The sequence below is a fragment of the Brassica napus genome, chromosome C9 (assembly GCF_020379485.1).
Source record: "Brassica napus cultivar Da-Ae chromosome C9, Da-Ae, whole genome shotgun sequence".
Lineage (NCBI taxonomy): Eukaryota > Viridiplantae > Streptophyta > Magnoliopsida > Brassicales > Brassicaceae > Brassica > Brassica napus.
The window spans coordinates 35,695,634-35,767,722 of NC_063452.1; the positions used below are offsets into that span (position 1 = coordinate 35,695,634).

At 42.3% G+C, this 72,089-nt stretch overlaps 4 protein-coding genes and 1 long non-coding RNA gene across 5 annotated transcripts in view; all 5 read left to right on the forward strand.

Moving 5' to 3' along the window:
* The window catches only part of LOC106423259 (endoglucanase 25), a 2,958-nt gene extending 1,472 nt beyond the window's left edge, over window positions 1-1,486 (forward strand). The window contains exons 4-6 of the mRNA XM_013864040.3: window positions 79-214; window positions 353-525; window positions 810-1,486. Coding sequence (XP_013719494.1) covers window positions 79-214; window positions 353-525; window positions 810-1,217 — 717 coding nt within the window. The 3' untranslated portion in view covers window positions 1,218-1,486. The remainder of the gene's footprint in view (window positions 1-78; window positions 215-352; window positions 526-809) is intronic.
* An 8,725-nt stretch (window positions 1,487-10,211) lies between these two features.
* On the forward strand, window positions 10,212-11,693 carry LOC106423221. The gene is made up of 3 exons (XM_013864009.2): window positions 10,212-10,722; window positions 10,807-10,871; window positions 10,968-11,693. The coding sequence occupies exons 1-3, from the start codon at window positions 10,212-10,214 to the stop codon at window positions 11,691-11,693; spliced, it is 1,302 nt and encodes a 433-aa protein (XP_013719463.2).
* A 3,400-nt stretch (window positions 11,694-15,093) lies between these two features.
* Window positions 15,094-16,905, forward strand: LOC125592631. The gene is made up of 2 exons (XM_048767954.1): window positions 15,094-15,353; window positions 15,606-16,905. Exons 1-2 carry the CDS (start codon window positions 15,094-15,096, stop codon window positions 16,903-16,905), a joined length of 1,560 nt encoding a protein of 519 aa, XP_048623911.1.
* Window positions 16,906-28,587: 11,682 nt separating this feature from the next.
* Window positions 28,588-32,233, forward strand: LOC106423260 (receptor protein-tyrosine kinase CEPR1-like). The gene is made up of 2 exons (XM_022712023.2): window positions 28,588-31,407; window positions 31,687-32,233. The coding sequence occupies exons 1-2, from the start codon at window positions 28,905-28,907 to the stop codon at window positions 32,082-32,084; spliced, it is 2,901 nt and encodes a 966-aa protein (XP_022567744.2). The 5' UTR covers window positions 28,588-28,904; the 3' UTR covers window positions 32,085-32,233.
* A 37,722-nt stretch (window positions 32,234-69,955) lies between these two features.
* On the forward strand, window positions 69,956-71,413 carry LOC125593203. Its single transcript, XR_007329156.1, has 2 exons — window positions 69,956-71,014; window positions 71,100-71,413. It is a non-coding gene; the product is annotated as an uncharacterized LOC125593203 (long non-coding RNA).
* The last annotated feature ends 676 nt before the right edge of the window (window positions 71,414-72,089 follow it).

The window sequence follows — 72,089 nt, forward strand, 5'->3', positions numbered from 1 at the left end:
AATCAACTTATTGTGTTTATGTTTCCGTTATGTTGTTGATCTCCTCTTTAGCGCTTGTAAACACCCTGTACTTTTCAGTTGCTGCTGAGCCGGTTAAGGTTGTTTTTGAGTCCTGGATACCCATATGAAGAAATTCTAAGAACATTCCATAATCAGACAAGCATAGTCATGTGCTCATACTTGCCGTATTTCAACAAATTTAACAGAACCAGGGGTGAGTTATATATATATATATATATATATATATATATATATGTATATGCTAGTCTTTGGCTTTAAGGCAGCTTTGAATGTTGAACCAGTTCTTGATCTGGATATTAAACAAATGTAAATTTTCTGGTTATATGTGCAGGAGGTTTGATAGAGTTGAATCATGGAGATCCACAGCCCCTCCAGTATGCTGCAAATGCAGCTTTCTTAGCTACGTTGTACAGCGATTATCTGGATGCTGCTGATACTCCTGGATGGTACTGTGGACCTAATTTCTATTCAACCAGTGTCCTACGAGATTTTTCGAGATCTCAGGTATTGCGTCTCTCTCTCTCTATACAAATGTAATTCTCTGATACACTAGTAATGGGAAATATCATGTTTATCACTTGAAAAACTATTATCAACACTGCTTTTGTCGAGTTGTTGACACATTGGTTTACATAATTACTTTCGAGTACTAAAATTTTAGATTTGATCGTAAAGGAAATCGTAGACACAGTTGATGTAGTCATTAATGCAGATCTTAGATTTGATGATTTATTTTTCGTGGTAAAAATCAGATTTGAGCTTAACTCAGCCTACCTGTGTTACTGCAGATTGATTACATACTCGGTAAAAACCCTCGCAAAATGAGCTATCTCGTGGGTTTTGGCCCAAAATACCCGAAACACGTGCATCACAGAGGAGCTTCGATTCCCAAAAACAAAGTGAAATACAACTGCAAAGGAGGATGGAAATGGAGAGACAGCAAGAAACCGAACCCAAACACGATTGAAGGAGCCATGGTTGCTGGTCCTGACAAGCGCGATGGTTTCCGCGATGTACGGACTAACTACAACTACACTGAACCGACTCTTGCAGGAAATGCTGGTCTGGTCGCAGCTCTCGTGGCATTGTCGGGTGAAGAGGAGGCATCTGGTACTATAGACAAAAACACTATATTCTCAGCGGTTCCTCCATTGTTCCCTACTCCCCCGCCTCCACCAGCACCATGGAGACCTTGAGAAACCTAAAACCTGTGTGATTATGTTACTAGACCTGAAGATTAATGTGGTGCCCGCTAAACACACAAGTCAACCATAATCAACTACTAAGGATTTCATTTGCCTTTTGCTGGATATAAAATTTCTGTGGTTAGCTTACCAAGAGTTTTTTTTTTGAGTTGTGCTTTTGTTATTGTGAGATATGACATATCTACGTTTTACTCTGTATATGTATGATACCAACTTGTATTATTTGAATAACAATCGAACGAACGTCTCAAACAGTGTTATTATTGGGAGTGTGCGTTCAGCGTTCTCCTTATAATTTTGAGGGTTGGTATGCCCTGAAGTTTGTAACGAGAAATATAGGGGATGAGAAAGGCCGAAAAAAAACGCTGCGTTGTGCTAACGGCGATTTTATTGGCGATTCTGACTGCGATTCGTGTCGAGGGTTTCTGATGATTTTGGCGTCACCGCCGGGCTCATCTGGTTCGCCAGAGAGTAGGATGAGGGATTGGGAGAAGTGAAGAGATCGAAAGAAGATCAGATATAAAGAGATTCAAAATGGGTAGAAGTGGCGCAGGATAAACGAAGCCTAAAGAAATACGCAGTTGAGGTGAAATCGATTGATGGTAAGCACAAAGTGGTGATTCCTGTTGAGATTCTCTCCGATGCTACTCCGTTGTGGGAGGATTTCATTGTAGGAAAGTTTCTGGATATTGCGCCTCATATCGCTAAGGTGCACATGGTGGTGAACAAGATCTGGAGCTATGGTGATTTGTCATCTAAAGTGGAGGTGTATGATGTCAATGCTACGACGATGAGGTTTAAGATAAAAAATCAGAAAGCTCGGGAGAAGGTTATTAAAAGAGGGATGTGGAACATTGCCGGAATTCCTATGATCGTTAAAAAATGGTCTCCTAAGACGGAAGAGGAAAAGCAGGCGGAAGAAGCTAGTCCGATGTGGGTTAACTTGAGGAAGGTGCCACTGCACATGTTCTCTTGGGAGGCTCTGAGCTTCATGACGAGTACGGTTGGATATCCAGTACATCTTCATCCATAAACGATTGCATGTTCAAGCTTTGAGGAGGCAAAGATTTTTGTGAATGTCGATGTTACAAAAACGCTACCAAAGATTGATTTTGCAATTGATGGGAAAGAGTTTACTGCTGAGTTCTACTATCCTTGGTTACCATCTAGATGTAATATCTGTGAGAAATGGGGTCACAATGATAAGGTCTGTGTAATGAAGAAGAAAGAGAAGAAACAAGGGGGGTTGAATGAAGGAAATGGTGTGTATGGGAAAACAATTGTTGGCAGTAATTCCGGAGGGGATCGTAATAAAGGAGGGGCTGATCATAGTATTGAGAATCATACTCGGGAAGTTGGTATGTATGTGACAAAGAGCAGTGAGGTGTCAAAACAAAAGGAGGCTGCGGATGGTCAAGGCAGCGAGTCGGCTAAGGATAATGTCTGGGCTTTGGTGTCACCAGATAAAGTGGGAAGAACTACATCAAAAACACCAAGCAGGGAGGTAGTTGCTGTTATCTCGGCATCAAAGTTCTCTGTTTTAAGTGTTGAAGCATTCCGTGGTAGCAGAGTGGATAAATAATAGAGAGATCAAGTTTGGTTGTATTTTGGAAACAAGAGTGAAGGAGAGAAAGGCAGGGAAGATTTTAAATAATGTGTTCAGGGATTGGTCTTCTATTACTAACTATGAAGATAGTAGAGGAGGCATAATATGGTTTTTATGGAGAGATTCAGTTCGAATAACACCAGTGTATAAGACGGATCAATTGGTGACTGTAAGAGTGGAGATGGAAGATGAGGAGGGTTTTTTTTGTATGAGTATCTATGCTAGTAATCAGGTGGAAGAGAGGAAAGTGTTATGGGAGGATCTGATTCATCAACATGAATCTCCGAGTTTCAAAAATAAAGCTTGGATGGTTTTAGGAGATTTTAATGAGATACTGGAAGGTGATGAGAGTTCGAGTTTTGATAATGGTGGAAGAATGTCTAGTGGTATGAGGGATTTTAAGGCACTGGTACTTCGATGTCGTCTCGCAGATATGGCTTATCAGGGGCCTAGGTATACTTGGTGTAATAAGAGGGAGGAAGGCATTATCTGCAACAAGTTAGATAGAGTACTGCTCAATGAAGAAGCTCTTCTCAGATTTAGCAATGCTTATTCAGTTTTTGAATCTGGTGGTTGTTCTGATCACATGAGGTGCAAAGTGCAGTCGTTTCCTCCTCGTGTGAGAATCAAAAGACCTTTTAAGTATGTAAATGCTTTGGGGAGTCTACCCTCGTTTCTGCCTATGGTGAAAGATTACTGGGATGCAACAGAGAGTTTATTTCACTCCACCTCAGCTATGTTCAGGTTTTCGAAAAAACTGAAGAACTTGAAGCTGTTAATTAGAGAGATGGGCAGGGAAAAGATGGGGAATATTTCAAAAAGAGCAAAAGAAGCTTTCGATTCTCTCTGCATAAAGCATAATTTTACTCTAGCAAACCCGAGCGAGGAAGCAATCCAAGATGAAGCTGAAGCTTATGGAAGATGGCTACATGTAGCTAGTTTAGAGGAGGATTTTTTGAAGCAGAAAGCAAAGCTTCATTGGCTGGATATTGGAGACCAAAACAATAAGACTTACCACAGAGCTATTACATCAAGGGAAGCTCAGAATATGATTCGAGAAATCAGATGTGTGAATGGGGACTTAGTAAATTCACATCTGGAGATTAAGCAGGAGGCAGAGAGTTTTTTCTCAGAATTTCTCAATCGTATTCCTGAGAATTTCCAAGGCACTAACAAGGAGGAGTTGCGGAGCTTACTTGATTTCAGTTGCTCTGATGAAGATTGTCGTCTCTTGGAGGAGGAAGTTACTGCAGAGGAAGTGCGTAAAGTCCTATTTGCTATGCCAAATAACAAATCTCCTGGGCCAGACGGTTATCCTGCTAAGTTCTTCAAGACTACTTGGTCAGTACTAGCTCAAGATTTTACTATCGCGGTGCAGTCTGTATTTTGATTTGGTTTTCTTCCTAAGGGGGTGAATTCCACAATCTTGGCTTTAGTCCCAAAGAAGCTGGACTCTCTAGAGATGAGAGACTACAGGCCGATTGCATGCTGCAACGTCCATTATAAGGTGGTCTCTAAAATTGTGGCTAATAGGCTAAAGAGATTGCTTCCTCAGATCATAATAGAAAACCAGTCAGCGTTTGTTAAAGGTTGTTTGCTCATGGAGAATGTTCTTCTAGCTTCAGAACTCGTCAAGGATTATCATAAGGACACAATTGCCCCAAGGTGTGTTATGAAAATTGATATATCTAAAGCGTTTGATTGAGTTCAATGGACGTTTGTATTGAAGAGTCTGAGTGCCTTGGGATTTCCTAAGAAGTTCATTCATTGGATATAATTATGCATAACGAGTCCTTCGTTCTCGGTGCAAGTCAATGGTTATCTCGCGGGGTACTTTCAAAGCTCAAGAGGACTACGTCAGGGTTGCTCTCTTTCGCCGTACCTGTTCGTATTGTGTATGAATGTATTATCAAGGAAAATTGATAGAGCAGTGGCTGAAGGAAAATTCAAGTTTCACCCGGGTTGTCAATCTCTCTCGATCACACACCTATGCTTTGCAAATGATTTAATGGTGTTTGTTGAAGGATTGAAGCAGTCTGTACAAGGTGCGTTAACTGTGTTTGAAGAGTTTGAGGTGTGGTCTGGATTGAGCATCAGTGTGGAGAAATCAACAATATATATGGCGGGGGTTTCGGATGTAGAGAAGAGAAGTATCTTGTCCAATTTTAAGTTTGCAGTTGGAGAGCTCCCTGTTCATTACTTAAGTCTTCCACTAATGACACATGTGATGAAGAAGCAAGATTATGTCCCTCTTTTGGAAAAGATAAGAAGCAAAATAAGTTCCTAGACGTGTAGATTCTTGTCATTCAGTTAATAAACTCTGTTCTCATTAGTGTAGTCAACTTTTGGGCGACAGTGTTCCGTTTACCGTGCAGTTGTATAAAGGAAGTGGAACAAATATGCTCAGCTTTCTTATGGACGGGGCCATCTCTTAAATCTTCAAATGCAAAGGTTGCTTGGAAAGATATCTGCTGCACTAAGAGTGAAGGGGGTTTGGGGATCAGAAATCTGAGAGAAGTCAATAAGGTTTATGGTCTCAAACTGATATGGAGAATGTTAACTGGAGAGTCTCTTTGGGGGAAATGGATCCGAGCTAACTTGCTGAAAGGGCAAAGCTTTTGGGAAGTTAACTCAAAGATGCAATTGGGTTCTTGGATGTGGCATAAGATGTTGAAGTTGAGAAGTGTGGCTAAGCTGTTCTTGAAGTTTGAAGTGGGTAATGGAAGATACACCTCTTTTTGGTTTGATAATTGGTCTGGGAAAGGGGTTCTCTCTGATTTGTTGGGTGTTAGGGGGATCATTGATATGAGAGTGAAAAAGAATGCTACAGTGGAGGAGGCAGTGTTAAGTGTTTGAAGAAGAAGACACCGTGTAGGAATGCTTAATGAGATTGAGGAGGAGCTACGTATCATTGAGAATAATCTGAATGCATGCAATACTGATACTTATCTTTGGAAAAGAGACTCGGAGTATAGGAAGGAGTTCTCTACTCAGAAAACTTGGGATCAGTTGAGAGAAAAAAGTCATTTTGTAATTGGGCTCAAGGCATTTGGTTTCCGCAAGCGACTCCGAAATATGCTTTCATGGCGTGGCTGTCAGTGAGAGATAGGTTGTCGACTATGGATAAAGTGATGAAATGGAGCCAGGGGAGTGATGATGTCTGTGTTCTTTGCAAGAATGCGCCTGAGTCGAGAAACCACTTATATTTTGAATGCAACTTGTCTGCTCAAGTTTGGGAATTCATTGCTAAAGGGTTGTTGAGGAATTCTTATACTACAGATTGGTCAAGGATCATACGCATTATCTCTGAGAGGACAAGAGAGAAGAAGAGTCTGATATGTATTAGATATGCTTTTCAGGCTGTCTTATACGCATTGTGGAGAGAAAGGAACAAGGTAAGGCATGGAGAAAAGATGATGCCCCTGTCGGTTCTAAAAAGAGTGATTGAGAAAGGTATTAGAAACATAATCAGTATAGTGCGAAAAAGTGGAGCAAAAGGTATGGAGGAGTTAATGCAATTCTGGTTTCTAACTAGAATGTAACTAGGTTTTTGCTTATCTTTTGAGTAGTGGAGTATAAGTTTTAAAGTAAAAAGGAAGCACAAGTTGTAATAAGGCTTTTTTGGTGAATAAATTTAACATTCATTAAAAAAACGAAATATAGGAGATAAAAGACCAAGAGTGACATGGGAAGAGAACAATTGTCACTCAGAAAAGTATTTCATTTCCTAATGATGCATTAGGTTCCAATAAAGAAAAAAGACGTTGTGAATGAATAACATCGAGTCAGTTCGATATAACTTAAAATATGGTATAAAAGCTAAGATCTTACTAAAGGTTTATCAAAACTACTAAAGGTTTATCATAACCTTTTAACACAAAAAAATTTGGTCAGAGCGATCGGCCAACAATTTACACTAACTTTTCTCTCTCTTCCTGGCAATTGAAAAGGCGATTAGGGTTTTCCTCCTCCTACTCGCGCCGACGGCTCCGGCACCACGCCACCGTCGAGAACTCTTTGTCTCCCCTCTTCTTACCTGTAAAATTTCTTCTCCTCGGCGATGGGGAAGCGCAAAAAGCCTGGTGCCTTGAAATTTGTGGCCTCCTCTAAGCTAGGGCACTTTAAAGGGGCTTCTGCCGCCTCTTCTAAACCAGCTTCTCTTCCCGTAACCACTGAGCGTTCTTCTGCAGGAGATGTTCATGGAGAGCAGCCATCTTCTAATCATGTTGGTGAGCTCGATTCATTGGGTGAAAGCCAGAGCTTGAAGAATGTTACCTCGTGCACTGTTGAAGGTTCATCCTCCAGTGCGGAAACTATTCCAGATCCTCCATTTGAGTACTTGAGCATGGCTGAAGGCCATGTCGTTGTTTCTCCTCTATCGGGAAATGCAGAGCCATCGCTGTTTGCAAGGATTCAAAAATCATGTATGCTTCAGGAACTGGGAACTCCAACTACTCATGTGTCAGGGCCCCCATTTGTGATGATACCTGATGAAAATATTGATTCTGCAAAGGAGGAATTCAAGGAATTTGTGTTTGCTCGATTTCCAGGAGAAGTTCCACCTATGGGAAGAATTATTGGTGTCGTAAATGCGATTTGGGCACGTGCAGGTCCTATAATCTTTGTGCACAAGATTGGAGAAGGAACATTCTTATTGAAAGTCACAAATGAGAGAACGAGAGATGCGCTGCTGAGCCGTCAGGTCTGGATGATTAAGGGATGCCCAATGTTTGTCGCAGCCTGGTCACCGGAGTTCACGCCGGAGCAGCCTCAACTAACATCAGCAGTGGTGCCGGTTTAACTGAGGGGTGTTCCTTACCTTCTATTCAACAACCAAAGTCTGAGTAGGATTGCCACTGCGGTTGGCAAACCTGTTTCGCTAGCACCAGAAACCGAGAGAAAATAATAGTTTGAAGTTGCTAAAGTATGGGTTAAAGTTAATCTGCTGGCTGCTTTGCCGGATAGGATTGTCTCAGGTTTTTCCAATGGGAAGGAAGTGGAGATCTCCGTTTCGTACCCTTGGCTGCCAGATAAATGCTCCAGCTGTAAGAAGTTTGGTCACAAACACCAGCTCTGTCCCGTTGTAGGCCATGAATGGAGGCCCACTGTTCCACCTGCTACACATAGAAATGTGCCATCTGCAGCTCGTTCCTTGAGCCGTGAGTCTAAGGGTAAGAAGCGCTCTAGGCCTGGAAGATCTGCTCGGGCAAGGAGGCGTGACCATAGCAGGAGCAGAGACGATGCATGAGATGCAAACACAGAGCCTGCTAGCCCACAGCGTGATCCACCGAGTGAGGCACAAGAGTCTCTTGGCACTGGCACAAGTGAGTCTATGATGGCGCAGAAGGATTCATCAGATGATCTCCAATTGGTTGTTAATGCAGAACTCGAGGAACCATCTGAAGGAAATGCAAGCGATAAGACCTGCCTAAAGGAAGGTCCACCAAAGCAGGTGGTCTCTTTGGACATGAACTTGGGATTCTCTACAGTTCATGTTTATGATGTAGATGATGGTACTGCCTCGGACTCTGATAGGGCAGCATCAAACGATCCGTTCTTCTTGGTCTCAAACTGGAAGGGTAGCCGCAAGGCTACCAAAGCCTAAATTTTTTTGGAATCATGTTTTTTGCGTGGAATGCTAGAGGTCTGAACAGCGATACACGCCACAGTTCAGTCAAGAACTGGATAGGAAAATATAAACCCCTTTTTGGAGCGTAACTAGAAACAAAAATACAACACAATCACACAAGTCGGATCTCAAGAGTTCTTCCAGCTGGATGGAAGTATTTTGCGAACTCGGATAACCAGTCTACAACAAGGATTATTGTTGTTTGGCATCCAAATGTATCAGTAACGATATACCAGGCTTCGCCCCATGTCGTTACGTGTGGAATCTTTATTTTGGCTGAAAACCTCTCTCTCACGGTTAGCTTTGTCTACGAGTTTAATCAGGTTGAGGAGAGGCAGCAATTGTGGAATGAGCTGGTATTAATAAATGCTGATACTCCTGCATCAAGATATCCATGGGCGGTATTAGGTGATTTTAATCAGATTTTGCGATCCAACTAACATTCTCATCACCTGATTACTGAGGTTGATACTGCTGGGATGGAGGTCTTCAATTTGGCATTGCAGGAAGCATAATTGTTTGAGGCTCAGGCTAATGGCCTCACGTACTCATGGTGGAACAATCAGGATGCAAATCCGGTGGCGAAAAAAATAGACCATGCTCTCATCAACCACAATTGGGCTCAAATGTTCCCTCATTCTTATTGTGAGTTCCTAGAACCAGAACAATCAGACCACACACCTTGCTTGGTGAGGATGGCTTCTCAATCTCGACGGGCTCCTAAACCCTTCAAGTTTTTTCATCACACAATAGATCATCCGGAATACTTGGAGACAGTGAGAAATGCTTGGAACTTTGGAACAATTCAGGGATTTCAGCAGTTCAAGCTCGCTCATTCTCTTAAGCTTCTCAAACCTGCTTTAAGGAGCTTAGATGCTAGAAATTATAGTGGCATCTCCCTGAGGGTAAAAGAACAGGCTTCTCAGGTTGCACTGATCCAGCGGCAGCTTCTGTCCAATCCTGATACTGAGACTGCGCGACTGGAGCATGAGGAAAGAGGAAAGCTACAAGTACTCGCTAAGGCTGAACAGAAATTCCATCGTCAAAAGTCCAGGAATCAGTGGCACCACTTAGGAGACAGGGATACAACTTTCTATCATAGATCAGTGGTCCAAAGAGCCAGCAGTAACCATATTCACTTCTTCAGAGACTCGGGGGATCATATGATCAATACGGCTGAGGGGATTAAGGAGCATGCTGTTGACTATTTCACAGACATTTTGGGCGAGACAGAATTGCTGAGTTCACCTGCAACAGTGGACCAGCTCAGAGAAATGATGGACTTTAGATGCTCAGAGGGTCAAAAAGTGGAGTTGATGAAGGATGTAACAAATGAGGAGATTACAAAGACAGTCTTTGCTATGCCCCTTAGTAAGAGCCCTGGTCCAGATGGCTACTCAGTTGAGTTCCTTAGATCATCGTGGACAATTGTTGGGAATGATTTCATCGCTGCCGTCCAAGAGTTTTTCAGAAATGGAAAGCTGCTCAAGGACCTCAACAACACGGCAATAGTTCTTATTCCAAAGCACCGGACGCGTGCAAACTGGGAGAGTTTAGACCGATAAGCTGCTGCAACATTTCTTATAAAGTCATAGCAAAGATCATTGCTAATCGACTAAAGCCTATCCTCCAGCACTGTATCAGCCCCAACCAATCAGTGTTTTTAATGGGGAGAAGCCTGGGAGAAAATGTTCTACTCTCTTCTGAATTGATAAGAAATTATGAAAAAGCCACCTGCGCAAAGAGCTCGATGCTGAAAGTTGATATTAGGAAAGCATTTGATACGATATGCTGGGATTTCTTGCTGAAACTTTTGGAGGCACAAGACTTTCCACCTGTTTTCCGGGAATGGGTTAAGGAGTGTATAACATCACCAAGATTTTCCATGTCCATAAATGGAGAGCTAGCCGGCTTCTTCAAAGGAAAGAAGGGGCTGAGGCAAGGAGATTGCATATCTCCATATATGTTTATTATGGTAATGGAAGCTTTATCAAAAATTCTTGAGAAAGCTGCTGTGGAGGGCAAGATAAAGCTTCATCCTAAGTGTGAAGATCCCAGAGTTACGCACCTGCTCTTCGCTGATGACCTTCTGGTCTTCTTGGATGGGTCTCACTCCTCTTTGGCTGGAATCTCTAATGTTATGGTGGAATTTAAGAATATGTCAGGACTGGAGATGAACCCGTCGAAATCAGAGATCTTCTTCGGGGGTTACAATGATACTGAGGCTGCTACGCTAAGTGATACATCAGGCTTCAAGCTGGGTATCTTCCCTACTCGCTATCTTGGCTTGCCTTTCTAATCCGGGTAGACTAACACACTTCAGCCTTTCCTTGATAAGATAACAGGAAAGCTGCATTCTTGGACTGTGAAATACTTATCTTTTGCTGGGATAATCAGACTTGTTGCTTCAGTAATTTACGGGGTGGTTAACTTTTGGAGTGCAGTATTTGTATTGCCAAAAGCATTTTAAAAGGTTGATTCTCTTTGTGAAGCTTTCCTATGAAAGAACGATACGACATCAGCCAGAGGAGCTCAGGTGGCTTGGACAGACATATGTATGCCAAAAGAAGAGGGAGGGCTTGGCTTAAGGCATTTGGAAGATTTTGAGACAGTCTTTCGGCTTAAAAGAGTCTGGTCTTACTTCTCCGCACCAGCTTCAATTTGTGTCTCTTGGATGAGAAAACTTATCTTCCATCGAAATGGCTACTGGCAGACACCTGACTCCCCTCGGTTCTCTCCCACGATTCGGAGAATGCTGCAGTTAAAACCTATTGTCTCAGAGCTTATGAGATGTGTTGTTGGTAATGGCGAATCTGCTAGCTTCTGGTATGATCATTGGACTGAACTAGGACCTCTATTTGAAGTTGCAGGTCAAAGCGGGCCTCGCAGCTTAAGAGTTAGGGGAAATGCTTCAGTGGTGGATGCAACAGTAGATGGGTCCTGGAGGTTTCCTGCAGCCAGGTCCAACGAAATTCAGAGTATTCAGATGGAAATTACTTCACTTGATCTGCCTATGCCTTCGAATGGTCCTGACTGTTACCTATGGCGAAAAGCAGGAGGTACATTTGGGACTTCTTTCTCTTCGAAGACTACCTGGGAGTACTTAAGGGTTTCAGCTCCAGTGGTGTTTTGGAGTAAAATTATATGGTTCAAGGAAAACATTCCTAGGAACACTTTCATGGCTTGGTTGGCTCTCCTACGACGGTTGCCTACTAAGGACAGACTTCGATGATGGGGACTAAATGTCACAGATCAGTGTGTGCTCTGTTCCTCGGCAGTGGAAACGCACCATCACCTGTTCTTTGAGTGCAGCGTATCCTCTGAGCTTTGGCTGAGTTTTGCTTCTGGTATTCTACCTAACCCACCGGCTGACCTCCACGCAGCAGCAGCTTGGATAGCAGCGTCCAGGCGTACCCTATGCAGCAAACAAGTGACACTTCTTAAGCTCCTCTTTCAATCCATCATCTACATCATTTGGAGAGAAAGAAATGCCCGCATATTTACTTCAGTGTCTTCCTCTACGAGTGACCTTCATCATGCATTCGATCGACAGGTTACTTCGTGACCGGATTCTCTCAGTTCCAGCGCCACTTCCAGCCGGCCCTTCGCTCCTTCAACTGTATTTTACTTCTTATCGGTCTCCTTGAGTTTAATTTACGACTTGTGTTACGTTGTTGTTGTTTGTTTCCGTGTAATAAGTTGCTTGCAACATTGTGAAAAATTTCAAAAATGGTATAATATTAACATTTTACCAAAAAAAAAACAGCTTTCCTTTTCTGTTGATAGTTTAAAAAGTCGTTTCGTTCTTTCACCGATTTTCACTAATTGAACAAAGATAAATCGAGGATGGAACCAATCGGAAGGACGAATATATTTGGATATTTTAACCGGGTAAGGAATTGTCAATATGGACAGGAAACTTGATAGGATAGATCCAAAACCAGAAATTCTACTATGGATTCGAAAAATGGGTAAACAAAGACCTAGAAGATGATCATGAAGTAGAAGGATCATCTCGAAAGTCTGAGTTCGTAAGCGTCGCTTTTGAATGAGCTCTTTCTAGGTTATTGACAAATTAGTAAGATTGAGGTAAATAGGTTTATTGATTGATTGAGAATAAGGCTTGTTGTAAGGCTAAAATATATAGTAAAATCAAAGAGAATATTTAATTAGAAAAATAGATAAAGCCAAGCAACATAAGGAAAACTAATAATTAGATAACGATAACTATGATATGTGATTTATCCTGTCACAATACTCTTTCCTTCAAATCATACTTGTCTTCAAGTATAGAAATATGGAAATACGGAAACTTGGCAATGAAATATTGATAAAACTCCCATGTTGCTTGCTGAGGAGGGCAGCCTTTCCATTGTACCAAAACCTTTGTCACTTCTTTATTTTAACTGTTAACCATCTTCTTTTCATGAATCAGCTCAGGTACTTTGCTAGTTACCATGTTATAGAGGCAATGAAGCAGCATCGCAGTTGAGTGTGGCAGGTTAGGGTCCAACTTCTGTTTCTTCAGTGTTTTTGGTCGATAGCTGGTGAAGAAATTTTTGCAGGAAGATAAGGTATGTGAACCAGTGGTGGCTGTTGAGGTATGATGGTATTGTCGATCTCCTGTGAGTGAAGCAGTGCAATTTGCGGTTCTTGAAAGAATTGCTTATTTAATGCTTCCGGCGATGTTTTTGGAGCTGTTCGGAGTTCTTCCCCTGAGGACATGTTTCAGACCCTGAAATTTGAACTACATTCGCAGGTTCAGAAAATCCCATAAGATAGCTCCCAAAGTGGAGAGCCAATGCACACCCAGTATTAGATCACTACATCCCAATGGTAGTGTTCTTATTTCGGTTTTGAACTCATAACCCAGCATCGTTCATGTGAAATTACAGCATTTATACTGTGTAATCAAGACGCCACTTGCTAAAACAACTGACACTGGTTTGATTGGCGTCAGATAGCAACCCCATCTTTTAGCGATTTGAAGATAGAGAAAGTTATATGTGTTGCAGGGGTCGATTAATATGTGCAGTTTCCGCTTTCTGTATTGACCCATTGTTCGCATACAGTTATACATCGGAAAACCATTTAACGTGTATACAGATATAGTAGGGACTGTTGGACCCAATTTTGGCCAATACCATGATGGGCTGCGATCAAAGGCATGGGCCTTAAAGGGCCGGAACCTATAGCAAGGATACAAGCTCGAGAAGGAGTCGTCGAGGTCGCGGAAATCGCGCAACAAGAAGCTGAGATCGCGGAGCTACCACAGAGGTCTCAAAGTCAGCTTACTATAAAGGAAGAGAAATGGAAACAGAAGAGGAGACGTTGAAAACCCTAGAGAGAGAGCGACACATTCACATCGATCTTGTTGTCTTCCCACTTTTAGATTCTTTCTTTACCGATCTCATTTGTATCACTCGATCTAGTTCAATTCATTGTATTCGATCTTAGTCATCAATAAAATCCATTTTCGCCTACTGGAAACTACTTAACATCGTTGTGTTCTAAAGATATCGTTGCCTACATCATTTGTCTTCCCTAGATCAAACCCCGATCACTATCAAATACTTTGTGTAGATTTTAGGTTCTACATTTTGGCGCCGACTGTGGGGAAGATAAACGAAAAACATCTTTGCTAAGAAACCGATCTAAGTTTCCTAAGCGCGACTATGGATCCAAACCAAACCACCGGAACCACGTCATCGGGAGTCAACGACATCAATCCTATCGGATCTGACTCGGGAGCTGGAATAACCCCAACTGGGTTAACGGGAGCCAATGATGCGACCAAAACAGCTCTGACGCAACGAATCCCTCCAATCGGGATTTCGAGTCAAGATCGATCTCTTCCGATCAACCAGACGACGATCCCAGAACGAGCTGGAGCTCGAGTTTGGAACCGCCCCAGAGATAGATCATCCTCTGACGACCTAACCCGATCCCAATCCAGACCGATCTCACCGACTCCTCTAGCCCAAACCCGAGGAGAACTGACCGAACTCCGAGGAATGATGACAACTCTAATCGACGAGATTCATAGTCAAAGGATCGCCAACCAAACCATTGCTAATAGACTGGACCAAGCCGAAAGGGAGCTCACAGAGCATCGAGCTGCAAATATTCGGGAAAGAAATCAAACGCCCCTCGATCCGTTAAGGACGACGTCCAACCCCCAAAGCACTGGACTGTTCGGCAGTCCAGAGATCCCAAGCGCCCGATCCGGACGCTACGTGGGAGAAAATTCTCAACGACCCCCACCGCAGGGCATGACCTACCGAAGCTTAAGCTACACTGGACTGGACGAAATCGACACTGGACTCCAACGCCCATGAAGCACTCCGATCCAATTCCAGAACGGATCGACGGAGAGGCAGGGGGAGCCAAGAACACGAATCTCACCACCAAACCATTCTATCCCCGAGAATCGAACTCCGTCCGCGACCAGAACCTTCAATCAAATAGGGTTCGATAACCCAACGGAACAAGATCGGAGACACGATCTTCGCGGTCCCATCAATATCGACCCCCAAAGGGAAGACTTGGGAATCCCGAACGAAACTGGAACCTTCCAGAATTATATCGAAAGGAACGACGCCGAGCTCAAAAGGATACATGTGATCGTACACATGGCGACGAGCTCCGCTCCCGATATCGACATTGTCATCGAGGAAACGAGAAGGACCCCATTCACAAACAGAATCGCCAGCGTAAGACTGTATCACGTTGGGAAACTGAAATTCCCCGAATACGCCGGGAACACAGACCCAAAAGCCCATGTGCGAGCTTTCCGTCTAGCAATATCAAGAGCACACCTCACCGACAATGAAAAAGAAGCTGGATACTGCCGTTTCTTCGCCGAGAACCTCACTGGAGCCGCCCTAGAGTGGTTCGCTGGACTAGAAGAAAATTCTATCGACAACTTTACCCAGCTGGTATCTGCGTTCCTCAAACAATACTCAGTCTTCATAGAGACAAGAGTTACCGAAGCAGATCTCTGGAATCTCAAACAAGCGCCTTTCGAGCCATTAAGAGAATACATAAACAAATTCCAAGAAATTAAAGCCAAGATCTCACATCCGAACGAAGTTGTTGCCCTCGCAGTGTTAAAGAATGGCGTCTAGTTCTCATCCAAATTCAGGGAAGAATTGGTGGTACGAGCACATATCTCGTTGGACGACGCCCTACACCGAGCCTCTTATTTCGCCACTCGTGAAGAGGAAGGCGCAGCCTTGAAAGAACAGTATAGTGCGAACAAGAACAACACAACCAAAAAACCTTCTACTCCTAAAGAACCAACCACCAAAGGGCAACATTCCTACGCAATAAATAATTCGCCGCAAAAGTCTTCAACATATGACCTTAGCAAATACTGCACTTTCCATGATCGCAAGGGCCACTCGACCGAAGAATGTCGAGCCGTACTTCGCAGTCAAAACAAAAATACTAACGAAGAAGCCGAAGAAGAAGAAGAGCCAGTGACTCTGATATCCAACCGAAAGACCAAAGCCTTAACAAACAAAAGAGGCAGGGAGATCGAACATGAATCACCATGGGGGCAGAACAGCAACACAACCGATGAAATCAAGAGCCAAACCGAAGGAAAAATCCGCTTCGAGATCTCGGTAGCAATCCGCACATTGGAAAATCCCGACGAAGTCACTCCCCCTCCCTGTGTCACTCCATACAACCAAAACACAAAACCTCCTAGTGTAAAAATCTCCAACTTCAAGCGAAAGAATAAAATGACCAAAACTCGCGAGCTGTTGGAGAAACCGATTCAAAAACAAGACATAATGCAGACTCTCAATCGCAATCTGTCTAGGGGACAGAGCCACTACCAACCAGCACTGACTAAGAGGTGGAATTTTCCGGCCCACAACAAGGGCAAAAAACGGATCGACTTCATCTACGGAGGCTCCAAATTCTGCAATTCGGTCAACTCAATGAAAGCATACCAACGGAGTGCAGAAAACAACGTAGGAATTAGAGAGCCCTTGTCAGGTCCCGATCATGAAATCACCTTCAACGAAAAAAAACCGCACGACGACGCTCTTGTGATACGAATCGACGTTGGTGGCTGCGAACTATCCCGAGTAATGATCGACACCGGAAGCTCGGCCGATGTCCTCTTCTACGAGGCGTTTAAAAAAATGGGATTCACTAAAGCACTCCTAAAGCAAGAGCGAACTCCCTTCATCGGCTTCGAAGGAGAGACCGCCTATTCTCTCGGATCGATCGAGCTCGCGGTAACCGCTGGAGAAATCAGAAAAATCGTAGAATTCATCGTGATAGACCGTCCGGCCCCATTCAACGCAATCCTCGGGAGACCTTGGCTATACAGCATGAAGGCAGTCCCCTCGACATATCACCATGGCCTGAAATTTCCAACCTCAAAAGGATTCGAAACTATCAGAGGAAGCCAGAATCCGGCGTCTTAATAAATACAGTTCTTAGACATTCGAACACATCAGACTTCTCGTGTCAGAAAATCGCATAACTGCGATAGTTGACCAAAAACCAAGACCTGATCAAGTCCTCGGTCGCGACCAACTCCGCCAATAAGCACGACAAAACTAGCTAACAAAATTTTTTGTTACATCGAAACTGTCGATAGAAGTATCTACAAAAAATCGACACATGGCCCCAAAAGATCGGCCTCGCATAAAACATAAAAATGGCAACAAATAAATCGGGACCCACGATCCCTTCTTTATTAAATAAAAGAAATAATAAAGCAACAAAAGGCAGAGGAAAAAACAAAGAAAGTCCCTAAAGCTACTCTTCGATGCTGAATTCACCATCCTCAAAGTGATCACCCGAGCACTTTGCCACGTCATCCGCCGCAGAAGGGACCTTATCGAAGAAATCCTCCGGCAGATCCTCCGAAATCTGAGGCAAGTCGAGCTTCCCAACGCAGAAATCCGAAGTCGCCATCACATCGACCTCGGACCCAAGCTCGATCTCCTTCGCTCGAATCCGCAACAACTCATCCAAAGCTAGGGGATTGTTGCTCATGATCTCCTTCAAGAGATCTATATTTGCCACGACTTCTCGAAGACGAGCCTCAATATCAGTTGCAGCCTTCTACTTTTCCCATTTCTCCTTCAGAGAGACCAGCACATCCAGATAGCTATCCACCATAGTCTTTTTGGCCTCACGAGTCGCGCGGTGAAGGTCGTCAGAGAACTTATTGGCAGAAGATTCAACCTTCGCTTCCAAAAAGGAAACTTGCTCGAGGGCCGACTTCCTTTCGTTACTCACAACTCGCAGATGAGCTTCGAGCGAAGCAGCCTGATTCTCCAGATTTTCAGCGGCAGCCAGTTGAGCAGCATTGGCACGCTCCCGGTCTTGAGCCATCTTCAGACCAAGCTTTAGCTCACGAACGACCTTCTTTATTTCATAAAGTTCGCCAGAACACGGAACATCTTGCATGCGTTTTTCTAAAGTTGCCGCAAACTCGTTGTTAGCCTCCATAGCCTGAAACATGATAAATCAGTTCAGACAAAACGAACCAAAGATTCGACAAGGACCAAATTTCAAAAGGAACGACCATGGCATGGGCCACAGCCATCTTTACGTAAGCCTCACGCTCCGTCATATTACGCAAAGAGGGAAGCGGACATCCAGCAGGTTTGAAGTGTCTCACCAAATGAGCAACACTATCTGGATCTTCCGTAATAGGACAATCCTTGGAATGCGAGAACTGCCAGTGGAACGGCTTAGGAACAGCCGCTTTGCCCGAGAGACCAAGACGACTATCCGAGCCATTTGTTTTAGCCTTCTTCGGAGGACGATCACGCCCCTCCGAACCCGTTGGGCTACTCGACTTAACGCGGGCAACAGATTTTTCACCCTCAGGGTCTTTGGCCCCTTGGGTTGAAGGCCGTGAAAGTTGGGTCTCCTCACAAAGAACTTCTGAGAGCGCATCACTCACATCTCCGGATCGAATACGTTCCGCATTGGCACTACCAGTTCGAGTTCGTACCCTATCGAAATCGCGAGAGTTGGATCTTCTCGAAGTCATATTCCTTTAGTGAACAAAAACAAAAACTAAATGAGATACTATGATGAATCCTAAAACAAAGTCAAAGCTTTATAGGGATCAGAACCTCGCCATATCTCAACAACCCGAACAAAAGAATCTCGAAAGCTAAGGAGACAAGGATATTCCAAAATATTATGATTATCCATTAAAAGATTACCTAGATATCACGATCAAAGATCGTAAAAAAACCAAAAGATATTATAACAGAAAAAAATAACTAGAAACGAAATCATCGGGGACAGACGACCCCCCGACTTGATCCACAGAATCATCTGAGACTTGAGGAAGATCGAGCTCGGCGATCGACCAATCCGGCACGACGGCTAGGGCGACAAGATCCTTGCAATCTCCTTTCATTCCCTTTAAACGTGCAAGTTCCGCATCCACAGTTAGGCCCCCATCCTTAAGCTCGTTCAGGAGATCGATGTTGGCGGTCACTTCTTGTAGTCGGATCTCAGCAGACACTTCCTTCTTCTTGCTCGCCCACCTACCCTTCAAAGATTGGAGAACTTCCCGATACTTTGCAGCAATATCGCGACGAGCAATACGAGAAGCGCATCGAATGTCCCGATCTCTCTCGACCTCGAGCGCCGCAATTCTTTCACTTTGAGCAACCATCTGGGACGTGAGAGTCTCGTTCTCCAGATGAACTCCCCTCCAGTCTTCAGTCAAGGCTTCGATCTTCTTGGCATCCTTCTTCCCTTCTTGCTTGGTGGTTTCGAGCTCCTCCGAAAGCCTCTTAATCTCAGAACAAATACTCTCGATTTCCTTATCGTTCCGAGAAGCCACAACATGATCCTCCATCATCACGGCGTACTCATTAAAAGCTTCCATCACCTGAGAAGAAATGGAAATGAGCAAATACCACAAAAGAGCTTTTCAAGTAGAACGAAGGCGAGGGACGAACCTTAGAGCTCGCCACAACAACCTTGGCATAGGCTTCCCTCTCGACTGAGGAAGTGAGAGATGGGAGACGACAACCCGCGGACCTCATGCGACCAGCGAGGGAAATTAAGTCGCTTTGGGCCGCAAACGAAGAGCCATCTCCCTCAGAAACAAACCTAGGATGAGACGGACCGGTCAAGTCACCTTCCGATGACCGACGTCGCTTATGAGTCGCCGCCACGGTCTTGTCTTCTGAGCCAGGGCTCGACGAGACAGATGGTCGAGTCTCTCCTGAAACATCTTCATCGTCGGAATCGTGAATCGAGATCAAGGGAAATTTTCCGGTAAATCGGCCCCTCGATGCAAACCCAGAAGTTCAAAATGACGATCTTCTCACAAGCTCCCTAGGAAGCCGATCTGAAGACTGAGTCTGAACAGAAGGAGTCACTACGACCTCCTAGGAATGATCGGTCTCGCCTTCAGACCCCTCGGCCGAAGGAGCTCTATTTGTCCCCGCCGGCAAGGCGAGGACAGTTTGAATCCGAGTTCATTCAAAAGTAGACCAGTTCGAACGACCTCTCTAAACGGCCCTCATCAGATCGCGGATCTCATCCGACATTAGACCAGAAGGAACTAAATCAAACGAAAATAAATGAAAGTTTTAATCTTTGACTCCCCAAACAAAGAAATCATCAGCACATAGGCAAAAGGAAACTAACCGATATTCTCAGCCCAACGCCAGGGAAGCTGGGAGAAATCAAAGTCACCCATAGATGCTCGATCCATCTTGAAAACGAAAAATTGCTAGCACCACTTCTCGTCGCGATAAGGGATGTCCTCGATGATGTGGCGACCTGGGCGCGGAGACACGAGGAAAGTACCAGGGTTCTGCTTATTCCGCTTCACCAGAACGAGCTGACGAAACTCACTAAGACCAAAAGCAAGAACCTCCTCCCTGGCCTTAACCAAGAAGGCGACAAGATGCCTAAGAAAATTCGGGAGAAGCTGGGTAAGCGATAACCCAAGCTCTGCTAGGACCTCTAGTATTGGCTCCGGGATCGGGAAGGTAAGACCGCAAGAATGAAAGAAGGAAAGATGGGCTCCGTAGTAGCTTTCTCTCACGGTTTCGGGAGTCTCATTCGTACCGGCCAAATCAAGAATGACGGCACGATCGACCCCGTACGCCTTGTAAAGGTTGTCGAGATCATCAGCCTCGGTAGTCGGACGAGGGAAATTGAACGACGAGGACATCTTAAGCTCGACAAAAAGTTTTGGAGCAGAGGAAAGAAACTAGAAAGAAGAAACGAGATTGAGGCAAAAAGAAGATCCTCTACGTATATATAAGCCACCTTAACGGCTCTATCATTGCTATCGAGAAAAGCAATTATGACCTAGCCTATGCCCTAACGGCGGCTAAAGTAACCGTTACCGATTAAAATAATAATAAAAAAACGTGCCAACGAACGTTTTTTTTTGAAAACGATCATTAAAACTGGATCCGAGCGATATCGGTTATCAAACGAGAAGACCCGGATCAAAAGACAACCGCTCCTTTTCCTTTTCGATCAAATCAAAAGCGGCTGGGGGACAAATGTTGGACCCAATTTTGGCCAATACCATGATGTGCCGCGTTCAAAGGCCTGGGCCTTAAAGGGCCGGAGCCCATAGCAAGGATACAAGCTCGAGAAGGAGTCATCGAGGTCACGGAGATCGCGCAACAAGAAGCTGAGATCGTGGAGCTACCACAGAGGTCTCAAAGTCAGCTTACTATAAAGGAAGAGAAATGGAAGCAGAAGAGGAGACGTTGAAAACCCTAGAGAGAGCGACACATTCACATCGATCTTGTTGTCTTCCCACTTTTAGATTCTTTCTTTACCGATCTCATTTGTATCACTCGATCTAGTTCAATTCATTGTATTCGATCTTAGTCATCAATAAAATCCATTTTCACTTGCTGGAAACTACTTAACATCGTTGTGTTCTAAAGATATCGTTTCCTACATCATTTGTCTTCCCTAGATCAAACCCCGATCACTATCAAATACTTTGTGTAGATTTTAGGTTCTACAGGGACCTTGACATCTTGATCGCTAATGGTTGTTTCTCGTATTTGTTCTTCTAGCGTGATTTCTTCATCAAATTATGTCTGATCAGCTTCCATAAACAAGAACTCAGAACGCCAGTGCTTAATCTAATGACAAGGCGTGAATGGTTCTTCGCAAAACATACATAAACCCTTACGTTTTCTTTCATGCATCTCTTTGAATGTGAGGCATTTTTATTTGTACTTGGGAGGAGGAGTTTTGTGTTAGGTGTTGCTGGTGTGTTTGTAGCGTGTTGAGTTTTGTATGGAGGCGGTGAATTTTTCTCCTGGTAGGGGTTGAAAGAAGAGCGATGGCTTTGTAGGAGTATGATGAAGAGAGAGCTCGTGAAGTTTAGCAATTCGTGCTGCTGTAGTGACAATAGTCACGTTAAATTGTCGAACATGGAGGGCGAGGTGTTGGTTCATGCTGGTTAAGAAGATGCTCAGCGCGTGTTCCGGAGGAAGTGTGAGCCTTGTCATAGCGCAATCGAACTTTTGCAGATAGATGTCAATGGAATCATTTTCTTGTTTCAGACTAATTAAATCCGAAAGATGTTCGTCATAAAGCTCGCTGAAGCGTTCAGATATGGCGGTGACATATTCTGGCCATAGCGGGAATATGTTGTAGCGATTTGCAATGTAGGCGTTTTGCCATTGAAGAGCTTTGCCTATCATATGAAGAGAGGCGAGACGAACCTTCAATTATGGTGGTGTACTATCAATCGAGAAGAACTGTTCACAACGGTAAATCCATTCTCGAAGTACTTATCCATCAAACATCGGGATTACAATCTTTCTTAGCCATTACGAAAGACTGTTATGGAGAGGTAGTTAGGGTTTGATCGAGATTGATTTGACTTGTTTTTTCTGTACTCTACTTTCCAAGGGCGCGATCTAGTGGGTCTAGTTCATTAGATTTTTCTGCAGACGTTAGACCGGAAGATCCTTCATGTTGCATGGTAGGTGGTGGAGTATTAGCAAAATATTTTTCCATCATCGCTTTAAGCTCATCGATTTTTCCTCTTAATTCTTTTTGAATTACTTCGGTTTGCTGTGTTTGTGATGGACGAAGATCCTCTATTTGTTTGTTCATCTCGATCATCATGGTGGTTTTTCTGGTGTCCATTGCTCGGTCCTAAAAGATTTATATGCTCTGATACCACTGAGACGAGAAACTTGATAAGATATATCCCAAACTAGAAATTCTACTGATATACCATGGATTTTAACACTTTTATGCCATGGGTATATGATTTTTTTAGAGTCTATTATATGATTTTGGAGTATGTTTTAGAGTGTTTTCAAGTTCAGGTACGTTTTAGAGAACTTTGGTGATTCTAGGGCCTCTTGGGGTGCAGAACTGCACAGATGTGCCAGAAGTTTAACTATGGATGGAGAGCTTCCCACAATTGGATTTAGCCCATATTTTGATAGAAAATATAGCTTTGAGTTAGTTTTTCAAAGCCACGAGTTTAAGGTCAATCAGAATCCTATAGCAGATGTTATGCCTGTTTTACTGAAGAGTTGTTTGTCTGCCTCGCGAGAGCAAGCGGTCGAAGATATGAAGGAATGTCGATCGATGATACAGCCTTGGTGTCGATCGATGGTGATGCCAGAAGACAGACCGAGCCTATTTCATGATCGTCTTAAGCCCAGAAGTGACCACAAATTACCAGAAAGCCTTTGGATGACATAAAATCCATCCTATTTATGTGTTTTCTAAGCCATTGTTGACGGCTACGCTTTATTTTATTCATATTAATTAGGTTAGGAGAGAAAGGAAGAACTTCTTACGAGTCCTCCTGGAACCCCTTTAGGTTTGGCTTTGATATTTATTTTGATTTCCAGTTTTATATCTATTCATCTAAGATTTTTTGTGACAACTATCATGTTTGAGTAGATCTATCTGTTAGATCTAGGTTTTCTAGGGTTTTGATGTTCTTCTGAGATAGAGAATTTCTAGGGTGATAATTGAATCCTTCACTGAATTGGACTTATTACATGTGTTCTAGAGTAGCTAACTTGAACCCTGATCTTAGGATTATAGACAACTACGACAGTACGTTCCTTACCTGATAATAATTCTGCTGAGCTAGGTTGTTTGGCGCACGCGAATGCTGATTTAGTTAACCTAGTGAACATATCGATTAGGTCATTAATGCTTGTCTAAAGAAGCATCGATCGACGCTCTTACCATAGCATCGATCGAGGCTCGCTCCTTGTTCGCATGCGACAGCTGGAACATAGGACTTAGACATCTGATTAGTAAGCGCATGCGAGAGCTGATTTACTTACTTATATGAATTTGAGTTCTAGGATCAACCCTTACCATCTATAGATTGAGTTCTGATAACCTGAATAAAACCCTAGTCTAGCAACCATCCTTCCATCAAAGAACTCATCAATCAATCTATTTTAATCTTCAACTTATTTACGGCTTTATTTACTGCTTTAATACTTATTTGCCTAGCTTAATCGTGACTGTCTTCAGTCTGTTGTGTGACCACGCTCCCTGTGGATTTGATCCCTAAGTACTACAAATAAACTTCTTATTTGAAAGAGTAAAAGTCACTCCTTAGGGTAATTTGAGTGATATCAAATTTGGCGCCGTTTCCGGGGAGCATGAATTGCCATTAGACTCAATTTGTTTGATTTAGTCTAGGTTATTTTTCTATGTGTAGTTTACTTACATAAATTGTTTTTTCTTGTGTTTCATGTACATACATATCAGTACCAGGAAGCAATGGGAAGAAGTTTTTTTGGGTTCTTCAAAGAAGGATCCTACTGATTCACGCACGATCCATAAGTCTAAGAGGGCAGTCGACACCCTCCAAGCAGCGATTGGCAGCGTAGATATCCAAGTGTCGAATGACACTGTTTACCCCGTGTCAAACGACACTGTTGAGGTTCTCTGCGCTATTTTTGAAGTTGGATCGCCTAGTCCAGCTGACATAAGTATGCATCTAGATCTAAACACTGGGATAGTAGACGATCGATCCTCTGCATGGAGATGTTTCTGAGGAAAAATAAGTTCTAGAAGATGATGTGAGAAAGGTATACCAGTATCGATCGACACTACCACTTCATTGTCAATCGACACCTGTCGGTTATCTCAGCACACAGAGACAGAAACAGACAAGTCTGGGGGAAAGAAGAGGAAGAATTGGAAGAAGAGAAATATGGCCAAAAGCGGTCCTCAATTATCATTGACTCCTCACTTCTCTGATGGTGTCATCTGTTCAGGAAACATGTTGGAAGCACAAGAATTAATGCATTGGCTCTAAAAAAGGCCTATCAAGCGATGTCAAGAATGGATCTTCTAGCATAACAGTTTATGAGGATGAAGTAATGATCATTGGGAGTTTGGCAGGGGTCAACCACAGAACCGTTGTGAAGACAGAACTACCTTATGCCATTAAAGGGAAGAAGGCGAATGCTACATGGATTACCACCAGGTTTGCAAAGCAATCCCTTGATAGTTCCTGTCCTCATGCTAGTTTTTCGAAGGTTTTAACAAACCTACACGTCAAAGTGTTTGCTCAAGACAAAGTCCCTTTGTTGGGAGGTATTTGGGGTCCAAAGCGTCCATTGTGATCTTTTCAGGGTAATTATAAAACGTCACCATTCTTTTAGTAGTTCAAATGTTCTGTCTAAGCCTTTGTCTTCTTGTTGTAGGTCATGTATCAGCTCTATTACTTTAGAGACTGGATGAGTGTTGAGGCCCAGGCTGCCGGCGATGAAGAAATGGATGTGTTGAACTGTTAGTTGTTGGAAAAGAAAGACAAGTGTCTTGCCAAAGTGAAGGAGATTCGTGATCTCAAGCAGACGATCAAAACTCATTATAACACTGAAATCATGGTGGTTACAGAGGCGCCGTGTTAAGGTGGGTGAACGAAGATTTGGATGAGGAGATTCGCGGTCTAAAATCGGTAGCTGAAACGTTTTTCAATGAGATGGTTATGGCGGTTAATGGTGTCAACTATATTATAGAATTTTTAAAAAGGCAAATCTCCAAAATAGCACATTTCTAAGTTTATGTCACAAAAATAGCTATCAAAAACTAAAATGACCAAAATAGCATTTTATCGTTTGAAAAATTTAATTTTTTTTTTATTTTTCAAAATTTGAAATCTTATCCCAAAACCCCACTCCCCAACTCTAAACCCTAAAACCTAAACCCTAAACCCTAAACTCTAAACTCTAAACTCTAAACCCTAAAATCTAAACCCTAAACCCTAAACCTTAAAACCTAAATCCTAAAACTTAAACCCTAAATCCTAAAACCCACCCCTTAACTCTAAACCCTAAACCCTAAACTCCACCCCTAAACTCTAAACCCTAAACCCTAAACCCTAAACCCTAAACTCTAAATCCTAAATCCTAAACCCCACCCCTTAACTCTAAACCCTAATGTCTAAATTAATTTACCATTGGGGTATAAGTGTGTATTTATCTCTTTTGATAAAACATTAAGTGCTATTTTGGTCATTTTTATTCTTAGAGACTATATTTGTGACAAAAAAATTTTTAGTGCTATCCTAGTCATTTTCTCTTTTTTAAAATTTTGATTAAGCGTTTTAGTAGGCACTGAGTCCCTTTTGTTTACCATTTACCAATTTAGTGTTTTTTAACACTGAATATATTATATAACAATCGCTCATGGAAGGCTGTGTGCGATGTCTATCCGAGAAGAAAAAAACTGTAACTATGGAAATGGGAAAGCCCATTTGTTTTTTTTTTTTTAATTAAAACCTAAAATTTCCTTTTCATTTTATTTTGTCCCACATTGGAATTTAGAAAATCTTCCTTCATTCTCTTCTCCTATATAAGGAACTCTACCCTTTCTTTTCATTCTCATCAAGTCAAAGTAATTCTTTGCACGTGACGAGTTGTTGTTGAATTATCTGACGACCAGTCACTAGTGAATTTTTCCGGTGGAATTTCCGGAAGAGCTTCCGGCGAGCTTCCGACGGGATTTCTTGACGAGCTTCTAGCGAATTTTTCTAGTAAGTTTGTCGCCTCCTTATTTCTAGTTATATGAATATTTTAGGAAAGTTTCTAGTTTAGGAAATAAGTTATTTTAGGAAAGTTACTATTTTAGGAAAGTTTCTATTTTAGGAAAGTTTCTATTTAGAGGAAGTTACTATTTTTAGAAAGGTTCCAGTTTAGGAAAGTTTCCATTTTTAGAAACTTTATTTCCTGAGACTCTGAGCCTAAGCCGTTGATACTCGTGTTGCAGTTTGACGTCAGTTGACCATCTTTTGTTGATCATTCCAGCCAGTGACTAAGGTGAGGGTCTATTCCGTAAATCCCGTACCAGTGTAGAATTCTCTCTATCCTAGTTTAGATTTCGAATCATGATCCGTCTGTTTGAGTCTTGATTGTTTGTTAGTTCATTCACTGTAAACTGGAACTAGAGGATTCAACCGTTGATTGATTGAGTGATGTTAAGAGATGCGATATATATATGTATGTACACATAGCTACGAGTAGGGACTATGTGCGCGGGTGGGGGCTCAGAGATGTCTAGGCTAGCGACGCTACTTTGATTGTGCGGGCAGGGGTTCAGAGACGTCTGGACTTGCGATGCTACCTGTGCGGGCGTGTGGTGCAGAGACGTTTGTACCATGGACGCTACTTGAGAGGGCGGGGATACATAGACAGACTGTACTAGCGACGCTACATATTATATGAGAAGATGCGGGGTGTATGGACTAGCTATATGCTATCATCGCATTGTTTGTGTTTGTGTGATGCGCTAGGCGTTGTGTGTGTTCATGTTAGAGTTAAACTTCCATAGTGGGAGTTCTATTTACTCAAGTCAGTGGTTTGCGCGTTTAGCATCCCATACCTCACGGAGTAACTCTCCCCTGTTACTCACCCCTCTTTCTTCCCCTTGCAGGTGAACATGACGAGTAGTTGGATATGTGGACGGATTGGTGTCTTGGGATAACTGTATTTATTTCGGTTTTAATTAACTTTTCGATTTAATGTATTTGGTTTAAAATTATAAACTTGTTTATTTGGAAATTATTTGATTAAAAGGTTTGACATTTTATTCGGTTTTATAAATCGGTTTAATTTCGTATTTTTCGGTTAGTAGCACGCCGGTCTCGAGAGAGGAGGAGACGGGTGTTACAATTAAATTGTAACATCCCGGGTTGTGATATATGGAAATGTTTAAGAGAATTGATTTGGCTACCTATGTCACCAAAGTTGACTTACCTTTTCTGGAGCACATCCTGAAAGAACTCCAGAGTTAAGCGTGCTTGAGCTGGAGTAGTGGAAGGATGGGTGACCTATCGGGAAGTGATTCGCGATAGCGTGCGAGTGAGGCCAAAGCATGGAAAAAGGTCGGGTGGTGATTGCAGGGTCAGTAAACAAGACTCTAGAGCCTTGGAAAATTAACGGACCGACCGTTGGAACGGGATGAGGCCCACGGGCCGAGAGAGCGGGCGTGGGTGGCCCATAGCCGTGGGCGGTCGGGGCGTTACAAGTGGTATCAGAGCTGGTTAGCCATCTCAGTTCCGACCCGAGAGGCGTCTTGAGACCTGTCGTGGGCGCAACGAGGACGTTGCGTTCTTTGAGAGGGGGTGAATTGTAACATCCCGGGTTGTGATATATGGAAAGGTTTAAGAGAATTGATTTGGCTACTTATGTCACCAAAGTTGACTTACCTTTTCCGGAGCACATCCTGAAAGAACTCCAGAGTTAAGCGTGCTTGAGCTGGAGTAGTGGAAGGATGGGTGACCTATCCGAAAGTGATTCGCGATAGCGTGCAAATGAGGCCAAAGCATGGAAAAAAGCCAGGTGGTGATTGCAGGGTCAGTAAACAAGACTCTAGAGCCTTGGAAAATTAACGGACCGACAGATGGAACGGAATGGGGCCTACGGGCCGAGAGAGCGGGCGTGGATGGTCCATTAGCCGTGGACGGTCGGGGCGTTACAAAAACTCAAGCAAAAAAAAAATATGTCGAGACAAGAGCGAGGTTCTTGGACAGGTGATCGTGCACTCTTTAGTATCAGATTCAGTGATATTTCAACTCTTCTTTTGTGATAAAAACAAGAAATTAAAGTAAAGCTTCGGAGGTATAAAGTTGGCTACATACACCTCTACATTATTCTCCATAATAACTTAGTGGGTATAATCATAAAGCTTCTTTATCTAAAGGAAACATATCTATTCTCCCTTTCTTCAATTATATTATTTAAATCTATCTTTTTCGTAAAATCCATCTATCTGATTCTGATCGTATACAGAAAAACTTGAACCCTTCTTTCGTTTTTATAAGCTCGGATTAATTTCAGTCCTTCAACTCGTAAGCTCTTTTTATTTCCCCTCATTTATCTTCCCAGACCCAAAAGTTCTCTCTTTCTTGCGTCCTAAGTTTGCTCCTGCTGCTTACTTTAGAGCTTTTCCTGAAATGCTTTTCAGATTTTTCCCAGTTTTTGTTCTTCTCATATTTTGCTTCAACAGCAACCAATTATGGGGCTTGATGACTTCCCACCAACAATCACAATTCTTCAAGCTTATGAAAAACTCTCTTTCCAGCGATGCTTTGTCCTCTTGGAATCTTTCTGACGCCGTGACTTCTTACTACTGTAACTTCACCGGCGTAAGGTGCGACGGTCAAGGACTTGTTACCGATCTTGATCTTTCCGGTTTGTCACTCTCCGGGATTTTTCCTGATGGGATTTGCTCTTTCCTCCCAAACCTTCGTGTTCTTCGTCTCTCTCGCAACCATCTGAATAGAAGCAGCAGCTTCCTCAACGACATCCCTGACTGTTCTCTTCTTCAAGAGCTGAACATGAGCTCTCTCTATCTCACAGCCACACTCCCTGATTTCTCACCGATGAAATCTCTGAGAGTCATCGACATGTCTTGGAACCACTTCACCGGTAGCTTCCCACTTTCGATATTCAATCTCACCGATTTAGAGTATCTCAATTTTAACGAGAACCCTGAATTCGATCTCTGGACTCTACCGGATTATGTCTCCAAACTCAAGAAGCTCACACACATGCTCCTGATGACGTGTATGCTCCACGGTAACATCCCAAGATCCATAGGGGATATGATTTCCCTTGTTGATCTCGAACTAAGTGGAAATTTCCTCTCCGGCGAGATTCCAAAAGAAATCGGGAATCTTTCCAACCTAAGGCAGCTTGAGCTTTACTATAATTATCACTTAACCGGCAGTATACCTGACGAAATCGGTAATCTCAAAAATCTCACGGACTTGGATATTTCCGTTAGCAAGTTAACCGGAAGAATACCGGAATCAATATGCAGTCTTCCAAAACTCCGAGTGCTTCAGCTTTACAACAACAGCTTAACCGGTGAGGTTCCCAAGTCGCTTGGTAACTCAAGAACCTTAAAGATCTTGTCTCTCTACGACAACTACTTGACCGGTGAGCTCCCGCCAAATCTCGGGTCTTCCTCGCCTATGATCGCTCTTGATGTTTCGGAAAATCGCCTCTCTGGTCCACTTCCGAGCCAAGTTTGCAAATCCGGTAAGCTTTTGTACTTTCTTGTACTACAAAACCGGTTCTCTGGCTCGATCCCTGCGACTTATGGGAGGTGCAAGACTCTTATCCGGTTCCGTGTTGCGAGCAACCGCCTCGTGGGAACTATACCCCAAGGAGTTACGTCTCTACCTCATGTCTCGATCATCGACTTGGCTTACAACTTCTTATCGGGTCCAATACCTAATTCCATCGGAAACGCTTGGAATTTGTCAGAGCTGTTTATGCAGGGTAATAAAATCTCCGGTGTTATACCTTCCGAAATATCCCATGCCACAAATCTTGTGAAGCTTGATCTCAGCAACAATCAACTGACTGGTCCAATACCTTCAGAGATTGGAAGACTCCGACGACTAAACTTACTTGTTCTGCAAGGAAACCACCTTGATTCTTCAATCCCTGAGTCGTTCTCGAATCTGAAATCTCTCAACGTCCTTGATCTCTCAAGTAATCGTCTCACCGGAAGAATCCCTGAAGACCTTTCCGAGTTGCTCCCAACGTCAATCAATTTTTCGAGCAACCAGCTATCTGGTCCCATCCCTGCCTCGCTGATAAGAGGGGGTCTTGTAGAAAGCTTTTCAGATAACCCTAATCTCTGTGTTCCACCAAACGCTGGTTCGTCGGATTTGAATTTTAAAATGTGTCAAGTGGCTCCAAGTAAGAAGAAGTTGAGCTCGATCTGGGCAGTTCTTGTCTCAGTCTTCATTCTACTCCTCGGGGGCATCATGGTTTACTTAAGACAACGGATGAGTAAAAATAGACCAGTGATAGAGCAAGACGAGACCTTAGCATCTTCTTTCTTCTCCTACGACGTCAAGAGTTTCCACCGCATAAATTTCGACCAAAGAGAGATTCTCGAAGCTCTTGTGGACAAGAACATCGTGGGTCACGGTGGTTCGGGTACTGTCTATAGGGTACAGCTGAAATCCGGAGAAGTACTTGCGGTGAAGAAACTATGGAGCCAAAGCAGCAAAGACTCGGCTTCAGAAGACACATTGCATTTGAACAAGGGGTTGAAAACCGAAGTTGAGACGCTCGGGAGCATTCGCCATAAGAACATCGTCAAGCTCTTCAGCTATTTCTCAAGTTTGGATTGTAGTCTTTTGGTGTATGAGTACATGCCAAATGGTAACTTATGGGACGCTCTTCACAAAGGCTTTGTTCATCTAGAATGGTCTACTCGTCATAAGATCGCAGTTGGTGTCGCTCAGGGATTGGCTTATCTTCACCATGACCTCTCGCCGCCAATCATTCATCGCGACATCAAATCCACAAACATCTTATTAGATGTAAACTATCAGCCTAAAGTCGCAGACTTTGGCATTGCAAAGGTGTTGCAGGCTAGAGGAAAAGATTCAACCACAACCGTTATCGCTGGCACTTACGGTTACTTGGCCCCAGGTGATATCTAATACCTCTAGAAACCTTATTTCTTGACACTTTGCAATCCTTTTGAAAAAAACGGAAACATAAAAATTAGATCATGGCATATTATTGTAACTTGGAGAAAAAACTATTTATAAGAAGTTTTTGATTCATGATAATTAAAAAAAAAAACTAGAGAAAATATTCTCTTGTTTATAACTAATATAAACAGTTCCTTAAAATTCAAGTGATCGTGTTTTTTTTTAGTACAAGTTTTTCTTCAGCTTTTTGACGATATGCATTTGCTAATGGCAGAATATGCGTACTCCTCCAAAGCAACGATCAAATGCGACGTGTACAGTTTCGGGGTGATGCTAATGGAGCTTATAACGGGGAAGAAACCTGTAGACTCGTGTTTCGGAGAGAACAAGAACATAGTGAATTGGGTGTCAACAAAGATTGACACGAAAGAAGGATTGATTGAGACACTAGACAAGAGATTATCGGAATCATCAAAAACCGACATGATCAATGCCTTGCGTGTGGCTATCCGTTGTACGAGCAGAACTCCCACAATCCGCCCTTCCATGAACGAAGTCGTCCAGCTTCTGATTGATGCAGCGCCTCAAGAGGGACTTGACATGGCCTCTAAATCCAGAACCAAAATTAAGGATGCAATATTATCTGATAATCCTACTCAAACGAGACTTTAGTCATGCTTTCTTGATGAAGAGGTGTAGCAACAATTCCTATAACTTCTAAACAAACCCCAGTATTTATCATAGATAAAATTGCCTATATTATCCTTCTATGTATTTAACAAATATCCTTAAAAGACTTTGGGTTATTTCCTGTTTTGCTTCTCCGATCTGAAATCATTTTAGGCAAGAACCAATGGAATTTTGTCAGAAAAAAAGTTATGGAAGAGCATCAAACAATAACTTAAGAGCTGCTTCAACATAACGCATAGCATCTACATATGTGCATGTAGACCTACCAAAGAATCACAATAATTCACAAGCTCCTTTTGTATTTACTGTGGACTTTAAATTCGTCATTCCTTTATTCATAAGTGAGTGGAACTTCTTTTTCCATTGCATGGCATTTAAGTAGATGCTTGAATTTTATTTCATTTTAACTTTTAAAGGAAATCTTATAATATCCAGGCTATATATTCGTCAGTATGATCCAAATACGTACGTAAATAATCGACAAGTACAATCGTTATAATATTTGACTCGATAAGTAACAACCTTATGTTAAACCGATATCAAATTGTATTTTCACTGTTTAGGATTTTATGCATCTCCCACATCTCTCAATATATAGATTGTATGCATCTACTACATATCTCTCATTAAATAAGTAACATTCCATTCGATCAACCCATTTTGTAAGCTTTTAAATTAAATTCACCGGTCTATTCTAAATTAGGCCAGCTTAATAACCAAAAATACACTACAAAAAAATATGTATTTCCCAACTACCCAATTAGTAGGTAATCACTCGCAACGCAAATGTTTACGACTGAACATGATGGTTGCAAATTAACGCATCGCAACACTAATGTTTAGGACTGCTCTGCGAGTACAGTACATAGTACGTAATCAGTCACAGTTAAGTCGTAAAATGTTGCGACTATTTTGTGAGTACACTTACGACTAGGATGCAATTTTACTTCAGTCGTTTTAGGGTCACGGAAATGCATCGCAAAGCAGTCGTAAGTTACCGATCGAAAAATTAGTCATGAAAGTGTAGTCGGAAATCAGTAGTAAAATGGTAGTTGGAAACATTCGTAAAACCGTAGTCGTAAATTGGTCGTAAATGTACAATATGGTGACTATTTAATGACTGATTAACGAATACACAACAATTCTAATTTTTTCGGTTTAGATTTTATTTTGCTTGATTTCGGGTTTGAATGATTTTACTGTTTTTAAACGATTGTAAATAAGAAATAGAAAGTGTTTGATACAAAAGAACTCCTATTATAACACCAAAACATAATAAGTTTTCTGTACAAGAGAAGGAACTAAGATTTTTTATTTAAAAAAGGAACCTAATTATCATCCTGGAACCTAATCATCAGATTGGTTAGCTGTAATGCCTTCAAGGAATCTTGGATCTATTGCAGTCAAAAACTTCAAAAACTTCTCCAGCAAAGAGAGTTTTTTTATCTTTTATCCTGCTTTGCGTTATAAGCAGCCTGCTGCTCATTACAAGCATCTTGCTCCTCGATATTGCGGTGAGCGTCAGCTAGCTGCTTTGGCAGGTCCAGGATTATAGAAGAGGATGATGCACTGTAAGTACGCTTCTAATTGACAGCAGTACTCTCGAGGTTTCCAAATCAATAGTGTCTTCCTGTTACGTTTGTGAAAGTAGACTACAAAAATGAGAAGAACCAAGTATGATGTATCAAAAACCAGAAGAAACAAATATGATGTATTCAAAAAACCAACTATAAAACAGAGAAAACAATATAGCAAACCAAACTTAAAAGAAACAAGGGAAAATTGTTTTTAGACCAAAAAAACACATACATTGTCTTTATGGGATAATATTGTTCTAATGTTGTCCCATTAGTCTAATATTTTATGAAAATCCACGCCCTTAGTTTAAATTTTAAAATATAATTAACAGTAACTAATATATATTAAGAAAATGTTAAAATAAAACATATTAGAAAAATAAAAATCTTGAAAGTTCAATTTTTCGACTCTTCTTTTTCTTCTCTTCGACTGTGTCGTCTCCCACAAGATCACCTTCAAAGTTCGAGCATCTTTCAGCGCCTTCGGTTTCAAATTCATTGCCACCGGACCGGTTACGTTCGCAGAAGAAGATCTTTCTTTCTCTCCTTCTCAAGGTTTTGTTTCTGGTAGAATGCGAGAGTGATACGCTGTGTCTTTGATTTCCTAGACTCATGGGGGCTTATCAACTACTCTAGCTCCACCTCTGCTAAGCCTATCAAGAGGGACGATAAGGAGTCCGTCGCTTCTGATCCTCCCACGACGTTTAAAGAATTCACGGAGAGAATCTGTAATGGCTGCAAGTCAGTGTGCAGTGTTGCTCGTTTCGGTTAGCTATCTCGGTTCTGACCTGTAATCACAACCCAACCTTTGCCAGTGCTTTGGTCTCACTGCACGGTATCAGATATTATATCTCGATAGGTCACCCATCCTTTCACTACTCCAGCGCAAGCACGCTTAACTCTGAAGTTCTAAATGGATGTGTGACGGAAAATAATGAGATCTTAATAAATTGCTCTGGAACAGATGGGATAATCCTTGGAGAAACGAATCAAAAGACTCAAGTTTCTCAAGGCATATGGATCGAATGGTGATACAAGAGGCTGCGGAAAGGCTCCTTGATACTCCTACGCAATAGATCGGATATGACACACCAAACTAAGGCCCTTAGACGCTGGATATTAAACACCAGCAGACTGGATACTACACACCAGACACTCACGAACTTGACAAAGCAAGAAGAGAGAAAAATAAGGATTTTGAATAAAAGAATACTTGTTATTCAGACTGATTTCGAAACACACATATAAAGAGAGATCCTTGTACATGCACAAGGTCTAGAAAACATAAGAGAAATAAAGCGCAAAGGCTCCTCTTGAAACTACAACAAAGACTAAACTTAAAGACTAGAGCTTTCAAAAAAAAAACATGAAATAAAAGCATAGTATATAATATAACATAAGGTTGGTCTGGGGATAAGGTTGGACCGAGATGCATCATCTAGGAGATGTGAAAGTGAACTTGTGGCCTCATTAAAAACTTTGATTAGAAAACCCAGTGGGACAAAACCAATCAAAGGAAAAAGAGTACACACAAGCCACTTGCCTAGATGATGATCAGCTTGATGGTGGAGTAGCTTGAATGGTGGTTAATGTGTCTTGGATGATCAAGCTTCGACCAAGACCAATGTATTCTTCTTGTTTCAAAACATTTTTCAAGGTTGCATCCTCAGCTACAAGCTCTTCATGTTCCGGTTCAAGCTGCCTATCTATGATCACATCATTCCCTCCCTCTTGAAAAGGATTTGTCCTCAAATCTGGATCATCTGCAAGAAAAGAAACTAAATTAGTAACATCAAATCCATTGCTACCATTCTTACCTTGCAAATCGAGCTGGTGGGCATTGTTGATGAATATTTGTGAGATCATGAACCGTTTGATTCTTCTTTCTCCCCATGCATTCCTCAAATCTGATACACTGAAACAAGACAAGTTAGTACATGAAAATCTATCAAAGAGTAAGAGTCTTATCCCAATTTTGTCTTTTCTCGGTTTTGGCTTGTAGGTTGCATCTGGAAGTGCTTCTTTGATGAGGATGAAGCAAGTGACGTCTTTATGTCTCTTCTGGATCAAATCATGTGGCTTGAATCGCTTGCCTTCCTTACGCTTGTTGTTTCTTCTTGTACGCTTCAAAGCTTCATCATAATCTGCATATGGCTCTTTTGACAACAACAAGTGCATCATATCTGTGTAATCCATAATAAAAGAACTCTTGAAAATATGATCACTTACCTTAGCATGTTCACCTGGTCGCCATAGATAGGATTGAGTTGTTTTAAACTCTGAAAAATTCAAACAAAGCAAACACAAGATCACCCGACTTGTAGAATCTATAACTCTTTCATTTGAGAAGCTTTGGACATGATTCCAATTCGACGTGAGACCCTGATGAGTGAAGTTTCCATTTCAGTTGATTTTGTTGGTTAATGCCCTTTGGTTGTTGAGATATGATCCTCGGACTGCACCTATGTCAAGGTTGGCGGCTAGACAGTGTTCAAGGTTGGTTTGTTGCGTTTCCAACTTAGACAAGGACTCATATTTGATACTCTGATCATTATAGCCCCTATTTTCACCTGTACCTTTTTCATATTGCTTTGGAAAAGTCAAGTGTGTTATCATGTCAAAGAAATTATTGTAGACTAGAATGTCTCCAAAGCACAAAACAATATATTCAGGATCACTTAGCTCAAGTTTTAGAAGTGCACCACATTTATCAAAGAATGTAATATAAATCAAGATGTTCTGAAGGCATAAAACTATATGCTCAGAATCATTCAACTCATGTTTAAAAATTGCAATAGGTTTATCAAAGAAGGTGTTATACACTATAATGTTATCAAAGAACAAACTAACACGCTTAGAATAGTTTGTAGAACATAAACAATTAAGCTCAAACCTAGAGTTTGCAGATTTCACAAATTCAAATCTAATATCAGATTGATGCAATTTCGGTTCCTGAAATTTCCTAGGTTCTTTGAAGACAAGATAATCATTAGTGACTAGTTCATGCTTAGGAAAGTTCACAACAAAAAACTTCTCTTCAGTTCTAGCAAGTGAATCACAAGTTTTTCTGAAAGAAAAATCAGTTAGCTTCAGGTTCAAAAATCTTTTCAGGGTGATTCATAAATTTTTCAAAACTCAAAACATGACCAGAAAAGTTTCTATTTTCATATTGAAAACGTTTTTGATGAAAAAGTTTATCTGGTTCAAGTTCTTTGATAGAATTAAGCATGTTGTCATAAACAGAGTTTGAAACACAAAATTCTTTAACTTTATCAAGACCAAAACATTTCACATCATGAGTACTAACCATAAGAAACATTTCAGGCAGAGAAGTAACCATATTAAACTCCTTACAGTGCCTTTGCAGGTCATAAAACAAGGATTCAGGAGTTTTATTTGACTGCAAGTTTTTCGGCTGTTCCAACTCTTCTCCTTATGTTGATTGCTCTGGTTGTTTTCTGCTGAGTCTTCTTTGGCAACCTGTAAAATTGAAACAAGGCTACTCGGTTGCACCGGTTCAAGACAAGTTAGTTCATCAAAGGAATTATTGAAATTAAATTCAGACTGAGGTAAGAAAAGAGAACACTCTTGTTCTGTCTCAGACTTCTCCTTTACCACATATGTTTCGGTTTGAACTTCTTGAATTGGTGCAGCTGAGTCTGTTTCTACATCTTTGAGTTCTGAGACAGTAGTAACTGGTGTTAAGGAAATATGTTATACTATGAGGCTCTCTTTGTAATTAGTTAATACTTTTCATAACCCTACGTATATCTCTGTATAAATACTCTTTGTATACCTAATAATAAAGTATTCAGCCTATTCTCTATATGGTATCAAAGCTTGCTCTACCTATGCCGTCTCTTTTACTTTCAAATTTTTTCGAGCTCTACCATGTCTAACAGCTCCAATTCGCCGGCTCTATCCAGTGAGACCATTGCTGTTTCAACAACAACGACGCTTCTCAACATCAATATGACTAATGTCACTAAGCTCACAAGCTCCAACTTCCTCATGTGGAGTAGACATGCATGCCTTCCTCGATGGATATGATTTGGCGGGCTATCTAGATGAATCGACCCTTGTTCCTGATATTACCATCACCGGCGATGATGGTGCGATTGCGACGAATCCTGCATACACGTTGTGGAAACGTCAAGATCGGCTGATTTACAGCGCACTACTCGGTGCCATTACGATGACTCTTCAACCGATTCTCTCAACAGCAACCACTGCAGCAGAGATCTGGACCATTCTCAAAACAACTTATGCTAAGCCAAGTAGGGGACACGTTCAACAGATTCGTCAACAACTACGTTCGTGGAAGAAAGGAACGAAGTCTATTGATGAGTACTATCAAGGACTGACTACACGCTTTGATGAGTTGGCCTTATTCGGTAAAGCTCTTGATTCTGAGGATCAGATAGAACACATTCTCAATGGTCTACCAGAGGAATATAAGACTCTCGCTGATCAGATCGAAGGCCAAGATATGCCACCATCTCTTACTGAGATCCATGAGAAACTTCTTAATCAAGAAGGCAAACTCCAAGCAGTCTCTGTTCCTGCTGCAACTGCTCCAGTCCCTGCAAACTACACAAACTATCAAGGTCCCTCCAACAATAACCGCAACAACAATCAAGCTCGTCGTGGGGGATATCGTGGTCAACAATCTCACCAGCAGCAGTCCTCATTCCACTCCTACTCTCCACAGTCTCAGGCTCAGACTCAATCCCGTGGTTACCAAGGAAAGTGTCAGATCTGTAGTGTCTTTGGACACAGTGCCTGTCATTGTCCACAACTCCAAGGACCTCAGTCAGTCTACGGGAATCAGCAGCAACCGATGCCTCAGGTTACCGCTTGGCAACCACGTGCCAATGTTGCTCAAGCGTCCTACTACAATCCGAATAGCTGGCTCCTTGACAGCGGTGCAAGACATCACCTAACGTTGGACCTCAACAACTTGGGGATTCATCAAGCGTACACTGGTGGTGAAGAGGTCGCGATAGCTGATGGCTCAGGTTTGTAAATAACACATACGGGTTCTGCTATCATTCCTACTTCATCTAAACCACTAAAAATTCAAGATGTTTTATGTGTACCGCATGTTAACAAGAAATTGATCTCAGTTTATAAGCTTTGCAATGCTAATCAAGTCTATGTGGAATTCTTTCCTTCTTGTTTTCAGGTGAAGGATCTCAGCACGGGAATCCGGTTGCTTCAAGGCCGCACGAAGGATGATTTGTATGAGTGGCCTCTATCATACCCTAAGTCGTCTGTTTCATATGTTTCCTACCCTGATACCAAAACCACCATATCTCAGTGGCACCATAGACTAGGCCACCCATCTGCTTCTACTCTTAAAACTATTGTTTTGAGCTTTTATTTGCCTTGTTTCAATAAAACTTCTACTTTGTCTCCTTGCAATGATTGCTTGCTTAATAAAACTCAGAAATTTCCTTTTCAACAAAGTACCATTGTTTCTACTCATCCTCTTGAATATGTCTTCTCAGACGTGTGGCAATCGCCAATTACTTCTCACCAAAACTTCAAATATTATCTTATACTCGTTGACCACTTCACTTGGTATACATGGCTTTTTCATCTCACAATGAAATCTCAAGTCAAAGAAATCTTTAGCCAGTTCACTCTACTCGCCGAAACCAAGTTCAAAACCAAGCTTTGCCATCTATATTATGATAATGGTGGTGAGTTTATAGCTCTGTGCCAATTTCTTTCTACTCATGGAATTTCTCATCTCGCTACTCTATCTCATACCCCTGAACACAATGGTTTGTCTGAAAGAAAACATAGACATGTTGTCGATACTGGACTATCTCTGTTATCTTCAGCAAACTTGCCTCTTACATACTGGCCTCTAGCTTTTTCTAGTGTTGTCTTCCTTATAAACCGATATAAACCGATTCCCAAGTCCTGTCCTAACCAATATCTCTCCTTACCAGAAATTATTACACAACCCACCTAATTATCAAAAACTGAGAACCTTTGGCTGCTTGTGTTACCCCTGGTTAAGACCCTATGCGCCTAATAAGCTTGAATTCAGGTCAGTGCCTTGTGTCTTTGTAGGCTACTCTCTTACTCAAAGTGCTTATCAATGTCTAGATCCAGTCTCTGGACGTCTAGACATGTCCGTTTCAACGAAACACAATACCCTTTTGCCAAACTACTCCACAAGCAACCTCAATCACCTACCGAGACCACCTCCACTCCTGCATATCCACCATATACCACTGTCCCTTTCCGTCAGTCACTCATACAATCGCCTGCGTCGTCTCGGAAAAATCAACTTCCGAGCAGTGATTCTTCACCGTCACCATCGCCTGCACCAGAACCATCTGCTACATGGACTCCTGTGAACAATGATCCTCCCATACCGACTACGAATGATACGTCTGCGTCTCAAACAGTTGCAGACACAGACCCTGCTTCAGTTACAGAAACTGCGACTGTTTCTCCTACACACGCAGGGCCTCGTCATCCTATGACAACTCGCTCACGCAATAACATTGTCAAGCCAGTGACCAGTTATAACTACTCTGCCACTGTTCAATCTGACCCTCATTGGATTCCATCTACTTGGCAGCAGGCAATAAAACATGAGCATTGGCGCAAGGCAATGAGTTCGGAGTTCACTTCCACTAGTTATAATCATACTTGGGATCTTGTTGAAGTCACAGCACGGATAAATGTTGTTGGATGCCGCTGGGTTTTCCTAATTAAATATCATGTTGATGGAAGTATTGACAAATATAAAGCAAAAATTGTTGCAACAGGATTTCATCAACAACAAGGAGTTGAGTACATGTATACATTCAGTCCAGTTATTAAGGCAACTACCATAAGATTAGTTCTGGGTTTAGCCGCTAACCGTGACTGGCCAGTTAGACAGATTGATGTCAACACTGCATTTCTTCAAGGACAATTGAAAGAAGAGGTCTTCATGTCTCAGCCACAAGGGTTCTCTGATCCTAATCGTCCTTCTCATGTATGCCATTTAAAGAAGGCTATTTACGGCTTGAAACAAGCCCCTCGCGCTTGGTATTCTGAACTGCGATCATTCCTCATACAAGCTGGTTTCCAAAACCCGCTCTCCGATGCATCACTCTTTATCCTGCACCATCAAAGAAAATTCATCTATGTTCTTTTTTATGTAGATGATATTTTGGTTACAGGGAGTGACCCTATGCTAATACAACGAGTTATCACCAGCTTGGAAAACCTGTTCTCCATCAAAGACATGGGAAACCTCAGCTATTTTCTTGGCACTGAAACTATACGAACTCCTCGGGGTATTCACTTGATGCAAAGGAAATACATCACTTATCTTTTGGTCAAAGCAAACATGCTGAATGCAAAACCGGTAGCTATGCCACTTCCTACACATCCGAAGCCCACTCAGAACTCTAGCTCTGCTCTTTCTGATCCTCATGAGTATCGAAAACTTGTAGGCAGTTTACAACACCTATCTATAACCCGACCAGACATATCATATGCAGTGAATCGTCTCTCACAGTTCATGCATCGACCGACAATAGATCACTGGCAAGCGACTAAGAGAGTCCTTCGCTATCTCTCTGGAACATTGAATCATGGCATCTTCCAGCAAAAACAAAGTACACCGACTCTTCATGCCTACTCTGATGCAGACTGGGCATGTGATTCTGATGATTATGTTTCCACTAACGCGTACATCATTTACATGGGCTCAACTCTTGTTTAATGGACTTCTAAAAAACAGAAAGGTGTGGCTCGCTCTTCTACTGAAGCGGATTTTCGTGCTGTTGCAATTACAGCTTCTGAGCTCAGATGGGTCTGCTCTCTACTCATGGAACTCGGCGTCCCACTTCCAGCAACACCAACAGTCTACTGCAATAATATTTGCGCTACCTACTTATGTGCTAATCCTGTCTTTCATTCTCGGATGAAGAAAATAGCTCTTGATTATCATTTTGTTCGTGGTCAGATACAGTCGGGGGTCCTTCGTGTTGCGCACGTATCCACTAAGGATCAACTCGCGGATGGACTTACAAAGCCACTCTCTCGAGCATCATTTCAGCTTATACGAAACAAGATTGGTGTTACAGAAGCACCACCATCTTGAGGGGGCGTGTTAAGGAAATATGTTATACTATGAGGCTCTCTTTGTAATTAGTTAATACTTGTCATAACCCAACGTATATCTCTGTATAAATACTCTTTGTATACCTAATAATAAAGTATTCAGCCTATTCTCTATAACTGGTTCTTGGTGATATGTTTCAATGGATGGACGTGCTGTGTTGGTCCTTTTGAGTTGCTTCTCCACATCCACCATTACTTGTAACAACTCCTTTTTATCCTCCTCACTGAACCAAGAATGTTTATCTGTTTTCTCTTTGCTGTAACAGGTTACTGTCTTGCTAGATGTGGATTCCTTCATTGGAAATTTCAGAGAATTGTGGCCTTTGGATGCATACTTACTCCTTAGTAGCAACTTCAGATTTTCCCAAGTGGTGATAGCTGGTTCCTTGTAGAATATGCGATCATCTTCTTCTTGCAACCACCACTTATAAGCTCTTCCTGTGAGTTGAGAAATTGCAAAAGCTAATCTTTCCTTCTTTAGAATTCTGATGTAACACAGCCACTTGTCCATGGTTCTTTTCCACTCTAGATAGTCATTTTTTCCTGAAAATGCATAGAGTTGAACATTAGTAACTGGTGTATGATCAGAATAAAGAAAATTTGATTTAGGAATGAGAGAAGATTGATGTGGTCTGCTCCATGTGTGTTGGCTGATGGCTTGATATGTTGCTCTCCACGATCTGCATCTTCTTCTTTAATCCTCTTATGCTTGCTTGATCTGTACTAATAGAATCTGGTGGTTTAGGCTCAAGGTTTTGATTTTTCATTGATGATCTCTGCCTCATCCTCTTCAGCATAAGTTCATCATGTTTCTGCTGACTTTCCATTCTGAATTTCATTATCTTCTGCAAAGTAGCAGTCCTAGCAGTGTAGATTCTTCCTTCTTGATCTCTTGACATGGCTCCTGAGACGCAAGAAGAACACAACCAGTAACAGGTTCTTACAGAAAAACAATTAATCAACTTGCAAATATAAACATAACACTCAGAATTGCAATAGGTAACAGTTTGGTTGATTTTTGAATTCAACAACAAGTAGACAACAAAACAGAACACAAACAATTGAACAAGCCAGTTTGGTAATTGATTTTCGAATCCAGAAACATGTGAACAACAAATAAAACAGATTCAAAACGAAAATCCAAACTCAAACCAGAAACAAATCAGACTGATAATCAGAAACATTTAACCAACAATCGATCAATCTTAAAAGTAGCAGCGAGCACAACAAAGGGAACGCTTTCTCCCCGCTCGTTGACTAGATCTACCGCTGGTTGACCAATTCGTTCCAGAAACGAAGATGTCATGAGAATCCTCTCAAAAGCCTACGAAAAATGTTCCATGTCTAGATTGTAGCAAAATAAACTTCGGTAACACTGCATGAGTAACTTCAGGAAACTTTCACCAAAGATCGAAATCAAAGGAGAAATGATTCTCATAAAATCTGCGGAAACAACGCTACTTTGACCTGTCCATACATAGCACCGATTTACTACCTTCATAAAACCGGTCGCACGCTACTTGCGCGAAAAATCCTTCATACAATCAAATCAAGTCATACGAAGCAGCTTTCGAAAGTAAATGTAATAGGTTTTACGAAGAAGTATTTTTCATATTGCAAAAACAAAGCTGTATGATCTGACATTGGACGACCAATTTAAACATAATTTCTTCGCACTACGATCTTATAGATCTCATTTTTTTGCCCTGCGGCTCGCTGGCTTCTGCCTTTCATTCCCCTCTGTCACTTTCGAGCAGTCAATCATCCTGCAACTGACTCCGCACGGGTTTTGTATCAAACCTCTTAGGCTTCATCTTCCTCAGACAAGAACGAAACAATTTTCATATGACTATGAAACATTATACGAAAAATTCATCGTATAAAAGAAACCTAAAGCGGAAAATCGTTTTCTACAACTATCAAATATTTTAACTCGGTCAACCCTGGTATACTTGGCCTATCAATCTCGACAAACGCTCTTTGGCCCTCGGACAATTACGCCTTCCAGTAAAAGGCCGAACCAGAATCCGGCGTCCCCTTTAGGACAATTTTAAACTAACATGATCTTCATGTTAACACGAAGGTTGGTCTAATCCTTGACCAGCTACGTCGTTGGCTATGCGGCTGAACACCTCTTTCATGCCAAGCCAAATAATTTGAGCAACCACCGCTCCATCCGATCACTTAAAGGCTAAACGACAATCCACAATTTGTCTAAAACACCAAGTGACGATTACAAAAATTATTATCGTATAACCCATAAACGAAAATCATATGATAAATACTTTACAACGAGACTCAGTCATAACAACCAAACGGGTAACGAAAAACTTGAACTTTTCAAAAATCGATCAAGTTCCATATACTATACGATTCACTTTAAGCCCGCAACGTTTTACCCTTAAAACGCGGAATGTAAGGAAAAAATTGTAACAACGCTCGTAGAGCTAAACGAAACATCCTTAAAACTACACGAAATAAATCTTCAAGGGCCAACTCTTCACAAAGTACAATGAAGGAAAACACTTCTTCCCAGGGACAGATCTACGCGACCCTTTGTTCCTAATTCCTCTATCATAAATCAAACTCCTTAACATCCAAACTTGAACAACAATTTTGGCTGCGAACATCCGTAGACAAACCAAAATGTTTCTCTACGAAGGGTTAAGACTAAACCCTTGCAATATCGGGAAATATCTTCAAGCCCACAAACATTTCAAGCACGAAATGTGGCATACGATAGAAAAAACAATCTTCAGCATCGCGAGACGTCGCAGACGCCTGATGAACCATTATTCGACAAAATTTCCTTGGTCGATAAAGACACCTTCTTGGAAGAACAGACAGTCATACGCACTAATATATCCTCAAACACGTACTCTTTGCGAAGACTCAAAAACGGTAATATCTACCATTATGTTTGTTGCTGATCACAACAAACTCTTAACGTCCTAAGCAGACTTGGCCATCTCATAGATATAGCTTTCAGACATTCGACACAAGGATAATAGCGCCATAAAAGAAATCCAAAATTTTGGTCAACACTTCCTAGACTTCGAAATTGTCGTTGGAGAGATGCTTGATTCCTACCAGACAAGTCGTATATGCCGAGAACCTATCGCGGACTTTAGATTGGTACGAATCAGGTTGAAATCACATACGGGATACGTAAGCCGGAGTAATCATCACACACCCTAAAACCGACGGTAAAACTAGGTCTTAACCTAAACCCATCACACTGGTCTTTAGCATCTCAAGGCATGGTATTTGATGATATGAGATCTCAAAAGTTGTCTCTTCGTATATTCCACGTTCACGAATCTTCGCAAAATTAAAAAAAATCGAATTTCTTCGCCTAAAACGAACACCGAATACGACAATCTAGAAAAGAGTTAGAATATGAGATGACTACTCATAATCTTATCTCTACATTCACACGAATACAAACATGCTCTTAAAACGCAAAACTCAATTCATTAAAAAGAAGCTACGAAGCAGCAGGCATTCAAAGCCACACGATGTTAATCCCAAAAACATAAATGCGGCCACACTCGGCCAAAGCAAACAGCCAGCAAGGCTACTCTCAAGGCCGACAAAGGTAAAATATAAAATGCCATCGGCAGCAACATGCCCGATAATCTCTACATAACACACAACTAGACCGTGAAGGTCTCACTGGAAAACAGGTCATAAGAACCTTAATTCTAGGACGAACTACGAAAGGCTTGATCCCTTCGAAAAGGGTACGTAGGAAGCCTTTACACGGCGCAGCCCCAATCTTATCGCATTCAACTTTTAATAGAGTAAGCATACCACTTTCGGCCGTTGATCCCGCCTAACTTGCCTAACCTACCTAACCGCACGCAAGAATCAAACTCGAAACTTGCAAGCTGGGGGGCAAACTGTTGGGGTCAAAATCGGTAACTGACTCCGTTGACAAAAAAAGAAAATTGAAAAATATGGAAAACTAAAACTTTGTATTTTTGAAAGTATTACACAACAAGCTCCACGCAAGGGATCATCCAACCCCTCGAACAAACTATTCACGAGCATCGAAACAACCAACCCAACATCGTCACAAACCATTTCCAATTCGCCCAATGGCGAGTTGGATCAGTCTTGTCCATTTCGCCATCAGGCGAGTTGGATCAGTCCCACGCTATGCATTCTCGTCTCCGGAACTCCCTTTTTTGGGTCTTGGTCAAACTGTCTCTTGTTCCGTCTCGATCGGGGTTATCGTTGAAATTTTACGATAAAAACGACAAAGACTTATTTTCTCGTATAGGTTTAGATCAATCATATAAAATGATAACGGTTAACTTAACACCATGTTTTTTCAGCTATACGATTGATTTCCGTTATTTCGTAAAAACATTTTATCCGAAAAATAGGCCAAGCAGTATAAAACGCGGCAAAAGCCCACTTACGATTTTTTACGAGAACCAGCCCAAAGTCACTTTGACGATTTATCGAATATTCGCGAGAAAAGATAATTGTCAAGTTTGAAGATAAATGTCAAGTTCGGAGATAAATGTCAAATTTCAAGGGATAATCATGAAGATAGGAAAAATGGAATATTTCTGTGAGAAGATAAATTCCACCCAAGGGCAGAAAAGAAAAACCCAAACCAATCTAGGAGGAGTATATAAGGGACGCGAAGGTGAGAGGCGCAAGGAGGATTCTTTTAGACTCTGTTGGGGTCAAAAACGGTTTTCTCGAAATCAACGTATAAAAGTTGCATTTCTGTACGAAAGCTTTCTTGACACACTCTCGACAAAAGTTCTCAAAGCAAAGGACTCGAAAGAAACGGATCACAGAATCAGACGAGCAATCCGACTCCCCCGTTCGGCGAGTTGGATTAGTCCAACTCGCCGAACGGGCGAGTTGGATCGAACGTCCCGTCCAACTCGCCCGCGTCGAGTCTGGATCGAACGGGCGAGTTGGATCGAATGTCCCGGTAGATGGACTTAGTCCAACTCGCCGAACGGGCGAGTTGGAACGAGCTAACCGTGCAACTCGTCCGCGTTGTCCAACTCGCTCGTTCGGCGAGTTAGACTTAGTCCAACTCGCCGAACATGCGAGTTGGATCGATCACATCGTCCAACTCGCCCGTTCGACGAGTTGGACCGAAGACACCGTCGAACTCGCCTGTTCGGCGAGTTGGACCGAACACACCGTCCAACTTGCTCGTTCGGCGAGTTGGACCACCTCCTCTTGCAGTGGACCAGACCTCATGCCCTTCACCGAGCCTCGATGGATCAATCCCTCGTTTCGTATCGATCGGAGTTACCATTGGAAATTTACAATAAGAACCGCGAAGATTCGTTTCCCCGAATAAAGTTCATGGTTATCGTATAAACGATGACGGTTAACTTAACAACACGCTTGTCCACCTATACGACAAATGTGAATTTTATTCGGCAAATCGACGTCACATCAAGAAACGTTCTCTCGAGAGAAATCGTAAAAACGCTTAAGTCGGAAAACGGCTCAGAGAGGCCTATAACGCGGCTGGGGGCCCACTTATGATTTGATAATGAAATTGAGCCTAACGATGCTATGACGGTCTATCTTTACTTGAAGAAGAAGATAAATCTCACGAAATCGGAAGATAAATGTCAAGTTTCCAAGATAATGATGAAGATCGAGAAGAAAAGGAATATTTCCGCGAAACGATAAACTCAACCTAGGGGTAAAAAAGGAAGCAGGAACGACCTAGAAGGCATATATAAGGGGAGCTGAAGCCAAAGGCGCATGAGAGAGACGTAGACCTAGAAAAACTATGCTAGCTTAGGAAAACTTAGAATTTAGGCGGTTTGATTTTACTTAGACTCTTTTCGTTCTTGTTCTGAGATTAACTTGGCTAGTGAAACTCTGTCCGTCTTGTCTTTCGGAAATCCTGTAACTTTGTTCTTGTCAATCAATAATATGCGTCTGTGCAACTTACTTTCGATATTCTGATATATTTGTCTCTTTCGTTCTTTGTGTGTTTACGCAGATAATCCGAGACCTCTGGGAAATTTAGGGTTTCTTGTCTTTCCTTATTTTACGAAAAATTGACGGTGCGAATTTCGGTTCCCACAGACTCTTAGAACTCAATGTACTTAGAAACTTTAGACGTTATTCTCGACATGTTCTGTTTCTATGACTAGCACTCGATTACTAGACGAACTCGCACAACAAGTTCGATCTCTTGGTTTACTCTTACAATTGAATCACGATCGGCTTGATCCTCAAAAGGGGCACTTAGGCAGCCTTTCATAAGGTTCAGTCCGAAATCAATCAAAACCTTTTTTCATATATTTTTCGTGTTTTTTATCGAGCTGCGACTAAACTTGGTTTATGGTTTTAGGCGGCTAGAACTAGGTAACTCGATGACAGCTCTCGCGGATTCGAAATAAAGATCTACTTTCTCTGTAAATTCGTTTTGTTATCTTTTCATATTTTTTGCATGTATTTGGTTACTTGTCATTGGCTCTCGCAGAGAATCTGGGACCTCAGGCTTTCCTTTGATTACGGAAATTGACGGTGTGAATTTCGGTTTCTGATCTGGAACCATGTACCATTGAAGCTTCTTATGGCTTCATCTCCTCTGGTCCACTGATTTTTAAATATCTCCTTATCAACGCCAATGACATGCATTCTATTATGAAGGTTATTGATGCTGCGCTGGTGCATTCCAAGTCTAGTTTGAGTTGTTTCGTCAAGATCCTCATATCTCTGGGAAAAGTCTTCTCGCATCAAGTCTTGAGAAAACTTAATCTCATCAAGCTTGTCTTCTAACAACTTCACTGTGACCAGCCTTTTTCGCATATGTGTGTATCCATCGTCGATCAATGGTCGAGTAAGACCGTCGATCGATGATTTAGATCGGATTGCATTCTTTCTCCGGATCATGTCCATCTTCTCTTTCAGCTCATCCATGTTTGTAGTCAGACTGTCAATGCTGGCATTAAGTGGGTAGTAGACATCATCGAGCCTCTTGTAGGTATCATCCAATGATATTTCTTGGGCTCTGTAGATCCCATGTACTATATCATCAATATCTGCTCTGCTGTAGCTACTCAGTGATATACCATGGATTTTACCCACTTTCAACCATGGTATATAAGTGTTTTAGGAACTATCTTTGTTGTTTTGGAGTCCTTTTAGCACTTTTACACGTTTAGGGATAATTTGGAGAAGAGTGGTGATTTGGGTGTATTTTGGAGATAAAATGAGAGGAAGCTCAAAGCCGACCATCGAACAAGTTCGAGGTCGACATTTAGAGTCCACCATCGATCGATGCACACTCTATGCTATCAATCAACAGCAAAGCGCGCAAAGCCCGGCCGGCTTAAAACCCAAGTCAAGACATAATTACGGAAATACCCCTGGCCAACTTTTAACCTAATATTTATGTGCTCTGCCATTGTTCTAGGCAACACACGCGTTGTATTCTATTTCTATTCTCTAGTTTTACACATCAAAGGTTTTTTGTAGATTTGGAGAGAAGGTCCAACACTCCTTTAGAGATTTGTATTGGCACTCCAATATTTCTAACCTTAATCTATTTATGCATTCCATTATATTATTTGTTATGAATTGCTTTGCTATGTCTGTGTGATTCCCCTTGTTAGGTTTAGGGTTCAAATAGGATTATGAAGGATTAGCCCCAAATATAGATTGCTGAGTTGTTTGTGATATCCATCAGTTGAATTGCTCCCATCGCACGTGTTCAAGAGTAGCTAACTAGAACCTCGATATTAGGATAATTAGGTGCAAGAGGAAGCCCGCTCGGTAAATTTTACTGGAAGGAACATTGATCGACAACCCTATAGGTGTATCGATCGACGTTTTTAAAGGTGTATCGATCGATTATCCATTGATAATATCAATCGACACTTTATCCAGATCAACAAACGATATTTGAGATCTGAGATCTAGACAATAGATATTCTAAACAAACGATAGTTGATAGAATATTACTTTGTTTGAGTTCTAGAATATCAGATAAACTACTATAGCTTCTATACTATTATACTCCTAATTACCTGAATAGAAATCCTAAGATCTTCTGTGTGCCCTAGCTCCTTGTGGATTCGATCCGTAAGTACTACAAATCGACCTCTTATTTGAGAGCGTACAAATCACTTAGGATAATTTGAGTGATATCAAATTTGGCACCATTGCCAAAGGAGTTTTGATCGCCATTAGATCTTGTCCTGGCAGTTTTAAGTCTAGGTTTTTTGTTACTCAAAAACTGAAAAAAAAATGTATTATTTCTTTCAGGTGTATGCCCAACAGTACCATAAGCAACAAGAAAAAATCGATGTTTTTCTCAGACCCTGCATTCTTGGAACGCACGATCCGCAAAGAAAAGAGATCTGCATCGATCGCCACAACACCCGTTCGTCAACGACACTTCTCAGCAAACGTCGACCGATGCTCTTCATCCGTACACTGACACTTGTGAGCTACCGCCGATAGACACTTCAGTCCGAACATCGATCGACACCCGTCCGCGAGACATGGTTGCGACACTGATCCTAGAGACGGATGAGAATGGAGACATGCACGACCAGGAGGTTCATCTGCGTAATGCATCATGTCAGAGGGCTGTAATTCCTGAACAAGATGATGATATCTCTGCAGCTGTAGACGATGCTGCTCAAGCTGTAAACGATGCTGCTCGACCCAGAATGTTGGCTGACTACAATCATCCAAATCCATACTACGCCAACAAATATGCTATTTGTCCTCCTTCTATTCAGAGGACAGACTTCGAGCTGAAACCCCAGTACTTTACACTCGTGGCTCAGACACCTTACTGTGGTTTGTCACAAGAGCATCCTATGGCCTATTTGGAGCGGTTCGAGGATTTGGTATCTTCATTTAAAGCTAATGGAGTCCCTGAGGACTATTTTTTTTGCAAGCTCTTCAAATACTCACTGGCTGTAGAAGCTTCGCGTTGGCTTAAGCAGTTACCACATGATCTCTCACATCATGGGATGACATCAAGAATGCGTTCATGTGCAATTTCTTTGATGAGTCGCGAGATGAGGACTTAAGAAGCAAGATTGCTATATTCACTCAGGAGCCTACAGAGTCTTACAAAAGCTCCTGGATTAGATTCAAGTCCTATCAGAGAGACTGTCCACACCATAGATTCAACGAAGTGCAGCTGCTCAGCACTTTCTTCAGAGATCGTGCTGGCAAATTAGATGGCTCTGGACACAGCTAGTGAAAGGAACTTCAACACCAGGAATCCAGAAGAAGCTATGAGACTGATTGAGAACTAGGCGTCTAGCAATATCACCAAGCACACTGATTTTGAGAGGAGGAAATCGGCCACCCTAGGAAAGGAGGAGTTGGATGATGTTAAGTCCAAGCTGGAAAGTGTTCACAAGCTTCTCAAGAAGCAAGTTAGCTTTGCATAAGATATGGAAGCTATAAAGATCAACAGTGAAGGAGATCTGGAAGAAGATGTGAACTTCATCAGTGGTACATGATTTCAGAATCAGAGGCCTATGAACCAGAGTGGATATAGAAACTCCTATGGGAATGGACTGAGGAGTAACTTCAACCAGAATTCACAATTCCAGAAACCATACAGCAACAACTTCAACAACATCAACAACACAAACTAAGGAAATTCTTCTTATTAGAACATGCCACTGCAGACTATGAAACTCTGAAGTACCACGTCAATGCTATCATACAAGATGATTTCTGTCAAGTGGTCAAGGAGGAGAAGCTTCTGGAGGGAGACTTCGACGCTGAAAGCTCCATGAGCTTCGGCGGTTCACATTGGTGTCGATCAACCGACACCAAACGATGAATATCGATCGATGGAATGGAATGAGCACCAATCGACATTGGATGTTTAACGTCGATCAACGGAGTCAGCTGAATTATGCAAGACGGTCAGAATCATGACCCATGATCAACAGAGTTATGATGAATCCTCCTACCTAAGGTGATGGCAGACAATCTTTTTTTTTTTGACCGTCTTGCATAATTCAACTGACTCCGTTGACAAAGCCTTCAAAAAAAAAGATTGTCTGCCCATAGAAAAAAAAGGTTCACAAAGCCTTCAAAAAAAAAGATTGTCTGCCATCACCTTAGTTTTCCACAAAAGTGAATGAACTCAGGAGGATTCATCAGAAACCTTGAGGTGCAGATTGGTAATACCCTAGTTCCAGTAGACTTCCATGTCTTGGACATCAAGCTCAACTGGAATTCTTCTCTACTACTTGGGAGAGCCTTTATGGATACTTTAGGAGCCGTATGAGACATCCAGACCAACAAGCTGTGCCTAACACTCATAGACCCTACCGTCTACTATGAGCCTGTGAAAGTTTTCAAGCAACAGACAGTCTACATGGAGATTGGAGACAATCCTGGATTCATTGCAGCTTGCCACTGCGAATTTGAAGCTGAATACTAGACAGAGTATGAAGCATCGATTGATAGCCATACTCAACAATCGATCGACAGTGCCATTCAGCCACGATTGACAATAGCCCCGCGGATGACACTTTCACTTTGCCAGATAACTGCTATCTGAATTTTACAGTTAACACCACGGCTCAGACAGCAATTGATTACCATTATGGTGACACGATCAGCAGACAAGGCTACTATTCTATCAGCAGTTGGGCAAACGACAGCTATCATGAGAGCTTTGCAGTGGACACTGCCTTACCTGAGATGCGATCTGACGAGTATGATGAGGAGTACCACAGAGAGAAGATGATAGAGTATCATGGTCTTGTCATGGACGACGAAGGAATTCTCGATTCATCGCATGCAACTAAGAATGAAGCATTGATCAACAGAGACACCAACCCATCGATCGACGTTCATCAAACACCAGATTCCGAGGTACAAGTAAACGATAATATAGATTATGGTTATCTAACTCCAGATGAATATGGTATTTTCAGGGATCCAGAAGGCTAAGCACGAGTCATGGATGGACGCATTCTCAACATATCCAAAAATACATTGCTGATATCATTGCCACGAATGGGTCCAAGAACTTTTTCAACACACAAAATAGAGAAGATGATCAACCATCGATCGACGAGATCGTTGCACCATCGATGGACGGTCATCACAAATTTAGACGAAGAGTTCTTCATCAGAACAGAAGAAGAAGACCTCATTGGGAAAGTACAAACGTGTATGGTATATACAGAGATAAGAATGGATATGCAGGTGTTGCAAATGGCATAATCATTCATGTGTCAAGGGATGAAATCAGAGCTATTCTAGAAAGAGCTTCAATGGTTGGACACACTCATATTAGTCTAACAGAGTATGCAGAGGTAACCATTACAACCGTGCCAGAACCAGAAACTTACAACAAAGCAGAGATTAACGAGTTGGTAGAAGGAATCTACAGAGCTATAGGAACGGCAGATGACTATTTCACCAAGAGGCTCGATGATGTCTACTACCCAATTAATGACAACATTGAGCGGCTAACTACACGCATAGATGGGCTGAAAGAGGAGATGGACATGATCCGAAGACAGAATGCAATCCGATCTGAAGCATCGATCGATAGTCGTACTCGACCATCTGAAGAACTGGCTGGTCACAGTGAAGTTGCTAGAAGACAAGCTTAATGAGATTAATTTTTCTCAAGACTTGATGCGAGAAGACTTTTCCGAGAGATTGGAGGACCTTGATGAAACAACTATGGCCAGACTTGGAATGACCCAGCATGACATCAATACCCTTCAGAAAAGGATGCATGTCAGTGAGGTTGATAAGGAGATACTGAAAAACCAGCACACCAGAGGAGATGAGGCCATAAGAAGCTTCATTGGTACATGGTTTCAAATGAGCAAAGAAGATGTAGACACTTGTTTCCCAAAAAGTAGTCATCCACCTCCTTACTAGCCAACCTACTTTGAAAGTCAAGCTAAATGACTATAACAAATCGCTGAGTGGGAGGCAACCCACTATTAGGTCAAAAAATAGACCCGAGGAGACGATTGCCCAATCAATCGACCGATGAGACCAGATCGACATCGATCGATAGTACCACACCATAATTGACCGAAGAACACTCGCACACGTCGATCGACAATCAACATCAGCAAGCAGGAATATTGTTCTACCTTGTTAATTATGCATTCTTGATGTCGCCCCAAAATTTAAGAGATCCTGGTTGTAACTGCTTGAGCCAATGAGAGCTTCTCTAGCAAGTGAGTACCTGAAGAGCTTGCATAACAGGTAGTCCTCCGAGACTCCCTCGACTCTAATAGCAAAAATGAGATCCTCGAACCTCTCCAGATGGTCCATAGGATGCTCGTGGGATAATCCATGGTAGGGTAGCGGTCCCACAAGCGTGTAGTACTGCGCTTTCAACACAAAATCCCTCTCGATAGTGGGAGGACGAATGGCTGATCTGTTGGTGTAGTATCGATCTGGACGGTTGTAGTCAGCCAACGTTTTGGGTTGTGCAGCCTCATCCACAGGTAAAGTAGTACATGTAGCATTAGCAACAGGCTCAGGGATTGCATCCCCCTGAGCATCTATCCTCTAACCTGCTGCATTACACAGATGACCCTCCTAGTCATGCAGGTCTCCATTGTTATCTCGTACAAGTATCAAAGGCGCAACCATCTCTCGCGGCTCAGTTATCGATCGATGTCTGGAATGGAGTATCGATCGATGTCGGATGAAAGATGTCTGTCGACGGAAGGTGAGTGTTGTCGGTCGACAGTGGTGAGCGAGTATCGGTCGACGGAACTAGTGTCTGGGTCGATGGTAGTTGAGCAGAATCGAGCGACACACAAGTGTTGTTGTCGGTCGATGAGGAGCGCGCTTCCTTGCGGATCCAACGTTCCAAACTTGCAGGATCTGGTGAGAGTAGCAGTTGAGTTTCCTTGTTGCTGCTGGTACTGTTGGGCATGTACCTGAAAATCCAAGAAAAATTTTATGTCAGAAACTTAACAAAAATTAGATAAATAGGCGATCAAAGCTCCCCGGCAATGGCGCCAAATTTAATACCACTCAAATTACCCTAAGGTGTGATTTATACTCTCTCAAATAAGAGGTCGAGTTGTAGTACTTAGGGATCAAATTCACAGGGAGCTATGGAACCTAAGAAATCTAATATGTTTGTTAAGTAAGATGGTTTTAGAGTTTTTAAATATAAATTGCAGTTTTATATTGAACAAGTATTTGTTCAATAGCTGGTTTGAGGTTTTGGTGCTTAAAAAGGAAATAGTTAGACTTATGGTTTTTATTCAGGAAAATTGGATTATAATCCTACAGATGCCTAATGAGTTGCATGCATGATAATGTAAAGCTCAACTACTTGATCAACAAGTCAATCAGCTCTCGCATGTATTGACTTGTCCATTAACTAGATCTATTGATCTCAACTGTCGTATTTTGATCAATAGAAAGTGTCGATCGATAATCCTATAGGGATATCGATCGATAGACCTTTTGCTCCGTCGATCGATTATTCAAGTGTGATATCGATCGACGCGCTCTAGTCAAGCTTTATGTGCGGGTTGAATAATAGCTTACTAAGCTTACTAGATCAGCTCTCGCCTTGCTCATAGAAAGAAACATAGTTCTATTAGAATGTTTTCAGGATGAGAATAAAGCTCTCGCTTTTATCAATCAATCCAAGGGCATGTTCTAGGTAGCTAATCTAGACACATGCATTAATGAACAATCCTAAAGATGATTATCACAACTCAGCAATCTATAGTTGGGGCTAATCCCTCCTAACCTATTTAAACCCTAAAATCTAACAATAGAACTACTCAGACATGGCTAAGCAATTCACAACAGCAATTAAGTATGAAAACTTCATTAGAATAGTAAATAAATATTAATGGAGTTGCAATCACAAATTATAACTTTGGATCTTCTCTCCAATCTATCAAAACCCTAAAAACCTTTGCTGTGAAAATAATAAAACTAGAAAAGCACACTCTGCCTCTAACATGGTGGCAAAGCTTATATAATTAGGGTAAACTCGTCAGGGGTAATCTTGTAAAATGGTGAAGACTTGGGCTTCAAGTCAGCTGTGACCAAACGGGCTTTCTGCGCGCTTCATTGTCGATCGATACACAGATGTGAGTATCGATCGATTATTCCTCTCCAATATTGACCGATGGTTGAGCTCGATGGTCATGTCGGGTGCTTGCTCCAAATATCTCCAAAATGCTCCAAAATCATCACTTATCTCCAAAACACTCCTGATCTTATAAATATTATAAATAGACTCTATAATATAATAATTATTAGTAAAAACATCTATAAACTATGGATGAAAATGAGTCAAATCCATAGTCTATCATGGTTCAGACAAGAGACGCTGTTAAAAGGCTAGAAACCTCCATCAAGGGTAAAGGAGATGAAGCATTGAAGTCCTACGTGAATTCCATCATAGATGATGATTTCTGGCAAGTAGTTAACAAAGAGAAGCTTCGGGGGGGGGGGGGGGAGAGATTTAAAAGTTGAGAGCTCTATGAGTTTCGGAAGTTCACATTGGTGTCGACCGACGCCGAGAGAGAAACATCGACCGATGGAGTCAGATGAACATCGATCGATACCTGCTGCCCAACATCGATCGATACCTGCTGCCCAACATCGATCGACAGTTCATACGGAGTCAGTTGCATCATGCGAGACAGTGAGAATCATGACCCATGAAGAGTTCACAGCTAAACACCTTCATCCACCCAAAAACCCTTTCGTATGAAAGATATCCATCGGTATCATGAGCAAGCCGTCGATCGACATAGAGACTCAACTGGCGATAGACAAGAAACTCCTAGCATCGATCGATGAGAATCTCTCACCTACCAAGTGCAACTACCCAAAATTGATGTAGTGCGATTGAATGAACTGAGAAACCCATCTCAACCTTCAAAAACATCAATAGAAAACATCAGTGAATAATCTGAAGATGCACTAGAGCCTATGCTCGTTGATCAGGCTACTGTGGGAAGGACCTTAAGGAAGAGTAAGGAAAAGGTTCCTAAGCATCTGAAGAGAGGAGCTAATGATACGGACATGGATAGTTTCACAAAGAGTCCCAATGGATCAGCCATTTGAGGAGCTAATGATAAGGACATGGATAGTTTCACAAAGAGTCCCATTGGATCAGCCATTTGAGGAGGCTTACTTTACCCACATGATGTGGATGTTCTTCAGAGAGACCAAGTAGACTGAAGAAGACATTAGGAGAATGTTCCACCAGGTCAAAGATAAAATGAGACAGAGGATTACACGGAAGAAGAAGATTGATCCTAGAAAGTTTGCAGTACCAAGCTTGATAGGAGGCATTGATTACCCTAGTGCACTCTGCGACAGAAGTCCTTCAGTCAGCATTCTACCAAAGGTGATTGCAGACCATCTAGGTCTGAATATAGAGCCTTCAGAGGATTCATTCACTTTTGTGGATTGTTCTCAGAGGAACTCAGGAGGAATCATCAGAAACCTTGAGGTGCAGATTGGTAATGCCCTAGTTCCAGTAGTCTTCCATGTTCTGGACATCAAGCTCAACTGGAATTCTTCTCTATTACTTGGGATAACCTTCATGGCTACTTTAGGAGCAGTTTCCGACATGCAGACCAACAATTTGTGCCTGACACTCATAGACCCTACTGTCTACTATGATCAAGTGAGAGTTGTCAAGCAACAGACAGGCTAATGGAGATTGAAAATGATCCATGATTCATTTCAGTTTGCTACTCCGACTATGGAGCTAAAGTAGAATCGGAGATTGAAGCTTCGATTGACACTCAACCTGAAGCATCGATCGACGAGAAGTCTGAAGCAGCGATCGACAAAGAATTGGATGCATCGATCGACAGTAACCCTTCGTATGAGATAGACGACTTCCCAAAAGGATCTATCAACAGTTGGGAGAATGATTACTACCAACCTAGCTTAACAATTCAGACTGCTACACTTTCAAAGAGGAAGATCAGCGAAATGGAACCTGATGAGTATGATGAGGACTATAGAGAAGAAGAGATCATTGAGTATTGTGGCCTTGCCATGGAAGAAGAAGGAGTTCTCAAGAGTTCCCATGAGACCAGAGGGAAAACATCAATTGACGAAAACCACAAGACATCGATCGATATTCATCAGACGACAAAGTTAGACGCAAGAGCAGAAGATGATGCAAATTTTGGTTCTCTAAGAGTAGATGAGTTTGGTATTTTCAGAGATTCAGAAGGACAAGCACGTACTCTGGATGGACTAGTTATACAGATCTCTAAAGACGTTGCGGACACTATTGCAAGGGCAAGAGAATCAGAAAACCTTATAATCCAGAAAAACAAAGCAGAAAATACATCATCGATCGATAAGAGAGGTCAACCATCGTTCGATGGACTCTTCGAGTTTGGACAGAGAACTTATGATTCCAGCGGTAACAGAAGATTCAAGTGTGAAACAAGAGATGAATATGGCATATACACAGACGAGCATGGATATGCATGAGCTGTAGATGGCATAATCATTCATGTGTTTGGGGAAGACATCAGGGAAATCATGGAAAGAGCTACAATGGAGGGAAAAAATCATATCTGTCTACCAGAACATGCAGAGAAGTTCACGAGAACCATGCCAGTGCCAAACACTTACAGCAGAGCATATATTGATGATATGGTACATGAGATCTACAGAGCCCAGGAGATGTTACTAGATGAATCCTAGAGGAGGCTCGGTGATGTCTACTACCCACTCAATGACAACATTGAAAGGCTGACTACACACATGGATGAGCTGAAAGAGGATATGGACATAATTTGGAGACAGATTACAATCCGATCAGAATCATCGATCGACGGTTACACTCGAACATCGATCAATAATAGGAGCGCATTTTTGAGAGGAAAGCTGGTAACAGTGAAGTTGTTAGAGGACAAGCTTGATGAGATTAATTTTTCTCAAGACTTGAGGAGAGAGAATTTTTCCCAGAGATTGGAAGACGTCGAGGAAACAATTCATGCCAGACTTAGAATGCAGCAGGTCTGTATTGGAAACCTTCAGAAAAGGATGCATGTTAATGAGGTTGATAACGAGATAATGAAAAACAACTGGACGAGAGGATATGAAGCCATAAGAATCTCCATTGGTACATGGTTTCAGATGAGAAGAAAGGATGCAGACACTTGTTTTCTAGCAAGTAGTCAATCACCTCCATACTAGTCGACCAACCTTCCAAAGTCAAGCTAGATGACTATAACAAAGCGCTCAGTGGGAGGCCACTACTAGGTAAAATTTACTTAGTTTATTTTTGAATTCAGTACTGATTTTCGTATTTAATTTATTGCAGGTAAAAAAAAACCCAAAAAGAGATCCGAGGAGACGATTACTCAGCCTGACGACCACTTAGACCTGGTCGACATCGATCGACAGTACTACACCAGCAACGATCGACAGACACGTAATTGTGTCGATCGACATCAAACATCAGCGAGCAGGTTTATCGTTCTACCTTGTTAATTATATACTTATGTTTTATGTTATCACCAAACTTCTACTAGATATATACTGAGGACAGTGTATTTTAAGTCTGGGGGGAGTTTTACTGATATTTAGTTTATATATGAGTTTTATAAAATGTTTTCAAAAAAAAATTTATTGAGTCAAGAAGCGGATAATGAACTTTTATAATTTTACTCATTATCTAAGCACTCTCTATCACCACTCTTAGATTTATTGACTGCAAAGGGTATTATAGACACTAAAGTGGATCACCTGCCAATTATCCACACTTGCTGAGAATGTTTGAAAGAACCAAAGTTGATCTCCAACCTAATTGAGCTTAATATTCTTGTCTTGGGGCTTGGTATACATTAGGTCGGATTCCTCCTTTAAGTCTGGAAGGTAAAAGTCTGTGTGTTTCTGATTCTCTTCTCTCTCTCTCTTCGGCATCTATAAGTATAAAAGATTGAAATGATTTCCTGTGGTTTATAGGGGTAGGAGTGTCTCATGGGATCCCATTATTCGCCTACACTTTGTCAAATAAATAAAAAAGAAGAGAAAAATAAAAAAGAAAATCGAAAAGAAGATGAATAAGATGGACTGTATCAACATCATTGGAATTGGAATTGAGATTCAGAGAAGAGAGAAAGAAGGAAGAAAGAGATCAGATAAGACTACTTGTGTGTTCAGAAACTTGCTTGAGTAAGAGTCGATTTGTCTTTTGATCGATATTCCCAAGGTTTGCCTACACTTTTATATATGTATTAAATTAGATCAGTAGAGGGGTTAGTCAGACAGTATTAGCTAAGATCCTGGTTAGATGGATTAGGTTGATAAGCTAGGATATGATATATAAAATACCTCTAAAGTTAGTATTGATTTGATGTGGCTTGCAACATTGTGGAGGTGATGATAGTTTGTTCTTAAATTGTGTGAGTCCCTGCTGTTTTTAAACCTCTTTTATAAATACTGCTCTTCGTTTTGCTTGATGACAAGCAAAAAGGTAAGTCTGGGGAGTTGATATACCATGGATTTTACCAATTTTTAGCCATGGTATATAAAATCCATGGTATATAGGTGTTTTAGGAACTATTTACTATGTTTTGGTGTCTTTTTAGAACATTTATAGGTTCATGAGTGTTTTGAAAGAAAGTGGTGATTTTGGTGCGTTTCTGAGATAAAATGAGAAGAAGCCCGTAGCTGACCATCGAACCAGTCCGAAGGTCGACAATCAAAGACAAAAATTGATCGACGCACATCCTGTGCCGTTGATCGACAGCAAAGCGCGCAAGTCTCGACTATGTTTTCAGCCGACTTAACTCTCAAGTCACAACACATTTACATAAATACCCCTGGCCGACTTTTAACCTAATACTTATATGCGCTGTCATTGTTCTATGCAACACAAGCTTTCTTATTTTCTACTTTTCTCAGCAAACAATACTTAAGATTTTTAGTAGTTTGGAGAAAAGATCCAAGACTCTTTCAGAGATTTGTATTGAAACTCCGTATTTCTAACTTTATTATATTTATGCATTTTATTCAGTTTATGCTTATGAATTAATTTGCTATGTCTAAGTAATTCACCTGTTAGATTTAGGGTTCAAATAGGTTAAGAGGGATTAGCCCAAAATATAGAATACTAAGGTGAGTAAATATCCTTGAACTTAAAAAATTGTGGTTAATGCATGTTTTCTAGAGTAGCTAACTAGAACCTTGAACTTAGGTTTGTTGACAACTACGACAGTAGGTTCTGCACCAGAACTAATTCCTTTGAGCTAGTATTTCTAGAAACAAACGAAAGCTGATTTAGACAATACTAGTGAACCTATCGATCAACTCGCTAACGCCTGTCTAAGAGAGCATCGATTAACGTTTTTACCACAACAAAGATTGACGTTCGATTTGTATCAACAAGCGACAGCTGAGATATTGGACTTAGTAAATACATAAAAATCACATGCGAAAGCTGGATATATTTACACCAGAAGTCGAGTTTAGGATTGAAAACCTAAGTATTCTATACCTCTATTATCTTAATTTCCTAAATAGAAACTCTAGATCTAGCGCTTTCTAATAACTGTTTACAAACCTCAAACCAAATCAACTGAACAGCTACCTTGTTCACCTTGCAATTTGCTGTTTTCATTATTTACCTAGCTAATTCATAAACTGTTTAGATCTATTGTGTGCCCTACCTCCTTGTGGATTCGATCCCTAAGTACTACAAGTGAACCTCTTATTTGAGAGAGTAAATCACTCATGAGGTTAATTTGAGTGATATCAGTCGTATCGTGAAATAGTGTCTCATTTAACTTTATGAATGATGTTTCGTAGAATATTGCCGAGCTTAATCTTATGAAAGTTGTCTCGGAAGAAGTACAGCCGTGGGGGATTGTCAACCAGATTTTCTTTTCTTTTATTTCCGCGAGTAATCTAGGGTTTTCTGAAAGTTATCAAGAAGAACATCGGTGAGTTGCGTACCCGATTTGCTATATTTCCTTTTTCCACGAGTAAACTTGGATTTTTTGGCGGTTTTAGGAAGAGCAAGTTTTATTTCTACGAAAAGTTTTTGGAAAACATTATTTTGGTCAAACCCTTACGCGTTGGATTTCTTCAACTTGGTACTGAAACGCATTTTACGGTGTTTGATAAAATTTATCGTTGCCCTTTTTGTTGAGACAGAGAAATCACAAGCTCGTTTCGTTGCTCTTCTTGTGGCAAAAAGTCGCTACTAAGTTTTTGATTTCCTCAAGAACTGTGGTGTTTGCGTAACCGTTGGCCATAGGAACAGTCACTGCTGGAGTTATTTTACCAGCTTTATCGTGAGCTGCGAGTTTCTCTTTCATATTCCCAGGCATGAATTAGAGTAATCCCTCCCCCTCTCCCTCCTTCTAGCGCCAAACTGTGGGAACCAAAATTCACACCGTCGATTTCCGTAATAGGAGGAAAGTCAGGAAACCATAATTTTCCTTGAGGTCTCGGATTCTCTGCGAGAGCTGTGGGAACCGAAATTTGCATTGTCGATTTCCGTCGAATTAGGAAAGATAGAAACCCTAAATTTCCTAGAGGTCCCAGATTATCTGCGTAAGCACACAAAAAACGAAAGAGACAGAGATAACATAATATCAAAAGTAAATTTCACAGTGGCGTATTATTGATTGATAAAAGAACAAGGTTACAAGATTTGCGAGAGATAAGACCGACAGAGTTTTGCTAGCCAAGTTAATCTTAGAACAAGAACTAAAAGAGTCTAAGTAAAATCAAGCCGCCTAAATTCTAAGTTTCCTTAAGCTAGCCGATTTTTCCTAGGTCTAAAAATCTCTCTCCCTCTCGCCCCTGGCTTTAGCTCCTCTTATATATATCCTCCTAGGTCGGTTCCCCCTTCCTTTTTCGTCTTTGGTTGAGTTTATCACTTCGCGTGAACTTTCCATTTTTCTTCGATCTTTGTGTTTATCTTCGGAAACTTCACATTTATCCTCCGAACTTTACATTTAACTTCTTCTGGATAAGAAATGATAAACCGTCGCAACGACTGGGCTTGATTCCGCATAAAATCGTAAGTAGAATCTTTGCCGCGTTATGGGCCCTCTCGGTACGTTTTCCGACTTAGGCGTTTTTACGATTTTGTAAAAAAGAACACTTTAGAAACGATGTCGATTTCGAAGAACATTTAAATTCCTCGTATAGCATTGGCAATTCTAGGTGTTCAGCTAACTGTTGCCGTTTTATACGATTTATTCGAGAAAACGAGTTCTTGCGGTTTTTAAAATCGTAAAGTTGCAACTGTACCTCTAATCGAGACGAAACAAGAGCGAGTTTGATACAATCTTGGGAGAGGAGCTTTGCGGACGGGACGAGAATAGCACGATCGTTCCAGCTCGGCCATCTGGCCGCATGTTTGATCCAGCTCGGCCATCTGCCGAGCCGGATTGGATCAGTTCGTCAAACGGATGAGCTGGACTGTTTGTTTTTAGTTACGGGTTTCGTCTCTCTTTGAAACCTACACTAGGAAACTTTTGTCGATAGTGTGTCGAGAAAATCTCCGTGAGGAAAGGTGATTTTAAATGTTGATTTCGAGATAACCATTTTTGACCCCAACAGTTAGCCCCCCAGCTCGCAAGTTTCATGTACGAATCTTGCGGGTGAGGGATGGTGTTAATTGGAATCCGCGGTTAAAATCACTTTTTCTCGAAAAATTTCTTCTGATTATTTTAATGCGGAAAAATCTCTTCTACTCTTGATTTCTTTATAAATAGTGACCTCCCTTCTTCATTCTTTCCACATTCTCTCAATTTCTCAAGTTCCCTTTGCATTTTCTCTCAAAAACTTCTCTCCACCAAGATGTCTTCTTCCAGCAATGTCCAGAAGAACGGTGATGTCGAGACGAGCGACGCCGCTGGTGCAAGTCAGTCGGTTCTTCCTGCCGCCGGCAAGAATTCGCCGGCTCTCCCTACCGTTGGGGCTGTTCCAGCTCAAATTTACGGAGTTTCTCTCCTTCCAAAGCGAGATGGCCCGTTGCGAGGCTGAGGAGACGGCGAACCCCACATGTGGCGCATCTCAAAGACCTGAGTTCCAGTCGAGGCCCTAACTCCAGAGGTTCTCCATGTGTGTGACACCGTCCCTGCTGGTGGGGTGGTTACCATGGACGTGTCGGCACCTGAGGTCGAAATTCAGCCATCGGCTTCCTCTACGACTCCGGCTCGTGTTGTTGATACCGAACCGGTTCATGAGTCGATTCCTACTCCCCTAGCCAAGAGAGTGATCGTCTTAGGGCTGCCTGCTCCGAGCGCGACTCCGGCTGCTGCGCTGAAGAGTCGTAAGAGGCCGAGCGCTAACCCAGATGCGGCCAAGAGGAAGAGATGCACCAAGGCTGGCGCTTTGCCTACCAAGGCGTCTGGTTCAGGTTTGTCGTCGCGACATCGTGCCAAGGTTTGTTTCGAGCAAAAATCTTCTCTCTTTCTTAGTGCATGCGTGTTGATCGCTTCTTGGTCACCCCCTTTTGTCTTGCAGTTTGTTTCGCTGATTGACGGGATGATCAGCGAATGCGGATCAGAGGTCGAGCGTCTCGCTAAGAAGTTAGAGGAGTCGAGAGAAAAGTCGTCGCAGCTCGAAGGGAAGTTGAAGGTCATCGAGGATGCTCATTCCTTCGAAGAGGCTCGGTTTGAGTCTAAGATCGGCGAGCTTGAGTTGGATCTTGGGAAGACCGCGAGCTCTTTGCTTATGGCGAAAGAGGCAAAGGCATTCAAGTATTCAGAGTTGCGTCGGCTAAAGCGCAAGGTCAAGAGTGGAGAGAGATCATCGGTTTGTGCGATCGGAGAGGCCAAGGAAGTCATGCACGCTGAGTTTCAGACCCGTCTGGCGAGGATCGCCGATGCCCTTGGCTCCCTAGCGGCCATCCACGTCAGGGAATTGGTCTTGGCCGGGGTCGAGGGAGGGATGAACGAGGTCGGTGAGGTGCCTGTGTGTCTCTGCGAGTCGAAGGGGCCATGCTTACCATCCGTAGGGTGGAATTGGTGGATGCGGAAGGAGCTTGAGGGTCAGGGTCCCGTAGCTGAGGACGTCGGAGGAAACGCGGCTCCGATCCCAGAAGGGGCGACTGGCGAAGGTGAAGCTCCGTGTGCGGAGGATGATTGAGTTTGCAGTCTCGTGTGAGAATTTTATTTCTATGTTTTTGTTTCGGCTAAGTGTGACAGTGTTTTTATCTTGGGACTGGCCGTTTGTGGCTTTGAATCCCCGTTGCTTCTGTGATTTTTAAATGAACTTTATTTTTTCATTTTTTAAGAGCTTATCGAATCATTTATATGGGTGTAGAGGGAAGATTAAGAGTTTTCATCTCGTAACCTACACTACAAGAAATACGAGTATTGGTAGCAGGTCTCGGTAGTACGAATTTACCAACTGCTACCAAAAATGCCAAAATCGGAGCATAACTCTATCGTAGCATTAAATTCATGCTAAGATAGAATTTCATTAAACGGAAAAACAAAATTCGGGAATTTCATTTACGGTAACACTTTTGTGCAAAAATTTTAGTTTTCTCCGCCGAACACTTTAAAAAATACTCATTCTATCTCATTTTTTAGTAACATCTCATTCTATCTCTATCATCTCTAAAGATGATATTTCTTTTTTTTCTTCTCAAATTAAGATTGAAGAATATTAGTGGAGGAGGAGGAGACGAAGCCAAGAATGAGCTACTGTCGGAGTTGCAGTGACGGTAACCTCGTCACCACCACCACCATCGCCATCTCTCCCATCCGCTATCGCTCGTCACCACCTCCACCACCATCGCTTCTCAGATGCATCTTCACCGGTCTCCGTCTTCACCGGAGTTGCGACCATCACCGTCCCGCTCATCAGTACCACAGAAATAAACCTCAGATCCGTCTTCGTCCTCTATCGTTCTCTCTTTCACGTTCTTCTCAACATTAAATCGAGGATCGACAGCTCTCTATACTGAAAGAAACTTTCTGTAACGGCCCTGGCCCGATGAACCTAATCAGATACCATAACCCAAACCTTTTCGTTCAAGAAAACTCTTATTAAAACTCAAATTGTCTTACATAAAACCGAACTCAACTAAAAACTGAAATGTCAAATGAAAACTTAAGGGAAAAATGTTTAAAAAGAAAGGAGTCATAAATGAAAGACTCGAGAAAACAATTGCACCATACGGACATCTACTCCCGCTCTCTCTCTCGGCCATACCTGTAAAAAGAGGGGGTGAGTACAGAATACTCAGTGAGGGCAGGTTCTTGGAACCCATGATCTCAAGTCAAGAAGAGCAATCAATCACAAGTCATTAGCTAATAAGATCTATTACACAGAAACCCAACTACCCGACCATGAGCTAAAGACCCTACAATGCACGTTTTTATATCCCGCCTCTCGCGGTTGGCACACGTTCTTATCATCAGTGGGTAGCTCCTACTAGGCTTCTACCCCATATTCTTGTGGATTGGCCACATCTCCTATGGGTGCTTCCATATTCTTGTGGATTCGCCACATCTCCTATGGATACCTAGCATGGAACTACTGCCACACATACTTTCCTTTGACTCTCTATATGATCCCTTATTCATACTTATACTTACATCTTTCACTTATCATTCACGTCACTTCTCAACATCTTATCATCGGTTTCTTGACCACCCTAACATGCCTACGTTCTTATCACTTCAACACGTACTATCGTCTAAACAAGATCAATCACATATAACATCACACATACACACAAGATCTAGATCTGATTAACAAAGGACTAAGTCCCATTGGTTACTCAACATGAGGCAAGTTCACAGCCAAGTCCTCACCTTAGCTTTTTGCAGAAGTAGATCTGGATCTAGATTTGGGAATCAGTCACTTCTCGAGATCTGGTTTAAGAGTCGGATTCACACAAGAGAGAGAGATGGGTTTAGGATCTGTCATTTCCAATGACTTAGAGCTAGAGATCATAGTCTTACCTTAGGGTTCAGATCTCAGTTGCTTGCACGAAGCGGAATCAAGGAGGCGGCGGCTAGGGGTTCGGTTGCGGCGGCTAGGGCTTCGCGGGCGGCTGGCGGCTGGCTTCGCCGGAGGCGGAGTGGCGGCTGGCTTCGCCGGAGGCGGAGTGGCGGCGGCTTGAGGCGGCGGCGGCGGGGTTCTGCTCGGGCAAGGCTTCGCTTGCTGTCTCTCTTGTGGCTGAACCCTAGGGGGACTTCTCCTTTTATAAGCAATGGGAGGGGTTATGTTTAGGGTTTCCTCTTCTTGGACCTCCTGCACTTGAGTTTCTATTTGGGCCTGGTCCAGGATGTTACAATTCTCCCCCAGTAGAAAAGGATTCGTCCCCGAATTCTGGACCTCATCCCGATCCCGTTCCACGTTTCCAAATATCCCGGGGTAGTTAGCCTTCACATGCGACTCATGTTCCCACACATCCCCGTGGATTCCATCCCTCTCCCAACGTACGAGCACCATCTTTTCCTTTATCACGTCTGGGCCCATGTATCTGGGTCTCAACTTTTTCAACTTTCGGTTTGGGTCATTCCCTCGAAAGGTTCTCATTTTCAAGTACGTCTCGTCCCCTACTGCAAACTCTAGTTTCTTCCTGTGTTTGTCGGCGTAACTCTTCTGGCGATCGTGTGCTGTTTTCAATCTGTCTCTGAGGAGTTCTACCTGCTTGATCGTTTCTCCAACTAATTTAGGAGTCATATCTCGTTCCTCCCCCACTTCGGTCCAACATAAGGGGGTCCTACAGGGTCGCCCATACAACGCTTCATACGGGGACATTTCAATGCTCGCATGGCAGCTGTTGTTAAATGAGAACTCCATCAATGGTAGATATTCGCTCCATTTACCTCCCCATTCCAAAACACTCGCCCTCAACATATCTTCAAGTGTTTGGATGGTCCTCTCGGATTGTCCATCCGTCTGTGGGTGGTACGCGGTGCTAAGGCGAACCTTGGTTCCCAATCCTCTTTGAAACGCCTGCCAGAAAGTTGAGGTAAACTTCGGGTCCCGGTCAGATACTATGCTTACAGGTACCCCATGCAACTTCACTATGGTGTTCAGGTACTCTCGAGCCAAGTCCTCGGTCTTATTGGTAGTTCGTATAGGTAGGAAATGAGCCGTCTTTGTCAGGCGGTCTACTATCACCAATATGGCGTCCTTGTTCCTCGTGGTCCGTGGTAGACCCGTGACGAAATCCATTGTCACCATATCCCATTTCCATTGTGGTAAGGGTAGCTCCTGCAGCTGTCCTCCCGGAACTCCGCGCTCCGCCTTAACCAGCTGACAGGTATCCACAAGGTAACATCTCTCTTCATTCCTTCCCAGTGATAGTACCGCTTCAGGTCTTGGTATATTTTTGTCCGTCCCGGGTGAATTGCGAATCGTGATTGATGAGCCTGTGCCAGTAACTCGTCCCTCAAATTCCCTCCCTGTGGTACGCACACTCGGCCTTTAAACAGGATTGTACCATTCCCAGCCGTACGGTACCCGCTAACCTCCTTGTCGACCATCCTTTGGAGTGTGGAGTCCGTTTCCTGGGCCTTACTGATTCGACTCAGTAGGTCAGCTTGTTCCACGACCTCTAACCCGGCGCCCTCCTCGTTCACGGTCGTCGCGCAGAGATGTAGTTTCGTTAGGGCCGTGGCGAGCTCCTGAGTTTCCTTTGCTCCGGAGATGTCTGATTTCCTTCGGCTTAAGGCATCTGCCACCATGTTTGCCTTCCCGGGGTGGTAATCGATGACCAGGTCGTAATCTGCTAGCAGTTCCATCCACCTGCGTTGCCGTAGGTTCAAGTCTCCTTGAGTGAACACATATTTCAAACTCTGGTGATCCGTGAAAATTTGCACCTTTTCTCCGTATAGATACGATCTCCAGATTTTTAGAGCGAATACCACTGCTGCTAACTCTAGGTCATGTGTTGGGTAATTAGACCCGTGTTTCCGCAATTGTCTGGACGCGTAGGCGATTACCCTTCCTTCCTGCATGAGTACGCATCCTACTCCGACCCCGGAGGCGTCGGTGTAGACCACAAATGGCACCCCTGGTCTAGGTAGGACTAGTACTGGAGCTCTAGTCAGCATATCCTTTAGTTGTTTGAATCCCTCCTCGCACGCCTCTGTCCATTCGAACCTAACCTCTTTGTCCGTAAGGCGGGTGAGTGGCCTGGCTATTGTGGCGAACCCTAAAACGTACTTACGGGAGTATCCTGCCAATCCGAGGAAACTTCGTACTTCGGTTGCGTTGCCTGGTGTTGGCCATTTTGTGATTGCGGTGATCTTCTCGGGGTCCACCGTTATCCCTGCCTTGGAAATCACATGCCCTAGGAACCCAATCCTACGTTGCTAGAAGCTACACTTGCTAAGCTTAGCATATAACCCCTGCTCCCTTAACTTGTCCAGCACGATACTCAAATGGCGTCTGTGGTCCTCCCTTAACTTGTCCAGCACGGTTCTACTCAAATTCTATTGTCCACCGAGTGAGGTAGGAGTTCCGTCCGAGTGGTGCGTTTTTTTTTTTTTTTTTTTTTTTTTTTTGAAACCCCTTTTTGAAATACTTAGAAAAACGTTCGGAAGAAATTCTTTTGAAACCCGGGTTTTCCTACTTCTACCCGACCTTTCCCTACCCACCCGGGACAGCACTGGGTGGGTTTAACCTGGCTCTGATACCAATTGTAACGGCTCTGGCCCGATGAACCTAATCAGATACCATAACCCAAACCTTTTCGTTCAAGAAAACTCTTATTAAAACTCAAATTGTCTTACATAAAACCGAACTCAACTATAAACTGAAATGTCAAATGAAAAATTAAGGGAAAAATGTTTAAAAAGAAAGGAGTCATAAATGAAAGACTCGAGAAAACTCTTACACCATACGGACATCTACTCCCGCTCTCTGTCGGCCATACCTGTAAAAAGAGGGGGTGAGTACAGAATACTCAGTGAGGGCAGGTTCTCGGAACCCACGATCTCAACTCAGGAAGAGCAATCAATCACAAGTCATGAGCTAATAAGATCTATTACACAGAAACCCAACTACCCGACCATGAGCTAAAGACCCTACAATGCACGTTTTTATACCCGCCTCTCACGGTTGGCACACGTTCTTATCATCAGTGGGTAGCTCCTACTAGGCTTCTACCCCATATTCTTGTGGATTGGCCACATCTCCTATGGGTGCTTCCATATTCTTGTGGATTCGCCACATATCCTATGGATACCTAGCATGGAACTACTGCCACAGATACTTTCCTTAGACTCTCTATATGATCCCTTATTCATACTTATACTTACATCTTTCACTTATCATTCACGTCACTTCTCAACATCTTATCAACGGTTTCTTGACCACCCTAACATGCCTACGTTCTTATCACTTCAACACGTACTATTGTCTAAACAAGATCAATCACATATCACATCACACATACACACAAGATCTAGATATGATTAACAAAGGACTAAGTCCCATTGGTTACTCAACATGAGGCAAGTTCACAGCCAAGTCCTCACCTTAGCTTTTTGCAGAAGTAGATCTGGATCTAGATTTGGGAATCAGTCACTTCTCGAGATCTGGTTTAAGTGTTGGATTCACACAAGAGAGAGATGGGTTTAGGATCTGTCATTTCCAATGACTTAGAGCTAGAGATCATAGTCTTACCTTAGGGTTCAGATCTCAGTTGCTTGCACGAAGCGGAATCAAGGAGGCGGCGGCTAGGGGTTCGGTTGCGGAGGCTAGGGCTTCGCGGGCGGCTGGCGGCTGGCTTCGCCGGAGGCGGAGTGGCGGCGGCTTGAGGCGGCGGCGGCGGGGTTCTGCTCGGGCAGGGCTTCGCTTGCTGTCTCTCTTGTGGCTGAACCCTAGGGGGACTTCTCCTTTTATAAGCAATGGGAGGGGTTATGTCTAGGATTTCCTCTTCTTGGGCCTCCTGCACTTGAGTTTCTTTTTGGGCCTGGCCCGGGATGTTACAATTTCCCTTCGCCATAACCTAATAAGCAGTGGTTTGTAAGTTTGATTTCAAAGCTGCAAAGCTCGAATCAATAGAGCTTTGTAGAAGTGTCAAGGATAGATTATAAAGATTCTTCTTTCTTCAACTCTTTTGTCTTTATATGTTGTGTGTTCTTCCTGAATCGGGCAGATATGCACTTGTTCTTCTTCTTGTCTTCGCCACCGGCAAATAGCGTAAATCGCGAGACAGACATTCTCCCGCGAAGAAAGAGAGCCAAGAAGACCACTAAAGCACTAAGTGTTAGTCCTTTTACTTCACAATAAGTTTGTAGCTTCAAACAATAAACTCATGACTTTGCTCTTAAAGTTCGCGTCTTTACTGAAGGGTATGAAGATTTGAGATTGTTCTAATGGCGTCTAGGGAAGGAAAGAGGCGTACTCATCAACATCATGAGAATCTTGTGCCTGTTGCTGCTCTGTTAAGCAGAGAGACGAGAGCTGCTAAGATGGAGAAACCGGTTGTTAGATACGGGAAGCTGTTCAATCTAGGAAAGGCGAAGATTATCTTTTGATCAAGACTGATACTCCATATCGAGTTTGTTTAAGATGGATATGAGTCCTTCTTTGTATCAGACTGAGTGGTGAGTAAACTCGAGTTCTTATCACTAATTTATCAATTTAAAGTTTTGTTCTTAATTACAGTGAATGTGTTGCTTCAGGTGGGAGTATGTGATGGAACACAGCAAGGAGATTACATCTGTAACATTCCGGGCCAGACCCAAAAAGAAACTCAAGTGCAAGAAGCTCAAGAAGAGGAAACCCTAGACATAACCCCTCCCATTGTTTATAAAAGGAGAAGTCCCCCTAGGGTTCAGCCACAAGAGAGACAGCAAGCGAAGCCCTGCCCGAGCAAAACCCCGCCGCCGCCGCCTCAAGCCGCCGCCGCTCCGCCTCCGGCGAAGCCAGCCGCCAGCCGCCAGCCGCCCGCGAAGCCCTAGCCGCCGCAACCGAACCCCTAGCCGCCGCCTCCTTGATTCCGCTTCGTGCAAGCAACTGAGATCTGAACCCTAAGGTAAGACTATGATCTCTAGCTCTAAGTCATTGGAAATGACAGATCCTAAACCCATCTCTCTCTTGTGTGAATCCGACTCTTAAACCAGATCTCGAGAAGTGACTGATTCCCAAATCTAGATCCAGATCTACTTCTGCAAAAAGCTAAGGTGAGGACTTGGCTGTGAACTTGCCTCATGTTGAGTAACCAATGGGACTTAGTCCTTTGTTAATCAGATCTAGATCTTGTGTGTATGTGTGATGTGATATGTGATTGATCTTGTTTAGACGATAGTACGTGTTGAAGTGATAAGAACGTAGGCAT

Excerpts from the sequence above, each read along its gene's own strand:
- LOC106423221 (XM_013864009.2), top strand. The coding sequence starts at position 10,212 with ATGCTGAAAGTTGATATTAGGAAAGCATTTGATACGATATGCTGGGAT. Across the intron at positions 10,723-10,806 it reads TACATCAGGCTTCAAGCTGG|GAAAGCTGCATTCTTGGACT; the intron begins GTATCTTCCCTA and ends ATAAGATAACAG. Across the intron at positions 10,872-10,967 it reads TAATCAGACTTGTTGCTTCA|AACGATACGACATCAGCCAG; the intron begins GTAATTTACGGG and ends TTCCTATGAAAG.
- LOC125592631 (XM_048767954.1), top strand. The coding sequence starts at position 15,094 with ATGGCGACGAGCTCCGCTCCCGATATCGACATTGTCATCGAGGAAACG. Across the intron at positions 15,354-15,605 it reads ACTGGAGCCGCCCTAGAGTG|GGAAGAATTGGTGGTACGAG; the intron begins GTTCGCTGGACT and ends ATCCAAATTCAG.
- LOC106423260 (XM_022712023.2), top strand. The coding sequence starts at position 28,905 with ATGCTTTTCAGATTTTTCCCAGTTTTTGTTCTTCTCATATTTTGCTTC. Across the intron at positions 31,408-31,686 it reads TTACGGTTACTTGGCCCCAG|AATATGCGTACTCCTCCAAA; the intron begins GTGATATCTAAT and ends TGCTAATGGCAG.